A 57677-nucleotide genomic window follows, 5' to 3' on the forward strand; every position below is an offset into this window, starting at 1 on the left:
ATATAATTGGATTATGGATTTTTTGTTTGGCCGTGCCATCAGAGTCCGAGTTGGCAATTCATATTCTCGAAGGCATGAATTTGAAAATGGAACCCCGCAGGGGAGTGTCATCAGTCCTCTTTTATTTTCTATTATGATCAATGATATATATATACACAAGTAGGATCGGATATTGGTAAGTCACTTTTTGCAGATGATGGAGCTTGGAAAAGGGGCAGAAATGTAAAATATATTGTAGCTAAGATTCAGGAAGCCATTACGGAAATTGAAAGCTGGTCTGTGTCGGCACTTGGTCATGGGGGTTTAGATTGTCGGTGGAAAAAACTGAAACTTTATTTTTTACGAGGAAGAGGATAGGTGAGGAGGTTAGGTTAAAACTTTATGGACAATATCTAAAGAAAGTGAAGACATTTACATTTCTGGGAATATGGTTGGACGAGAGAGTCACATGGAGTACTCACATTGATAAAGTAGTAGATAAATGTAAAAGGGTTTTAAATGTTATGAGGTGCTTGGCAGGCACTAAGTGGGGGGCTGATAAAAGCTGCTTTGAGGAACGTACACACAGCCTTAATAAGATCAGCCATAGAATACGGACTAATAGTGTATGGTTCAGCTGCATATTCTTCTCTTCAAAAATTAGATAGAGTCCAGGCACAAGCACTAAGGATATGCTGTGGAGCAGTCAGATCTACACCAGTGTCGGCACTTCAGGTAGAGGTCGGAGAAATACCAATTTCTTTGAGGAGAAAACAGTTAATTGTTCATTACTGGGCAAATCTACAGGGCCATAAAGATACTCACCCTACTAAACAAACTGTTCAAACAAGTTGGGAAAGTAACAAAATAAAAAAATAAAAATTTTGTGTTTGTGTTTTGGAAATATGTAAGGAATTCAAAGTTAAAGAATGGAATATTAGTCCGACGGTGTTGTTATCAGCTGTTCCACCATGGTTGCTACCTCAACCTATAGTAGATTTATCATTATTGAAATGGTGACAATCAATTAAAAAACTAAATCAATGTACAGGTTTATGTGAACACTGTTCTACATGAACAATATGGGCAGTTTATACAAATATTTACTGATGGATCCAAAAATCCATACAATTGTCTAACTAGTTGTGCATTTTATGTTCCTGAGTTAAAAGTAAAAGTGGGAAGGCGTACAAGTGATCACATTGCAGTATATACAGTAGAGATGATGGCTATCTCTCTAGCACTTCAGTGGGTAGAGGAAATACAGCCAATGCGAGTGGTCATTTGCTCTGACTCCAGTGCAGCTTTGGAGAGTATAAATAATTTCTCTTCAGAATGTCGTCAGGATATTTTACATAACATTTTACACATCATGTTTAGGTTAGTTCATCTGGGAATTGTTGTGCAATTTGTGTGGGTTCCAGCGCATGTGGGCATTAGAGGGAATGAAGTAGTGGATCAACTGGCAAAATGTGGTTTGAAAGCAAACCAGATTGATATTATGGTACCCATCAGTAGAGCAGAAGTCAAATCTTTTACAAAAGTGGTTATCAAGCAACAATGGCAAAAACTATGGGACAGTAACACCAAAGGAAGACATTTATACCAGATACAAAGGGAAGTAGGAACAGGAAGAACTTGGGGGAGTAGTAGAAGAGAACAGAGCATTAACAGCATTAAAATTGGGACATTCAGGATTAAACTCATCACTGCATCTGATTGGAAAACATCCAAATGGCAATTGTGATGGTTGCCAACAACCAGAGACAATACATCATGTATTTTTTAGCTGCCCGGATTATAACAGACAAAGATTCATTCTGAAAACTGCACTGGAACAACTCAACGTCAAGGACATGGATTTCTATTCAATATACGAAAGTAAATCAAGAAATGAAGCAAACAAGTTGATCTTCAAATTCCTCAAAAGCACTGGTCTGAGGATCAGGATTTAGTATGAACATTTAATAACTCAACAGTAGGTGGCGATATATGCTCCAAGTGGAAGCGATTCGCCATTAAAGAGAAGAAGAAGAAGAAGAAGAAGAAGAAGAAGAAGAAGAAGAAGAAGAAGAAGAAGAAACTATTAATTATGTCAATGACAGGGAGTGTGATTGTTGAAATAGGGTGTTAGCGGTCTTGTTGGTGTTCAAAGAAGAATGACAACACTGTAGATCACCAACACTATGGTTTATTTTTTATTCACAGGCAAGTCAACGTTGTCGCAGTAAAAGTCCCAAGATAGCTCCTGGTGCAATAAAATGTTCCCTTGCAGTGTTTTACTATTAAGTCTGATGTTTCTCTATTAATATTGCTGCTGCATTAATGTGTATGTTGCATCATGTTACTGCTGTAGATGTGTTTCCGAGCCACTCCGATTACAACGAGAGTTACAACGAGAACGTGACGTCATATTTACACTAGACGGATCCTTTTTAGCCATAACCCAGTAGGTGGCGGTATGCACCTTATATGAAACGGTTGCTACCTGCCAAAATCTCAACAAAGAAGAACAACAGAACCCTCCGTAAGCTTTCATGGCCGCTCTGCTCGACATAGCAAGCACGTATATGGAAAGTAACTAGTTGTCTTAATCGTAAAGTAGCCGTCACAATGAGGACTGTCCTGATGGTGGCAGAGAAACCGTCCCTGGCTCTGTCCATTTCCAAAATCCTGTCTAAAGGTGAGTAGCAGAGTATGTGAGCATGTCTCTTTGTTGTTGGACACAGTAGGCTACCTTTAAATAAGCAGTGTGTCAGGTAAATTGTTAACAGATTTAAAGTGTGAACGGTGTTGTGTGAGTGATATTTTGGTGTAATTTACGGTGACCCCGACGATGTCCACATCAAGAACAACCCGTTCACGTTAACCAAACTAAGACACTAGAGAAGCCTTCCTGGTGAAGGGCTGGCGGGTCCACACCACCGCGGGAGTTCTGATCTCTCAGAGCCAGAAACAGCAAATCAGCATCCTTTTCCTCATTACTTTAAATATGAACAAGCTAGCTACTAGTGATGGGCAAATTAAGCTTTGAATGAAGCATCGAACCACTTAGACAATTGTTTCGAAAATAGTTTAATTTCTCGAAGCTTCAGTTACAGCGAACTCTCCTGGCGAAGTTTAAGGCTGCAGTGGTTTTAACGTATCTTTGCCTTGAAAAATATTCGATGCACACACACACTAAGACTGACTATCATGTTTTATTTGCAATTCAAGATTGATAATTGTGTGCATTGGGTTATTGAGAAGAGAGTAGAGAGTGCTGGAAAATGTGGCGTTGGGTGTGCTTGTGTAATTATGGCAGGGGGTGATTATGCGTGATGGGGAACACTCAAATTACTTTATTGAGGTAGCCTACATTATTATTTTCATTTTGTATTTTGTATTTTTCAAAAGGCATTTGTTTCTTTCTTCCCGGCTTGCTCTATTAATGATCCAATACAAATGCAATACCAACAACAACTCAACAGCAACATCGCAAACTACGACAACAACCCACACATTGCGCATTGTTTAGAGCGGTTATAAAGTGTTGAAGCACTCAAATTTGAAACTGTTTCAACCTCTCACCTGTCAGAATCGAGATGAGGCAGTGCATTGAATCACCTGATTGGACGGCGAACCAGTGAGTTGATTAATTCAGGAAATTAAGCAGTTGCTGCTTCGGACCAAGCCCCCAAGAAGTGCGCTGGACAATGAGGAAAATATTTAACTTTTTCCTATTTGACTTACATTGAAAAAGAGATGTCTGTAAATCGTTGGATAATTTTTTGTAAACCAAATAAACTACCCAGTATGAACGTTTGTATAGCCCTTATTCGTTCCTCAAGTTGTAAAAATGTGCTAATAACGTTATTCTGAGAGTTATTTCCCTCTGCATTATGAACGAGGATCTAACCCACGGGACCGTGGGTTTGAAGCACGTATCGAAGCTTCAGTGTCAAACTGCCATCACTACAAGCTACATCATTTGCTTTATATTTGAGATGGGTGAGTCCTGATTCATCCAGATCATTAACCCAGATCCTAGTAATGAGCTGGTCGTGACGAGTCTCCCCTCTGGATTAACCCGAGTCCTTTGAGTCCTACACCTGGTGACGTACAAATTAAAACTATAAATTGCGTCACTCGCTACTCTCCTTATAACATGTAAAATCACATTACAACTAGGGATGCACCGAATATTCGGCCGCCGAAAATTATCGGCCGAAAATGGTTAAAAAGGCCCTTTCGGCCGAAAAATATCACCGAATGTCAGGGAACAGGGTTAAGTTGGTAAACCATCGTGTTGTTGTGATGACGTAATCAAAACGCGGCGACAAGCACGGCGCGCGACCATGCTCGCGGCTGGCTCACAGCCAACATGTCTGGCGCTTGGAGATATTTAAAAATATCAGCGAAAGAGGCGCAGATCGCGATTTGTAAAACGTGTTCAGCTAACATTTCTCGAGGGGGTGTAACTGCAAAGACTTTCACCACTTCGGGATTACTCCACCACTTGAATTAAAAACACCCGGACAAATATGCGGAGTAAGATCAAATCACAAGCACTGACAGTGAGAGACTGTTCAGCGCTGCCTCTCATGTGCTTGATGAGAAGAGGAACAGACTTATGGCTGATAAAGCAGAGAAGCTAATGTTCATTAAAAAGAACCTTCCACTTTTCCTTAATAAGTAGACAAGGCTGGCTTATCATAAGCTTATCTAGTTCTACATGTCTACTCTATACCCACTTTCCTGAACAATTTTCATTGTGAGTTATAATTCACCATCTCAGGTTATCATTAGGGGGAAATGACAGCAGCACAGTGTTCAATATATTGTACTTTCGGTATCTAAATGATATAATGTTGTTTACATTGCTCATGAGGACAGACCACCTTATTTGCAGATTCTTGAAATTGTAATTTAATTTGTAATTGATTGTGGATTTTGTATCCAGTTTTCACTTTATGTATCTTTATACAATGTTTACTACTTTGCTTATGAGGACAGACAGCCTTATTTACAGATTCTTGAAATTCAATTGTAATTTTATTTGTAAATAGTTACATTCATGTGGATTTATCCAGGTTGCACATTTGTATGCATGCACTTATTGGTGCATTTGTTGTTGTTGTTGAAGGCCTGGCTGTTACAGTCTTTATTTACACTATTTTTTTGTAGGCCTACTGGCCTAGATGTTTATGCAGTTTTAAAGCACCTTGGCTTTGTTCTGAATGTACTTTGTTGTAGTTATCCTACAGAGAAAAGAAAATGCACTTGACTTGGAATTAATGTACTGTATGCATTCAAAAGTGCTGAATAAATGTTTTATGGACCCATAATAGTGATTATTATTTAAGTTAAGTTTTGCCATAATGTCTTTTTCCATAATCAGGCAGCTGAACAACATTGGTAAAAATGTATACATTATATATACAGGACTGTCTCAGAAAATTAGAATATTGTGATAAAGTTCTTTATTTTCTGTAATGCAATTTAAAAAAAACAAAAATGTCATACATTCTGGATTCATTACAAATCAACTGAAATATTGCAAGCCTTTTATTATTTTAATATTGCTGATTATGGCATACAGCTTAAGAAAACTCAAAAATCCTATCTCAAAAAATTAGAATAGTTCCTCAGACCAAGTAAAAAAAAAAGATTTATAACAGCAAAACACAATCAAACATTTGAAAATGTCCATTAATGCACTCAGTACTTGGTTGGGAATCCTTTTGCACGGATTATTGCATCAATGCGGCGTGGCATGGAGGCAATCAGCCTGTGGCATTGCTGAGGTGTTATGGATGCCCAGGATGCTTCAATAGCAGCCTTTAGCTCATTAGCATTGTTGGGTCTGGTGTCTTTCAGCTTCTTCTTCACAATACCCCACATATTCTCTATGGGGTTCAGGTCAGGGGAATTTGCAGGCCAATCGAGGACAGTAATGCCATGGTCAGTACACCAGTTACTGGTGGTTTTGGCACTGTGGGCAGGTGCCAGATCATGCTGGAAAATGAATTCCTCATCTCCATAGAGCTTTTCAGCAGACGGAAGCATGTAGTGCTCTAAAATCTCTTGGTACACAGCTGCATTTACTCTGGGCTTGATGAAACACAGTGGACCAACACCAGCAGCTGACATGGCTCCCCAAACCATCGCTGACTGTGGGAACTTCACACTGGATTTCAAGCAACTTGGATTTTGCTCCTCTCCAGCCTTTCTCCAGACTCTGGCGCCTTGACTTCCAAATGAAATACAAAACTTTCTTTCGTCTGAAAAGAGGACTTTGGACCACTGTGCAACTGTCCAGTGCTTCTTTTCCTTAGCCCAAGTCAGACGCCTCTTCCGTTGTCTTGAGTTCAGAAGTGGCTTGACCATGGGAATACGGCTATTGTAGCCCATTTCCCGGACACGTCTGTGAACAGTGACTTTTGATACCTGGACTCCAGCTTCAGTCCACTGTCTTTGAAGCTCCCCCAAATTCTGGAAGCGACTCTTCTTCACAATGCTGTTAAGGCTGCGGTCATCTCTCTTGGTTGTGCAGCGTTTCCTGCCACATTTCCCCCTTCCAACAGACTTTTTGTGGATGTGCTTTGAAACTGCACTCTGTGAACAGCTTGCTCTTTGAGAAATTTCTTTTTGTGTCTTACCCTCCTGATGGAGGGTGTCAATGACGGTCCTCTGGACAGCAGTCAGATCAGCAGTCTTCCCCATACTTGTGATTTAGTTTACTGAACCAAGCTGAGTGTTTTTCAAGGCTCAGGAAACCCTTGCAGGTGTTTCGAGTTAATTAGACGATTCAAGTGATTCGTTGAACACCCTACTAGTATACTTTTTCATGATATTCTAATATTTAGAGATAGGATATTTGAGTTTTCTTAAGCTGTATGCCATAATCAGCAATATTAAAATAATAAAAGGCTTGCAATATTTCAGTTGATTTGTAATGAATCCAGAATGTATGACATTTTTGTTTTTTTAATTGCATTACAGAAAATAAAGAACTTTATCACAATATTCTAATTTTCTGAGACAGTCCTGTATATATATATATTTCTATTAATCATTTTCGGCCATTCGGTTTTCGGCCAACTGTTTCCTATTTTCGGTATCGGTTTCGGCCAAGAATTTCCCCATTCGGTGCACCCCTAATTACAACGTACCCCAGTCCATCTGCCTAGCTTTTATTAAGTAGGATAGCTGCCAAAAAAAGCAAGCCCACAAGCACAGTTTTGGTTGAAAAATACAAAATGGATTCACAAATGCCTGATCGAAAGTTGTCAATGTTAAAGAGATATTCACAAATTCCTTTTTTTTATTTGTAAATTAATTATAGTATTCACAGATCTTTTTTTTATTTGTGAAAATATTTTGCGTATTTGCAGATCCGTTTTACATTTGCAAATGTATTTGTGAGTTTGCAAATCTTTTAAATGCATTTGTGGATGGTGTTTTACATTTACAAATCACATATTTACACACAAATAATTTTTATGTTCACACAGATATTTATGAGACAAATCTATGCCCATAAGGCTGGCTTGACCGTCACCGCAGTATATATTTTGGAATAACGTGGTTACGGGATAAGGATGCATTGGTAGACTTAGATCAGTCTCAATAGGTTAAAAAAGGATTCCCAAGTGAATTTTGTGATTAATAAATATATATGATTCTCCACAAAATTATTTAGCAATGCACACATCATTTATCGTAGTATACAAATAATCCACAGAAACCATGCATTTAAAAAAAACAAATATTCCTACTGACAAAGGTTCATTGTCCCAAAAATCATCTCAACATTATTTTATTGTCACTTGAAGACCATCTCATGTCACAGATATGAAATGATAATACAATAGCATAATAATGCATATGCACTTTCATTCTTACAAATATGATTGGATTGGATATTTTTGTCAGCGTTAAGGAAATTAATGACAGAGTGCAAAGTAACAACATATAAGCTTTAATTGATAGCAATTTTATGTTTCCACTGTTTTTAAACAGTCGACATATTGGCTCATTCAGGTAACAGGCCTTTCTTGACTATTCACTCTCTTGACTCTCACTTAAACCCAAAATGTGCCCACCATGGAGCTGTAGATTGTACGCCCATTGGACCAATATTCTTCCAAACGTTCTGGCCTGTCAGTACCCATAAAAACCCCTATCCTCAATGTTATCTTACCTCTACCTTTGTCCTCTACTCTGAAGCCAGTACCCAGAATATATGTTCTTTATCTGGGTTCACTAACCCTAACAACAAAAACAACAACAACAACAATCCTGCTAAGCAGTTCTACAATGCTGGCTATCACCTCTGTAAATAAACCCAGGGTTTCTCAGTCTGGCTATGACTGCGTTTCACTTAAAAAGGGAGGAGTTGGCAGCGAAAAATCATCATATTTTACAAATGAACAGCATATAACATAGCTAAAAACGTTCAAAACTTAATCCAGTCTAAAAGCAACACAGTTTAACATGCCAAATGCAGGAAGGACGGGTGGCAAAAGAAACCCCTAGGTAATGCATACATTAACCGGTTAATATTATCTCTGCTTATCTTGGTTACTATTAGGTTGACTTATTTAATATGTGTAAGATTGAATTAATGTGTTGCTTGAACGCAGCTTTTCATTTTATCTTCTTAATCTTCCTATTTTTTTTAAAAAGAAAGCAAGGCTTATTTATTAGCATTAAATTGCCAAACATTCAGTTACATTTTAAGTGCATTCTACTGTTCACCACTTTGAGTTATGTTTTTATTTACTCCCAAGTCTGTTTTAACCAACCAGGCTTGCAGCTGAAAGACTAAGGCATAAATAATTAATATTGACCTCCTAAGACCGTGTCTCAAGCCATGAACCAATCTTGAACATCACCTGACCCGGAAAGGTCCGGTGTGCAGCATACGTCACCAGCTATCCCATTAAGAAGGGAACCACAGTCTTAGTACTGAAAACCCAGGGTTAAATCTGAAGTTACTATCCCCAAATCCTGCTCTGTAAGTCTGACACAGAGGAGAGAGAGCAGACGAGGGGACATATGACAGGGAAGTGACATGTTCATTCGCCTTAGGCGCTGTGAAAGAACGCTCTGGCATCATGTTGACTAACATTTTGGTGACTTTCTCATTTAAACAAACATGCATGTTAAAACAAATGGAAAAAATGATGAGGCTATGTCCATATATATAAGTCGATAATGTATTGTTGTGACAGGCCTATCAGCCATTCCTGCTCAGCTATGCCTGGAGATGGCACATATACACGCTATGGTGATGAGCTCAAACTCCAGAGAGTAGCTGGCTGAGGGGAAGCAGCTGGGGTTCTTCCTGAGGACGGGCATCCTCAGGGACACGGGGATGGTCTCCAGACCAAAAGCACTGTCCAGCCCCCTGCAGGAGTGGCTGCTGTGGCAGCTGGCCTCATGGATGACCTGAGGCACCCGGTTCAGGTCGATGTTCTCCCTGGAGACAGATCAGACAGGCTTTATTCATTGGTGAATAAGAATCCTTCATCTAAAGGATTTATTAAGTCATCTGGCGATACATTCTGCAATCCTGTCTGTTAGCAGATGTTTTCAGTAATACACAGGGATGTTTCTCAAATAATCAAACAAACATGTTATACCGTTCATGATAAAGTATCATTCCCTGGGATCATTGCCCACACAAAGACCATCAAAATGTGCACTTAATACAAAGCACCTCAAAGTTATTTGTCTTTGTTTGTCATGTGCAAGCAATGTAAAGGTTACATTTCTCATCACATAGAGAAATGACAAAGTGGTCATTATGCTATGGTGTGCTGTTGGCAATTGAATATTATACCTATTAGGGGTGCGCCTAAAAGCTGTTTGCCAGCCGCCCTTAAACAACAAATGATTCAATATAATTATTTATAATAAACAAATATTCTTAAAATGAATTGCTTCAAACTTGAAATGAGTTTGTTTCACTTAGTTTAGTCTTATATCAAATGTAATACTTTTGATTTTTGGGCTATCGGTCAAACAATACAATAGATTTGACACTTCAAATTAGTTGTAATAAATAAAATGAACCAATGAATGGTTGATTTAGGGCAATTGGTAAATTAATCATTAATTGGAGTGATCATTAGTTTCAGTTCCATTTATACATTTGATCTTTCCTCATTCATATTCTTTCCTCTTTTCTTCTTCATTCCCAGTTCAGTCAGCTGGTGCTTCTACCAAAGTGTCATCAATAGCTAGCCACAATCTTCTTGATTCTTTGAATGCAAGGACATTGTAAAAAAACAGCTGATAGCTATTTACTAGAATGCAATTTGTCATTTCCTAACGTCCAATCAACATTTTAAAGCACAGAGAGACTTCATTGACAATGGTATTCCTTGGAAAATGATGATAATCTTTGCTCTAAAAATGAAAAAACGACAGAGTTCTCAAGTTGACATTTACAGGTCTAGGTTTGTCCCGACTAATGGAACAACATGAAACACCCTAAGAGACTGATTCATATTTTGAGTTCTGTTAATCATCTAATGGATTATTTGATCCACTCTTCCAGAACGACTGGCTGAGAATAGAATAGTGTATTTTAGCTTAATGACAGTAATGGTGGCGTGTACACTCACACGTAGCTCCAGGTGGCGATGCTGCGCTCGTTGATGTTGCTGGGCAGGTTCACCAGCTGCCTGTGGTAGTCCTGCAGGTTGTAAGTGCAGAAGGACTCCTCCACACACTGGCTGCCCAGAGGAAGGGCCACACACTGGTTCAGGGCCGCGAGGCACAGCAGGAAGACCCGCAGCAGCTACACACATTATTCGGTTAGTCTCATTTCTCTGCGTCACTTTCCGGGAGATGTCTTGCATCAGTCTGCTTTTCCTCAAACTGAAAATACTGCATATCACTATGCTTTGGAAATTATTATGATTTGTTTTTGTCCCTCAAGGATAAGCCGACAACTCTGATTGGCATTCCATACTGATTTATTAAAGGCTGTCAGGACTCGACTCTGCTTTGTATGAAACACTTTATTTAGTGCACTGCTTACCAAATGGTTTTAAAAACTGTCATTTACAGTAAGCTGACCTCAAATATATGTTAAGATATGTAATCTTGTTTCTTATTCTTTGATAAAAAGGCCTAGTTCTTGATATTAATTACAGTTTGGCCCATTTCATTCTTAAGTTCTTGTACATCTACTTGTACATCGCTACAGAGACAATATTACTTTGGTGTGTGTAATGAAACAAGGGTATTGTTAATAATTTCCAAGGATATCCAGCCCTACTTTGATAGTTAGTGTAAAGGATGGCCTCTTGTGGCTTATTATTTAAACGTACACGTTAAGACCAAAACTATTCTACTTTTAAGGTGTAACCCACTTGGAAGCTGTCAAAAACGTCCGTCATCATCACCATTAACATGAAGGCAACTTTCTTACCTGGAGCTGTTCCATGGCTGAAGTTTGTCGCTTGAGATGGATGGGCTGCTCCTGGGTGCTATAGGTCTTATGTTGTTTCTCTTGGTGTCTGTTGGAGTAGATCTGCAACCTGTCTCTGGACCTGCCTCTATTTATTTGCCCTCATTGTAGCATTCCCATCCGAATAGTTTGCGTCCATATTCCTTCATTAGCAGTCAACCTTGAAAGAATAATTGTATTCAGAAAAGACGTCATGTGCATGGTAACTAAGGGATGACTTCCCCCTCAATTAATTGAATATGCACTCATGTTCCTGCCATGTTCTGACCTCCTGTAAAAGTCTGACTCATCAGAGCCCCGAGTTTTAGAATAAAAACTAAAAAAGTAAATAAAGTGTACTTTTTGAAGCGCATTTCAAAAGTTGTTTTTTCTAATTCATTTTTATTTATTGAATATCTTCAAAATTATGTAGTTTAATCTCACGATACTTCCTTATTATATCTGCATATTATAAAATATAAGGTTGCTATTATTTTATAACTTAAAGTCCTTATCTTACATTAAAAACTTTTTTTGGCAGTTGATTTCTGGGGGGTGTATGCAACAGATAGTCAATGTATGTTTCTTTATTTCATACTGAATAATATGTAAAAAAAGGAAAAATATTAGGTCCAATAAAAAAACTTTGCTTCTGGAAGCAGGCCATTTCGTGACGTCACGTGTGGTTCCCGGCTGCCGCTGTCTGGCTCCCTGCTGCCGTCCGGATCGACAGCCAATGGGTTTCTCCCAGTTTACAACTTAGATTAGGATATATAAATGATAAACAAATTTCAAATTGATGGTTCACTCACCCTGGACAGTGTTAGTTTTTTCACAGCTTTATCGGACCTGTGTTTCTTTTGTAGGGGTTCCGCCAAGGAGTCTGACATCACTTGTGTTTCACCCTGTTTACTATCGGACAGCGTTGTCTCCCGTTGGCCGCGAAATATCGACGATGCCTGGGGCTCAGCCTCGGAACGCGAGGAAGTCATTGGGGTTGAATCACCTGTCCTAATTGATGGAATTGCACCCTTTCTTATGTCCAACTGTTTTTTGAAACCCATCTTCCATTGTTGGTAGCCTTCAAAATCATCAGGGACAACAAAATGTGCCCCACAAATAACGCTGGTTTCACTGGCGCACTGCCAATTTTTTCTTGTGTTCCGCACAAATCGCTCCCATTTCTCCCGTAAAACCTTCTCTTTCGGGAACAAATGAACGGTAAAACCATCCCGATTGGTGTTGCTACACCCGCCAACGACACACCTCTTCACCATGATCCGGAAAAAACAAGACAAACTCGGAGATAAACACTGATACACAAAGTTGACATGCGGCTATACCAGCAATGCTACACTGTGTGATGCTGGGACGGGCTGAACTCACCAGGATTCGCGGAACCACACGTGACGTCACGACACAGCACCAAGCAGCGGCAAGTTTGAATCCAGACTTTTCTGGATACCTCTGAATTTGACCCATTTTCCCGATATTAACAAGTGATTTACAGCAAATAGGAAACGATATTCGATCTATATCACGTATTACTGGAATAAGACCCAACAAGTTAATGCATTTTGAAACCGTTCTATGATCTTTCAGCTACAGTAAATTACGCAAGATAAGGACTTTAAGTTTTATATAGTATAGTGATTAAATAAATAACACGTTATTTGTGTGATATAAAAATAGTTGTACAATAAATAGCTAAAGAAAATAAATGCTACAAAGCAAGCCTAAAATGTTCTGATGAAGGGTTTGTTTGATACGGTCTCATAATGTTCTCCCTTTGACTGGCTTGACTTTGCCCTTTGCTTCTTGCAGATTGACGGACACTGAGCAGTACACACCAGAAGTCAGTCTGTCTCAAATAGCTTCTTAGTCCGTGTCCACTGTTCTCACTAAAATAATATATTTTTGTTATAAAAAACTATCCTGCGGAACTAAAAGTTCCATTAAAAGACAACAATAGATCACTTACAGGTGTCACTTGGGGCCCCAAGTTGGCCAGGGACGGCCCTGATTAGGGCTTCTAGTTTAGCGCTTACTTCAGCCCGTTCCTCCCTTTTGGCACCAAAGATAATTGTCTCTGTTTTGTTTGTTGTTTAATTCTAGGAAATTGTTGCTCATCCAGCTACTGATTTGTTCCATGCAGTTGGTGAGGGATTGTAATGGTCTGTAGTCGCCAGGCTTTATTGTAATGTATAACTGAGTGTCATCTGCATAATTGTGGTACGACATTTTGTTAACTTTTAGGATCTGGGCTAGTGGAAGCATGTCCTGTCCTGCAGATACGATTTTAAATACCATCAACATCTGGTTTTTAATAGTTTTTGGACAAATACATTGCAACACATTAGGCTTTGGTACAAAATACTTGTGTTGGTTTGGATCTTTTCAGAGTTTCAACCATATTAATTACCTCTGCAATTGATCATTTATGTGTAATCCTTTGCATTTTTATGTTGTTAGGTGGGCATTTCAATGTTTTTTTCATGGGCCTATAAAACCTGCACCTTTTTTAAAAGACTTCTGACTAATTACGTTATCATCTTTTATCCTTGGCCTTAAGGAAATTGTACAAGTCGCAAGGGTCTCAACGGAGCATGCTCAGTGCACGAATACCCCGGCAGCTTCCAGGGCCAAAGTGTACGCTTTAAGATGACTTCTGTGTGTGGACATGTGATGAGTCTGGATTTCATCGGTGGGTATCATCTCCTGCTCACCCGAACCCACCCAACCTTCACTGATGATATTTCCTTGCAGTGCTTAATAATGTAACAACATGTTTTTAAGAGTTCAGTTTTCCTGAATCTGTGTCAGAAAAGAAAAAAAAGTTATCAGTACATCCCTAATCATGACCTGATCAACATCTTAAACAATTGAATGTACCATTACACCTTCTAAAAGCAATAACTAAAAACACCATTTAACAGTAAATATGAATTGTTACCATCAAATTGGAGATACATATCCCACAATTGAATAGGGTTAGACTGAAAAACTCCTTTGTGCACCAGTCAATCCTCAAATTAAATACAGAGTTTAATCCCAGGTCAAATGTACGTTAGAAGCTCTTGAACATACTGTCTTCAGTGATTGTATTGTTGTGTTAATTGTCTGTTTTCCCCGCTTAATATTTGAGGATGGAGCTGCTGTAACGTATGTAAAATGTCAGACTTGATCTGACAATAAAGTGTTAATCATATCGTTTTACGTGTTCCAACCTATTTAGCTCCCATTTCTTGTCCTTTCTTACAGTTTAGGCTTTGTTGTTGTTTTTTTAGGGAAGTACAACAACTGGGACAAGGTGGACCCTGCAGAACTCTTTAGCAAAGCTCCGACAGAAAAGAAGGAGGCCAACCCTAAACTCAACATGGTCAAGTTCCTCCAGGTAAGTGACTCAGATATTGATTTTCAGAAGACATTGGAGCACACAGCATTCTTATTAATCATTTGGATGTCAGTGTTTCATGGATTATATTTGTGGTGCTTACCCCACATTTCTGGTGTCATGTCAGGTTGAAGCGAGAGGCTGTGACTACGTGGTTCTATGGTTGGACTGTGATAAGGAAGGCGAGAACATCTGCTTTGAGGTAATTCAGGGCCGAATTCAAACCTGCTATTAATGCGAGCATTATCTGAAGATGTTATGTATAAAAGGACATCCAATCCTTGGCTCTTTTCACTAGGTATTCAAAACATTATTTTGGTTGTACTGCCGTTGTTATTTGATCTCGATATACAAATAGTTCAGACAGCATGGCTCACAACATGCCTAATCCTAGGTCAAGGGAATCAGTGCTGCTTTTTGGGTTCTGCTCATTTTCTTTTGCTGAAAAGGAGTCTGCTTCGTCAAAAGGAAAAGATGACACTTTGCTCGTCAGTGCCCTTAAGTAGCACTTGTAGTCTCATTTGGTTAAACTGCACTGCAGATGATCAGAATGTCCTCACATGCAGGAACACGTATTTCTCACCGCTCAGTTTGACCACATCTGATGCAGTTAGTGGGCTGACATCACACTTATATTGACTGCTAACTGAATATATCATATTTTTTACTACTGAGTATTCTTTTCACTCCAACTAAATCTACAGTTTAAAATATACATTACGCTCCCCATTTCATGGGGACATTTTCTCCAATACAAAGTGATTTGTGCGATCCACCTCTTCACGCTTAATCAATTCATCGCTGATGCTGCTTCTTTTTGGACACAGGTTTGATTTATTGCAGCTTAGAAGAGTATCTGAACTCATTCTAATAATCAAAATTGATTGATTGATTCTTATAGTTCAGGGGTATTCAACTAAAATTCAACGAGGTCCAGTTAGAGAAAATCTCCCCATGTAAAGGTCCGGAACATCAAAATGTCTAACTTGCTTCATGAATTAGTGTGATATATATCGAAGTAGCCTGCAGCTTTATCAACGTCTGCATGTAATCAACAACTGACTGCCAATCAAATGAAGAAAGTACAATTAATAAACAACAATATTTATTGTCAATTAACATTGAACTATACAATAAATACTGTGGATATGCAACAGTCTTCCTCACTGTCCTCCTCAATGTCTCCTTCACTGTCCTCTATTTCCACTTCTTGCATGGTAGATGATTAAGATACTGCAGTCTTCCTCACTGTCCCTGTTTAAGCCTCCCATTTGCTTTCTCCAAACTTGTCGCTGAAAAAAGTCCTCGCATTTCCTGAGGCCAAGTTGAAGGATCAAATTCTAAGAAATGACATGAATTGAAGTCATATCTGATTTCAGATGTGGGAAGTTACTAAGTACACTTATTCAAGTATTGTACTTAGGTACAATTTTGAGATATTTGTACTTTACTTGTATTTCTATTTTATGCTACTTTGTACTTCTACTCCACTACAGTTCAGAGGTACATGGTGTACTTCTACTCCACTACATGTACTTAATACCTTTAGTTACTTTACAGATGTGGATGAATGATGTGAAATATAATCAAGTGTTAAATCAGACTTTAGTTCCACCTGGAGTAAATCCACAAGCTACCCTGCAGTATACAAAGTCATTCAAACTAGCTGCACCTTTACCAGCTTTGAGAACACTTTCATGATCAATCATTATAAAACATATCATATATATTATTCTGAAATGGACCAATCTGCACAATGAGTACTTTTACTTTTGGTACTTTAACTATATTTTGATAATACTTTTCTGCTTTTACTTAAGTAACATTTTGAATCCAGGACTTTTACTGTAACAGAGTATTCCTACAATCTGGTACTTCTACTTTTACTCAAGTGCAAGATCTGAGTCACGTTGTGAATGCAGGACTTTTACTTGTAACAGAGTATTGCTACACAAGATCTGAGTACTTCTTGCACCTCTGTCTGATTTCAAACTCTTCCATTAACACCCTGAGTAAGATTGCAGCTGTGTGTTTTGCGCCACCTTGTTGTAAATAAAACTGCAGCAGCTTGACCACAGATCGATTAAAAGTCTCACATCAAGGAATGTTGTGATCAGCTGATTTTACGCAGTTCTCCAGTGTGTGTGCGCGGGGCACAGAGTTTGCACAGGGGAGTCTCCCTCCGCAGCCAGTTGGCGTAGTTTTGGTACAATTCTGTTGTTCATTCCAACGTTACAAGCTCAACTCTGTCATCCAGTGATCTAAGCCTGCCTCCTGTAAAGGCTTTACCAGTCCGTTGGTTATGGCCTGTGCGGCTCGGCCAGCACCCAGTTCAATCAGTTCAATCAGTTCAATCAGTCCAAGAACGACCAAAGATTGCTAACAGGGAGCAAAACGCCAAAGTGGCTGCTTAATGTATTTTAGTTTTTTGGACATGTCTAATAGTTTACTGACAAAAACAAGGGTAGACGAAATATGTGTTTTTGTTTTGATGACCCATCAGATACGTAAAGGTGCGCAGTGACAAAAGTGACATTACGCATTTCATATTTTTGCCGCGCATGCGTACCTGCGTACAAGTTATGTGCACCCCTGATAATAGGTCCGGGTCCGTATAGGTCAGCGTCTGGGTCCGGATCCGGACCGCGGTCCGCCTGTTACTGAACTATGCTATAGTTGGTTATTTAGCTTTTGACTGTTCTGTCACTGTTTCTCTTGCCTTACAGGTATTGGATGCCATCCAGCCAGTGATGAACCGAGTTAGGGAGCAGAGTGTTTACCGAGCCAAATTCAGCTCCATCACGGACACTGACATCTGGAATGCCATGGATCACCTGGGAGAGCCCAACCGCAATGAAGCCCTGTCAGTGGACGCACGTCAGGAGCTTGACCTGCGCATCGGCTGCGCCTTCACTCGGTACACTGCTGTCCAGACACACACATCTCACTGCTGCCGAGACACACATCTCACTACTGCCTGTCACCCCCAACACTTCTGATGCCTTGTTTTTATTTATAATTGTTACATTCCCTATTGGGCTAGGGGAACCAAAGGGAAATAACACAACCAGAGTGGAATTGGTATTAATTATAAGCGTTTATTTAAAACAGCTGTAAACAAAATGGCAGGCAAGCAGCCTGAAACAAACAAAAGGGCCAAAAGGGCACCGGTTGACAAATAACCAAACAAAAGGAGGACTCTAAGAAAGGAGTCTAAATACATACAGGGAAAATAAATACTAATATACTAAATAAAGAACGAAACAAAACCTCACTCTAAAAGTGGTACAACTAACACAAAGAATCTATACAAAAACACAGCTAAACTAAAGGCAACCGTCACCGAATCCTAAACTACTCTAAACACTAACTAAGCTACTCTACACTCTAACTAACCTACTCTAGACACTACTAATCACACAAGTTTTAACCCCAGAACAAAGAGCAAGTAGCGAGAGGCATCTGTCCACATACAGAGCCTCCAGAATGATGATTGTCCCCAAGCTTTGTAATAATCTCCAGCAGGTGTGCGCCGGCTGTGCGCTGCGATTGGAGTGCGTCGGGCCCGGCGTGCTCCAATCGCAATCTTCAGGGGCGGACCAGGAGATGGGAGCCAATGCCGGGAGGGCAACCGCACAGCTCATTTACATAGAACACACAGCTAAAAACACTCAGACGACCAGGAAGGCAGCAGCCGTAACACTCCCCCCCCTTAAGACACAAACCCACAGGTTTTGTGAACCTAAGCACACTAATGAAATTCCTAATAACACACATTCATCACAAACTCAACCTGACACACTAACGTCACAAACTCAACCTGACACACTAACATCTCAAACTCAACCTGGACAAGCATCGGCCAACACATTCTCTGAACCCTTTAATGACGGGTGTCTACTGTTGTAGTCCCGCACAATCAGAGCCCATTGCAGGAGACGCTGGTTGTGCTTGGACACGCTGGGGCAGAATATGAATGGATCGTAACATGTACACATCACAATTGGCCAATGGCTGGGTCCAACATCAATCTTAACATGTTGTAGAGCCAACACTAACACTAAGATCCGATACACGAGCTGACGCTCTCGGGTTACCGGGAGTGTTGAGAAGTCTAGAGGCTTGTCTGAGCCGGCGTGTTGCGCCAGTCTCGCGACATCCTCAAGAGGAGGAGGGGGAGCCACAGTTTCTGGCTTCTCCTCGGACACAGCTTTATCTGAAGGCACAGGCACAATCACAGGATCAGCTAATGAAACATAAGGGTCACGTTTACTTGCTTGTGCGCGTGCGTGTGTAGCCAGGCCAATGCCTTTAGGCGGGGATACATTCTGCCGCTGTTCCGTACGTTTCAGAGCTGCACAGTTGGCAATGACATGTCCAGGTTTATGACAGTAAAAACACTCTCTCTCTTCTCTGCTCACGTTATACACATTTGCTGGCTGAGTAATTGGTGCGGCTGACACACGGCGGGATCTCTCCGTAGAGACAGGGGAAAACACAGTTTTATGCGTCAGCACATACTCATCAGCTAACACAGCGGCAGCAGAGAGAGAGTTTACCCTTTGTTTGTTCACGTACTCAGCAATGCGATCAGGCAAACACTTCTTAAACTCCTCCAACATTATCAATTCTCTCAGAGAAGAATAATCGGTAGCATTACATGAAGCAATCCACTTAGCAAAACACATTCCCTTTTTCCTAGCGAACTCTACGTGCGTTTGATCAGGACTCTTCCTATAGTGTCTAAACTTTTGCCGGTAAGCTTCAGGAACTAACTCATACACTCTGAGGATGGCAACCTTTACTGAGTCACACTGCAGGCTGTCCTCTAACGTGAGAGCCGCAACTGCTTCCCGAGCTTTTCCATATAATTTGCACGTTACCATCAGAGCCCAAACTTCAACCGGCCACCGCAACGCCATAGCAATGCGCTCGAAGGCACCAAAATAGGCATCCACCTCAGTCTCACAGAATGTTGGCACTAGCGAAATGTTGTTACTCACGTCAAAGGCAGGTGGCGGAGGTGGAGATGGCAAGTTTCTTCCGGCAGAGTCAAAAGCACCGGATGCGCGCAGTTGGGAGTCCAGTTCCAGCCGACGCATCCGGATCTGGACTTCCTTATCTGCCTCGATTTTCTTTACCTCCAACTGAAACTGCCTGTCTTGCTCCCTGTCTTTTGCCTCTAACTGAAGTTGCCTGTCTTGTTGCCTGTATTTTGCTTCCAACTGAAGTCGGGCGAGGCGGACTTTAAGTTTATTCCCTTCCCGGGAATCTGTACTACCAACCGGAGAGGGTGGACCTTTACGAGGCGGCCTGAGCAGTGCTTCACACGGCTCGCCCCCCTCGCTGCCATCACTCTTTTCTTTGCTAAATGTAAACTCCGTCGCCTGCCTCTGACTTAACTGGTCTTCAGTTAAGGCGTTAGACCCTGGGAGCTCAGCGGGCACAGCCAGTACTAGTAATTTCCTTCTCACCATCTCATCCCCCACCAATGCCTTCAACTCTTCCTTTAACATCTGTTTAGCCACTGGGAGACCGAAATGTTGCGCTATCTCATATAAGTCGTCTCTACGACACTGAACTAACTGCTCATGAGAAGGACAGACCAAAAACAACTCTCAATCAAAAGTTGCCATACTCAGCTAAAACTGCACACAACCTTACCCAATTGTTTTTAGCTGTACACAACCACTTATAACCCCAGGAAAGTAGTTAATATCCCGGACGAGCCCCCATGTGTTACGTTCCCTATTGGGCTAGGGGAACCAAAGGGAAATAACACGACCAGAGTGGAATTGGTATTAATTATAAGCGTTTATTTAAAACAGCTGTAAAAAAAAAATGGCAGGCAAGCAGCCTGAAACAAACAAAAGGGCCAAAAGGGCACCGGTTGAGAAATAACCAAACAAAAGGAGGACTCTAAGAAAGGAGTCTAAACTCATACAGGGAAAATAAATACTAATATACTAAATAAAGAACGAAACAAAACCTCACTCTAAAAGTGGTACAACTAACACAAAGAATCTATACAAAAACACAGCTAAACTAAAGGCAACCATCACCGAATCCTAAACTACTCTAAACACTAACTAAGCTACTCTACACTCTAACTAACCTACTCTAGACACTACTAATCACACAAGTTTTAACCCCAGAACAAAGAGCAAGTAGCGAGAGGCATCTGTCCACATACAGAGCCTCCAGAATGATGATTGTCCCCAAGCTTTGTAATAATCTCCAGCAGGTGTGCGCCGGCTGTGCGCTGCGATTGGAGTGCGTCGGGCCCGGCGTGCTCCAATCGCAATCTTCAGGGGCGGACCAGGAGATGGGAGCCAATGCCGGGAGGGCAACCGCACAGCTCATTTACATAGAACACACAGCTGAAAACACTCAGACGACCAGGAAGGCAGCAGCCGTAACAATAATCAAAGAAATAAAAGCAAATTGTTCCTAGAATTACCTACCATCCCATTATGGGAAAACATAATCTACATGACATAATCTAAACCAGTGGTTCTCAACTGGTGGGTCGCGGACCCGTTGCGAGTGGGTCGCAGATGTGTGAGTGAAGAAATAACTTATTCTGTCACGTAGTGATCATCTTCTCAATAAAATATATTTTCTGATGTTTTTTTCGAGTCTTCTGGCCAATCAGAATCAAGATAGTTGCCGGAAGTCCCCACGGACAATAACTTTGCGGTATAACTCTTCTTTATACATCCATGGGTACAACTTCAGATAAAAATGAACACATAATGAAATATGACCCCCGGTTTGATGATTGACAGGTCACAGAACAATGGGAGCTATCTACCCTACCCACAATTTAAAGTAATTCACACAGACTATCTCCTTTTTACTCTTCTCTCTGTGAGGAGCAGCAAGTTCAGCTGTCAGAACAAAGTGAAAAACAAACAATGGCATACAATATTAATAATATGTCGGGTAGTAATACATTTATTTATTTTCTTCTCAGAGTGTACCAGAATGCGTAGTTTATATGTTAGTATTCCTAAAAATCTCCTGGGGGAGAATCCCCCAAGACCCCCCTTCTGGGGTTGGGTTGACAGCATGTGAGCCTTTTTTGTTATACAGTTCAGCTTTGATTCCATCATCTCATTAAACCTTTTTTAAAAGCATACTTTAGTTCTGTGAAGGGATATAAGAGATATATGCACTGTACTTCACTTGAATTAATAATGCTGAAAAGCGTATATATATTAGCTACAGCACGATTTCTTGTTGAATAGGTTTGAGTGGTTAAAAACTTTGGGTCGCAATTTATTGAAAAAGGAAAAAGTGGGTCCCAAGGCCTGACCAGTTGAGAACCACTGATCTAAACTATAGTTTTATGTAGTCTAAAAACAGATTAACAGGTAATAAAAATGTAATCAGATTTTAGATTCTGATATTTCGGTTGATCCATAGTATTGGTTTAGATCTCCTTCCAAGAGTTTGTTTATGATCTTAGGTAATATCAAAAGTAATCTAAGCCTGTCCTTTGTTGGTTAAAATTTTTTCAGGTTCCAGACCAAGTATTTCCAGGGTAAGTACGGCAATCTGGACTCCACCTTGATTTCATTTGGACCATGCCAGACCCCAACACTGGGCTTCTGCGTGGAACGCCATGATAAGATCCAGTCTTTTAAACCAGAGACTTACTGGGTCATTCAGGCAAAGGTAAAGTTCAGATTTCCCCGCATTACACAGCGGCATCAGTCTCATCCTCCTCCGCTATACTGACAGGCATGTTGTGTTTCTGTCAGGTGTTCAAAGGAAAGGACAGCCCTCTGACATTGGACTGGAGCAGGGTCAGGGTCTTCGACAGGGAGGTGGGTCAGATGTTCGTCAACCTGGCTAAGACATCCCGGCTGGCTCAGGTAGGAGAAAGTTAATTATTTATCTAAAGTCTTGTAAAAATATGATGTAAGCCGTTAAGAAGCTGGATGCATGCAGTATCATCTTTTATAGTCTTCATAGGATCAATGGAAAACTGTTTTTCTGTAGCCCAATCATTTGCCACCTTTTGTGTATGGAATGTACTGTATGTGTCCTTGACATAGGCGGCGCGTGAGGCTCAGGTGTGGGAAGGCTAAAATAACTGTTTTTACCTGACGCTGCCTGCCTCCCGCATTCTAGATAAGAGATCAACTCTCAGTGAAAGCACCGCCTGCTGACCAATCAGAGCTCAGTGTGCAGAGTTTCTATCAAGTCATATTACAGGATAAAGGAAATACAAAACAACTGCCGTATGCAGGGAAGACGCCAACGTGTCGCACTTATCATTCATATCACATCATCGATCATATAATATCATAATATATCATATATTTCCTTATCTGAGTCAGCTTCTCGAGCCGTATCTGGCCGCGCAACACTTACAGTGTCACATAGCCTACTTTATGCAGAAGTATTATTTTAAGCAACACATTAAGTTGACGAAACACTCAACTCAAATGTAATTATGTTAATTATTTAATTATTAAGTCAGAACACTCATGTCTTAGATGAGGCAGTGATATCATAAACCTGTTAATGTAGGCCTACGCATTCAAACACACACTGAGTAGTTTATTTATTTTTTAACCAGCTGTTCTGTATTCACCTTGCATGTGCAACTATATGTTGCTTTTCACTGGATAAAGTGTTTAAGTCATGGATGTTTAAAGTTTAACTTCTTCATATTTGTCTAATATTACAGTTTAGTTTTCATTAATGAAGTATGACTCTGCGCTGTCAGTACGCTTGTCCATGTTTGTGATTGGTCAAATGTTGCTAGCCCCGCCCCTTGAACGCGCTCTGAGCCGGACAGAGAAACCCTGGGTTGATTTACTGAGTTGATAACCAGCGTTGTAGGACCTCATAGCGAGATGTCGTTTGTTAGGGTTAGTTAAGATAACTCAAACATATGTTGAACTGGCTTCGTAGTACAGTTTACAGGTGGCTGCATAGCAGCGCTAATGTCAAAGACACAAACATTATACATTTTATTTTAATTTTACCAGGATGCAATGACAAAAATATTTGGGAAGGCTTAGCCTTCCCTAGCCTACAGTACCCGCCGCCCCTGGTCCTCGAGTTTTCCTGTTCAAAGATCTTAATTTGACCCTCTGTGCCGCTCAGCCATGTGAATTCATAACACTATTGCATTTTAAAGACTTAAAAGTTGTTTATTGTGTATGGATCCTCTAAAGGTTCTAGGAAAAAATATATATATCTCGCGGGCAGAATATACATTCTTGTGCGCACGAGAAAGCTACCGGTGCGCTAAGTAGGAAGATGAGCACACAGGAGACAACCGTTTCATTGCAGACTGTTATGTTTATGAGGGAACATGGCAGCATACATTATTTGAGATATATTTCAAACTCAGACTTCATTTTAGGGACATTTTCGGCCAGGGGTGTAGAGCTATTTGTTTAAGCACCGGATTCGCAAAACAGGAGAGTCTGTAAACCAGTCTGCTTTGATCTATGAATTCATGTCTGTGACTCTCACAGTATCTGCTATCTGCGCGCAGAGAGCCGTGCCTTTTATGCGAAGCATTCACTGTGTTTACCTTCATTAGAACCGCTGAATAGAGATTGAGGCTGCTACGTTTTAACCACACACACACACACACACACACACACACACACACACACACACACACACACACACACACACACACACACACACACACACACACACACACACACACACACACACACACAGCGAACTGCCCGATTTCCCCCCCTATTACTCGTTTCATGAAGGCGATGTCCGGTCACCAGGGCGCATGATGTGATTCGTGCTCTGCTCAGCTCCGCTCTGTGTGTGTGTGTTCGGTGTTTGTGTGTGTCCGACACCGGCATTTGTTTTCAAATGACCATGAACAGTAATTTACACACATCTTGCTAACTCCATAGGTCTATGTGTATTCCCAAGTGAAAGAAGTTTGTTTAATCTTAATCTCGATGTAGTGCTTAGTCCTGTCGGAGTGCACCGGAACGAAGGACACTATCATAATATCTTCTGAAAACACATGCCCACACACACGCCCTGGCGACCGGACGACCGGACATCTTCTTCATACAACTAATATGGCGTACTAATTGGGCAGTTCGATATGTCTAACCGTAAGAAAGTATCATGTGCGCACGAGAAAGTATACCGTGCGCTAGGGCTGCTCGATTATGGCAAAAATCATAATCTTGATTATTTGGGTCAATAATTGATATCACGATTTATTAAAAACGATTATCCATTTACTTTGAAAACATCCGTTTATTGAAAGAAAATGTTGAACAGTGTTTTTAACAGTTGATTACGCTGAACTTTAAGTATAATTCAACTGAAAAACCAATAAAAAATAAAAAAAATAATCGTTTTTTTTAAATTATTTTTTCATAATCGTTGCAAGCCAAAATCGTAATTTCGATTAAAATACGATTAATTGAGAAGCCCTACCGTGCGCACAAGATACTTTTTTTCCCCTTGAACCTTTAGGGGCTCTGTAATTGTGAACTTGGCAATAGGACATTTTAATAGTATATTGTGAATTTTTCCTGTATTGGAAATCAACACATTTCAGGGAAACTTCAACTGACCCAACTTCACAAGATAATCTGCAGTGCTACACATGTTTGATTATTTTCCCTTATGGATTCTTCGAGGTCAGCTAGAATTGGAGCTGAACTTAGTGGATCCCTGATGTGCGCTGTGTAATGCCCCTCTTCATACAGGTGGAGTCGGTGAGTAAGAAGGAGAAGGCGAAGCAGAGGCCCCAGGCCCTGAACACAGTGGAGATGTTGAAAGTGGCCAGCTCCTCCTTAGGTATGCTCATTGGTGGGAATCGTTTTTCAACAGAAATGTAACTCTATTGCACAGAGGAAGATGACTAATTATTGTTGGTTTGTTTTTTTAGTAATGAGTAATATAATATATAATATTAAGATTTCTTCAAAATAGTAGGACTTTCTATTCAAAATCCGAGAAAAATATGTAGAAGGGCTCTGTATTTGCAAGAATTTGGGATCACAATACATATCTTGATACATGCTTTACAACACAAAACTGTAAGCAAGGCAGAATATTCTTAAATGTAATATTAGTATACTATAAAGATCACTGCACCATATGCAGAACATTTAATTCCTTTTGTAAAAAAATTTAGTATAAAAGAAGAACTCACATATGCCTCTTGGATAAGGAAAATGGGTAACACTTTATATTAAGGTACACAAATTAACCATCAACTAGTTGTTAATTAACATGCATATTAGCAGTATATTGGCTCTTTATTATTCATTATAAAACACTTATTAATGCCTTATTCTGCATGACCATATTCTACAAGTAATAAGCCATTACTTGAGAGTTTTTACTCAATAACCCTCTAGTTAGTGCTTATTTGTTGCAAGTAAGGAAGTTGTTGTACATTTAGTTTTGGTCTTAAAGGAGAGGTGTCATGGCCATTTCCACTAATCATAATTCCATTGTTGAGGTCTACTAAAATAGATTTATACTGTGCATTTTTCCAAACTCACATTGGTTTCTCATACAGCATCTCTGTAAACTACGTGTATTCACTGAATTTCACTCTCTGCCTTTAACGGCTCGTTGTAGCTCCAAAAGCTCCAGCCCCCACCCTCCCTGTGAGCACAGTGTGCTCTGATTGGTCGGGACGTTGTGAATCGCGCTGAGCTCCGTGGAGGTGTTGTTTCCTTGTTTAGGATACATAGCGAAACACAGCCAAACTCATCCTGAGCACACACAAAGTCACAGCCGAAGTAAAAACAATAAGTGTGGCTTGATATTGAGTAAGAAAAAGGTTGATAAATGCTGTGAGAATGGGTCTGCAGAGAGAATTTCGGCGCGATCCCAACTGTCTGTTATCAGCCTGCAGCCAGGGAGGAGAAATCAGCAGAGCTGCCTGTGTGTGAGGAAGTCCGCGGATTGGTCAATTTGGACCAATCAGCGGGGGCTTAACGTAACGGCTCCGCGGACGTAACGGCTCCACGGATTGGTCCACTTCGTTCCGGGTACGGCATGACATCATGCCGGCATGACACCATGCCGTACCCGGAAGAATCAAATGGACAATGACGTATCTCCAACGAGGCGTTTCGGGGAGGTATTTTCTGTGTTATAATTTTACTTGCTACAGGGTGTACTTTGAGGGATTTGACCCTGCAGACCGTTTACATGCATAAAAACCTACATAACACACAAGGGGAAGGGTAATAACCGGAAAAGCATGACACCTCTCCTTTAATATGCGCTGCTCAATATGGGCCTAATAAGGCAGTACTACCACAAGAGTAGTAATTCTCCCATAATAACACTTAAATATGATCTATACTTATGTAACAACAAGACATGAAACCATAAGTATTAATTAAGTCTAAATAACTAAAAATGTGGTATTTATCTAAGAACAGGTTCCCTATTCTAAAGTGAAGTCTTGTTCATAACCAATAAGCTAGTAGTTTCACTCTAATTGACCTGAACAGGCTCCCTATTCTAAAGTTGCCTCCTCTTCACACTTTGTAAATACATTATAGCACACAACTACTGAAATTAACCTCAACAGTACATCAATCAAGCAATCCATCAATCAATCAATGTTTATTTATATAGCCCAATATCACAAATGTTACATTTGTCTCAGTGGACTTCACAGTTTGTACAGAATATCAGTATGACAATACGACACCCTCTATCCTTAGACCCTCACATCGTACAAGGAAAAACTTCCGGAGAAAACCCACAGTTTAAAGGCGAACATGGGAGAAACCTCAGGGAGAGCAACAGAGGAGGGATCCCTCTCCCAGGACGGATAGACATGCAATAGATGCCGTGTGTAAATCGAAGAGATAATACATTTTAAAGCGTAGGTAGACCAAATGTTTGGAAATGCATGTGTCTATAATAACCTGACCTGCTTGTACGTACTTACACACTAGGTGTACTGTTCTCTTTGTGTTATACTGTCTCAGTGTGAACATAGATTAAACAGCCAGCCAAACTCTTTTGAGAGCCAGGGAATGAGCAGCCGCTCCTTTATTGACTTATTTGCAGTCCACTGACATTCAAACGCAAATACGTCATTTTGAGTTATTTAGACACAATTAACACTTATAGTTTAATGTCCTGTTACATAAGAATAGATCAGATTTGTTAAGTGTTATTATGGGAGAATAACTATTCTTGTGGTACTACTGCCTTATTAGGCCCATATTGAGCAGTGCATATTAAGACTCATGTACAACAAATTCCTTGCTTGCAATAAATAAGCACTAATCAGAGGGTTATTGAGGAAAAACTCAACTAATGGCTTATTACTTGTAGAATATGGTCATGCAGAATAAGGCATTAATAAGTGTTTTATAATAACTAATAAAGAGCCAATATACTGCTAATATGCATGTTAATTAACTAACTAGTTGATGGTTAATTTGTGTACCTTAATACAAAGTGTTACCGGAAGATATTATATTGAAATCGTTTTTAAAACTTTTAGTATAAGAAACAATTGTCTTTATGGCAAGATACAAGTGAACCAGCATTCTGAAGGAGACTGGCACTCAGCGAGATGAAGTAAGCAAAGCTCGGTGGTGTGAGGAGAAGAGAAGCTAATGTGATATTTTTTGTTGTCTCAGGCATGAGTCCCCAGCATACTATGCAGATAGCAGAGCGTCTGTACATACAGGGCTACATCAGCTACCCCCGCACTGAGACCACCCACTACCCAGAGAACTTTGACCTGAAGGGCGCGCTGAAGCAGCAGAGCAGCAATCCATACTGGGCGGAGGAGGTGAGCAGCAGTGAGGACTCGTACCTTCAACTAACCACAGTAGTGTGTCTGCACACATACACCTCGTTTGTATTTGTATTCATAGGTAGGCTGTTAAAAGATTCAGTAGCTACTAGGGCTGCTCAATTAATCGTATTTTAATCGCAATTACGATTATGGCTTGCAACGATTACAAAAACAACGTAATCGAAATAAAACGATTATTTTTGTATTATTACTTTTTTCTTTAAACATTTTTTTTTATATTGGTTTTTCAGTTGAATTTTAAAGTCCAGGGTAATCAACTGTTAAAAACATATTGTTCACATTTTTTTTCTCCAATAAATGGATGTTTTCAAAGTAAATGGATTATCGTTTTTAATAATCGTGATATCAATTTTTTACCCAAATAATCGAGATTAGGATTTTTGCCATAATCGAGCAGCCCTAGTAGCTACAGTGTAGTGCAATGAAAAGTCCCAAGCTCCTCCAACACTGCAACATAATAAATATAAAACATTAAAACACATTTTTAAATAAAAACGGAGTAGAATAGAGGAGAATAACAGTATAGATTATGTTGGGAGACCAATGATCAAGAAATGCAGATGAAGTTACTATATACTGTACATGTAAATAAATACAATAATCTTAAATAGTGCAGAGGATGTTGTAAGTGACCAAGTAAATGCAGGAGTCTACATACATGTAAATATAATATGATATAAACAAGAACAACATGTCAAATTTTAAATGCTGTACAATGAAATAAAATACTGTCTATTGTAGTGATAACTATTAAGAAATACATTTTAAAAAGCAAACCGATGATTATGGAGGCACTTTGCAGAGCTCAGGCGTTTCTCAGTGGTATGGCCTGTGTGAGGAAACTGTCCCTGAGTCTGGTCCCTGGATATGAAGCCTAAAGGTGGACAAAAACGTTTTACCGCTCTGTCAGGTGAAGGCTCTGCTTTCAACTGGATTGAACCGTCCCAGGAAAGGAAGTGATGTTGGAGACCACCCCCCCATCACCCCCATGCGTGCTGCCTCAGAAGGGGAGCTGGGTGAGTGAGCCTTGTATGTCAGTTGTGAAAGTAAAATGTATGTTAAATATATATATATATATTTTTTTTTTAAATGTTATGGCCACAGTAGTCATATTTCAGCCAGCCCCCCCTTTCACTCCGTGTTCAAGTGTTGCTGTTTGGAACTGTTAACTGTTTGTCCTTCAGGCATTATCGGACACGACCCCTGACCTTAATGTTTTTACACCCCTCCATGTTCAGACTCTTACCCAGGTTCTGTCTCTTCTGCTATTCCACAGGAAGTGATGGCTGGCGGCTGTATGATTACATCACACGGCATTTCATCGCTACTGTCAGTCAGGACTGCAAGTACCTTCAGACCACCATCGACTTTACCATCGGCTCGGAGGCCTTCTCGTGCAGTGGCAAGACTCTGATCTCAGCAGGTAAAGTCAGTGGCTCGCTTGCTTGTTTCTTGAGTGCACATTTCTGCCTCCAAACAACAGAAATAATTTGTAGTAGAAGTCAGATCCTAGGTGTCTTTAAACAGGGTGTCCGCGGGGTCTTAAAAAGTATTAAAAGTTGATAAATCAATTTAGCGAAAATTCAGGCTATTAAAAAGTATTAAACTGCATTTTCCAAGGTATTAAGAAGTCCCACAGCAACGACAACATGAAACACCCTTTAATTCACTGAAACGACATGTCGGGAAACCCCCTCAAGGCGGCCCCCATAGCGCGCCGTAAAATGCTGCTTCTTCTTTTAAGTTTCGTTGCCTTGCTCCGCTCTGTGGGGGGGGGGGGGGGGGGTCCCAAGGTGGGTAGACCGGCATACGCAACGCTCTGGGGGTCCAACGACTCCGTGTGTAAGCCCTATATGATAATTTTCTGATTACGATGAAATAGCCCGCCTCCCTCTCCCCACGTCTCCTGCTGCTACTGGGCTGTCAGAAGAGGGGGAGGAAAAGAGAGGCAGGCACCGTTTATTAAATATTATTATACAGAGAACAGAGTCGTTATCAATTTGTTTTAAAGCTCAATAAATAACAAAGAAGAACTCTGATCGGCACTTTTCTAATTTTGTACGGAAGATTTAAACTTTAACGGACATGTTGACCGGCGAAAACATTTTTTTAACGGAAACTCTGCCGCACGGTTCCCTCGTTCCTTGGAAGAGGCGGAGAGGTGGGTGTTTTTCATCTGCTGGTGGACTACCTGAGAGATATACAGCAGGAGAACACGTCGTCCACCGCGGAGAATAAACAGAAGGGCAACCATGCTCCGGGGTCTTCTTCGCTGCTTTTGGTGTATTTTGTGGCTGCAGCAGTGCCACTTACAGGCCTGGCATATGTACTACAGCGTTTCCAGCATTTCCAGCGGTCTAGTGTGAACGGACACATTAATGAATCGAATGCGTGTGAACGGAAGACTTTTTTGCGTTTGCGTATGCGTTTTACCGTATGCGTCCTCGTGGGGCCGGGGTCTAAGCCAAACTATATCCGGTCACAGAGATCTGCTATTTTAAAGTAAAGTCAACACATATCAACCCTAAATATAGTCTATATTAAGAACGAGAAAAGTCTTAACATATATATCGTTTTTTGTAAACATATGACAAATGTGTGAGGGTGATGATGTCAGAGCATCATCCTAAGTGCCAGGGCTTAGCCCCGGACAGCCCCAGCCCAATTTAACCCCTGGGTATTTGTGAGGGAGCTCCTATATGGCATTACCCCGCTGAAGCTCACCAAAGTTTAATATATTTCATAGTTCAAAGTTTTGTCAATTGTTTTGTTTATTGGTCAAATACTGGTTTCTAATGGTTTCTGAGGAGTTTTACTGGAATGAAAGAGCACAGAGTCTACAGAAGCAACAAAGCAGCATACTGCATTAAACCTGACCTTCACAGAGAGGTTGAAGTTCATGTGGAGAGGAGGCTTCAGTAGTCTGTCTGCCCTCTGTGTAGTTGTGCTATCTTACAATCAATACAGTAAATGTGAGGTAAAGTGTGTTGCCAATGTAACCGGTTAGAACTCAAAGTTGCGATGAGGTCTTAAAATGTATGGAAAGGGTCTTAAAAAAGGTCTTAAAAGGTATTCAATTTGACCTCAGGATTCCTGCATATACCCTGTTAAAAGTTTGTCACAGGTGACCTTGAGTTAATTTAAACGATTTACACATACATTCTAAATAAAGGATTGGAGTGAAGTTTCTCATTTTAAACTGCTTACCAATCACACTGAAACACTCTGATCTCCCTATAACTGCCCCTGCACACGACGGTGTGCGTTGCCGCTTCAACGCTTCTGCCCATTCACTTTGAAAGGGGTGACGTCACGATTCGCCGAACTGCATTGTGGGAGCAAAGCGTAGCTTCTCTCGCGGTGCTCTCTGCAAAAGTAGAGCAATGTTCTACTTTTGCCGCCTCGACGGAGGCGTCAGCCAATCAAACCGCTGCTTGTGTGTCTGGGGCGGGAGATTCATTTGATTGGTTGTTGGTCGAGTTTCAGCCCCCCCCGCCGGCAAGCGACAACGCACGCCGCCGTGTGTCGGGGCCGTAAGAGGTTATGCTATAGTGACTTCCTGTTTACATAGTTGACTGGCTTTGATTGAACATGGCCCAAGATGTCTATTAGCAACCAATTCATGTCTTAACTGTTGAAGATTGACCTAAGTGTAAATTGTGAAATCTGATCACTGGTTTTAAACAGTTTTGTAGTCACTGAGAAGGAAGATGGAATGTGGCAGATGAACTTGGAGATGGATTTCTGAACATGTGGTAGTAATGCTGATCTCCTCCCAGGTTACACCGCTGTGATGCCGTGGCAGGGCATCCCTCTGGAGGAGGCCCTGCCAGCCTGTGAGCGCGGTGACACTTTCACGGTAGACGAGATCAAGCTGGTGGAAAAACAGACCAGCCCCCCCGACTACTTGACCGAGGCTGAACTCATCACACTTATGGAGAAGCATGGCATTGGTATATCTCAGCACTTTCTGTTAAACATAATTGCTGTTGATATCTTTTTTCTTCAATATTCTTAAGAGTAAATGTCACAGTGTAACTACATGCTACATTCATCTGGGGTTTATACATGAGCACTCACTGCCCGACACTCAAAAAATGAAGTTAAAATAAGTCGGCATTAATCAATGGATTTGTTTTGCTAATTCAGGGCTACACAACAAGCTAATTTATTTAAGGTATACATTAAAGGAATATTTTTCTTACTCTTATCAACATTGTAGTGGCCTTATACCAAATGTATTTTTATAGTTATTGCAACAATCCAAAACAAAGAACAATTTAACTTAATTTAATCTGCCTGCAAGCTGAGCCTCAAACTAAGTCTGTCCTCAAGTACTGTCCTGAGGTACTTGAATTTTAGCTGTCTATTTTCATTGCAAGCTATTCTATACTTCCAATAAAGCCAATATTGTTACTTTTCTCCACTACATGTATCTTTGATTCAGAGTATGAGCTTATACAAAATATAAATTAACTAATAAAAACATTAATATATAACAGACTGTATATATCGGAAGTATTGGTTAAAATATCCAGCAGCAGTACACAAAGTCATTTAAATGAGCTCCACCTTTACCAGCTGTGCTCTGCTCCCACCTCCACCTGTCTCCAATATATACCATCACACCAGGTGCTCTAATCACCCAGTGCCCAAACATGCCTTAGAAATAACAACACTTAATAAAAAATTAAGTATACACACAAGAAAATAAATGTTAAACTATTCAATAATATAAAGCAATATATAACTCCAACAGTCTTCTTTGGATTAACAAGCAAAAGAAAGCAGAAATAAATAGTTGCCAGTACCTCAGGCAGAAGACCTCTTCACCGTATTCACTGAGGATTACCTTTTGTTTCCTGCCTTTGTATGTGCAATACACCTTTAAGAGGACCTACATGACTTCCTTCATCGGATAAGGGATGATCAAATCAATAATGAAGAGTTTGACAGATGTTGGCCTCTCTGCCCCCCCTCCAGGGACGGACGCCAGCATTCCTGTCCACATCAACAACGTCTGCCAGAGGAACTATGTGACTGTAGAGAATGGACGCAAGTTGAAGCCAACCAACCTGGGCATTGTTCTAGTGCATGGCTACTACAAGACAGGTTATTTATTTGTGTATTATTCTACATTGTCTGACATGTTTTCTTTGTAGCTGTGACTTCATTTCTAGAACATTACTTAATGGTCTCTGGACACCTATGCAGTTAGTCATCTAATCAACCCTGTGACATAAGATCAGACAAAACGGTCTGGTTTATTCAAATGTGTGAGCCACATTGTTGGTGACATCTAAGTGTGTGAGTGGCTTTGATGGAATGCTATTAAAACATAAATGCGGGGCTGTGTGTGTGCAGATGCAGAGCTGGTGCTGCCCACCATCCGCAGCGCTGTGGAGAAGCAGCTGAGCCTCATCTCTCTGGGGAAAGCCAACCACCAGCAGGTCCTGCAGCACACGCTGGACATCTTCAAGAGGAAGTTCCACTACTTTGTGGATTCCATCCCCAGTAAGTTCACAAACCTCTCCAAGCCATTGTGTGCACAACACAGTGTCACTGCTAATGATGGTGGGCTTCCAAATATACAACTACTATCACCATCATCCTCACTAAACATTCCTGCATTAAAAATGACTAAAACAATTACACCTGTGTTATACATGTGGTAATTACTACTTTAATTTGCTAATATTATTTCGTTTTTAGACCCAGAGAAATACGCAATTGACACTCTTTAAGTCCCATCTCCCATGTGTCAGTGGACCTTTCATCCTGTTTTAGATTTACCATTCACTGGATGAAGGATCTAAGCGATCAGGGACACAAGCTGAGCAAACGTTGGCCCCAGCCACACACAAACGCTGATTTGAAAGGGAAACTGCTTTATTCAGCTTCTTATTTTTTTTTATTACTGTTCTATTTGTTTTTCAACGGGAGACTTATGTGGATGATTTAACTTCCATTTAGAGATCAGACAAAAAGTCATGAAAATACTTGTCATGCTCATATATTTTGGGCCTGTAATGTTTTGTGTGACTTGTGGGAAACAGTTTTAAGAGAAATGTCCAATATCTTTGGCCTTTTTCTGAACAAGAACCCATTAACCCTATTACTGGGGAAAATACCAGAGGCAATTCAAAAAAAAAATTCCTACCTATTTCTTTTGATAAGAATAGCGATCATTAAACAAATTACAAGGAATTGGCTAAGAGGTAATCACTTAATAAACTCTCAATGGAATAACCTAGTAAACCCAATCTATGTAGTGGAGAAAACAACTATGAGAATTAGAAACCGAATGCACATCTTTTTAGGAAAGATGGAAAAAATGAGTAAAGTATAGAACACTATAATGAAGATTTATAAGGAACAGGAGGAAGAAGAATTGACAATGAATGTATACCTGAGTATTAATATTGTATCCATTATTTTATTTGTATTATTATTACTTTTATTATTTCATTTCGGATTTGTCAACTGTTATGTAGTTGATTTATTTATCTATGTTTATTTTGGTATTTATGCTTTGTGAATAATTTCTTAAAATGCAAAAATAAATAAAAATACTTGTCAGTCGCAGGCCTACTCCTACTAAGATAGACATTTGTAATAAGAATTTAATTTAAATTCAGGGACACGATAAACACTTCATTAACCTGTTCATTTCTGTTGTCCGGCAGTGGCTCAGTCAGTAGGGGCTTGGACTTGGAGCTGTAGGGTCGCCGGTTCAAGTCCCCGAACAGACAATATGGAGTGTGGACTGCTACATGGAGAGGTCCCTGTTCACCTCCTACCATGCCGTGGTGCCCTTGAGCAAGTCACCAGACAACCCCCATCCCCCCTCACTCCCATTGCTCCCTGGGCGCTGTAAAATAGCTGCCCACTGCTCCTAGTGCTAGACTCCTACTACTAGAATGGGTTAAATGCAGAGAACCAATGTGTGCGCTGTGTGCTCTGCATGTGTGACCATTATATATACAGTGGGGCAAAAAAGTATTTAGTCAGCCACCAATTGTGCAAGTTCTCCCACTTAAAAAGATGAGAGGCTTGTAATTTTCATCCTAGGTATACCTCAACTATGAGAGACAAAATGAGAAAGAAAATCACATTGTCTGATTTTTAAAGAATTTACTTGCAAATGTTGGTGGAAAGTAAGTATTTGGTCAATAACAAAAGTTCATCTCAATACTTTGTTATATACTCTTTGTTGGCAATGACAGAGGTCAAACGTTTTCTGTAAGTCTTCACAAGGTTTTCACACACTGTTGCTGGTATTTTGGCCCATTCCTCCATGCAGATCTCCTCTAGAGCAGGGATGTTTTGGGGCTGTCGCTGGGCAACACGGACTTTCAACTCCCTCTATTTTCTATGGGGTTGAGATCTGGAGACTGGCTAGGCCACTCCAGGACCTTGAAATGCTTCTTACGAAGCTAGTCCTTCGTTGCCCGGGCGGTGTGTTTGGGATCATTGTCATGCTGAAAGACCCAGCCACGTTTCATCTTCAATGCCCTTGCTGATGGAAGGAGGTTGTCACTCAAAATCTCACGATACAAGGCCCCATTCATTCTTTCCTTTACACGGATCAGTCGACCTGGTCCCTTTGCAGAAAAACAGCCCCAAAGCATGATGTTTTCCACCCCCATGTTTCATGGTGTTCTTTGGATGCAACTCAGCATTCTTTCTCCTCCAAACACCTCTAGTTGAGTTTTTACCAAAAAGTTCTATTTTGGTTTCATCTGACCATATGATATTCTCCCAATCCTCTTCTGGATCATCTAAATGCTCTATAGTAAACTTCAGACGGGCCTGGACATGTACTGGCTTAAGCAGGGGCACACGTCTGGCACTTTAGGATTTGAGTCCCTGGCGGCATAGTGTGTTACTGATGGTAGCCTTTGTTACTTTGGTCCCAGCTCTCTGCAGGTCATTGACTAGGTCCCCCCGTGTGGTTCTGGGATTTTTGCTCACCGTTCTTGTGATCATTTTGACCCCACGGGGTGAGATCTTGCGTGGAGCCCCAGATCGAGGGAGATTATCAGTGGTCTTGTATGTCTTCCATTTTCTAATAATTGCTCCCACAGTTGATTTCTTCACACCAAGCTGCTTACCTATTGCAGATTCAGTCTTCCCAGCCTGGTGCAGGTCTACAATTTTGTTTCTGGTGTCCTTTGACAGCTCTTTGGTCTTGGCCATAGTGGAGTTTGGAGTGTGACTGTTTGAGATTGTGGACAGGTGTCTTTTATACTGATAACGAGTTCAAACAGGTGCCATTAATACAGTTAACAAGTGGAGGACAGAGGAGGCTCTTAAAGAAGAAGTTACAGGTCTGTGAGAGCCAGAAATCTTGTTTGTTTGTAGGTGACCAAATACTTATTTTCCACCATAATTTGCAAATAAATTCTTTAAAAATCAGACAATGTGATTTCAGGTTTTTTTTCTTCTCATTTTGTCTCTCATAGTTGAGGTATATCTAGGATGAAAATTACAGGCCTCTCATCTTTTTAAGTGGGAGAACTTGCACAATTGGTGGCTGACTAAATACTTTTTTGCCCCACTGTATATTCTAATAAATCATGGTCTCTTAGTTTAAGTCTGTACATTGAGCTGGCAATTTCAAGAGGTGTTTTAATCTATTCCATTCCTTTTAATGGAATAGAATCAATTTAAATCTAATCGATTTAAAATCATATGTCAAGATATCGTGTTACATAAATAAGTTGTCTATAAACATCGATCACTTACTATCTTACATTTCTCAGATAATAATATCAAATTCAGATAAGGAAGATTATCCTTAAGACTAGAGAATGCAATTCCTGAAGAAATTGCTAGTGGGAATGCTTTATGCTGAAATATAATGTGTAAGAAGAAAGTGAATAATCAGGAATATTTGGATGACTGAATGGTTTCCATATGAATGAATATTAAGTTAAAAAGTAGCATGAAACTCCAAATGTATAAATAATGTTAAAGATGTAAGGCTTTGAATGTAGAATGTTATTCGTAGGAAAAGTTGAAAATGCAAAAATAACTGGTGAAATAGTAACATTTGGCAAATTTTATTTTCAAAAACCAGAACATGGGGGAAAAAAACCATATAAAATGTTTCAAATCAATTACTAACCAATTATATTCAGTAAAAACACGAGTGAAAATCTGTCTAACAATACATGAAAAAAACTATATAAAACTGTTTGAATCAATTACTAACAAATATATTCTGTAAAACCACAAAGTGAAAAGGTGAACAAAAATAAAGTAATTTTTGTGAAAGAACAAGTGATAAAACAACTATATACAGGAAACAACTTTTTAGCAGCGTATCCAGTCTTAGCCCGTTAGCATTGCGCTAACGGGCTAAGACTGGATACGCTGCTAAAAAGCTGTTTCCTTTAATGTGTAAATTAATATCAGTTCTCACGCCAATAAACAGTCTATGAACAAACTCAAACGGTTTGTTATACTTTTAAAAAGAGATCATTTGACACTTTAAACTTCAGGTGTTTATGGATACATGAACCTACAGAGCAGAATAAATCTCCCGGGTTTGGTGTGACGCATCTGCTAATATTGATGCGTTCAAGGACACTCAGAAATGCTAAAGTTACCGATGAAGAGCGCTGAAAAGAGACTAAATTAGAGTATTTTTTGTATTTATTGTTATATATTTGCTTAATAATATAATTTGTTCACAGTGTACAAATGCGAGTGGTCAGGATCCATTATCAAAAATACCGTCATGCATAAAGACTGACATGCAGAAAGAGCCTTGAACCATGTCAGTTGGAGTGATGACATCATCGTGTTCCATTACACAGGTGTTTGTATTTGAGCTAATGAGGCGTCCAGAGATCAAAGGTTTCCATTGTTCTGGATGGGATAAACCTCTTACATGTGAACGTTTTGTGGAAGAACTGTAACAGATATCTGTGAAATTTCAAAACATCAAGCATGTCAAGGAAGTTGAGTATCTGAAGTGTAATTTTGGTGTACTTTCGGGTTAATAATGTGGCCTTTTTGGCAGTTTAACTAAACTGTGCGGCTGCTGCTGTGAGGAAATATCTGCCTGAAATTACAATGGGCTTTAATGGAGACATGTTGAACGTTTTTGTCACTTCATGCCCTCAAGAGGCACTTTGTTTAATTATTTTGCTTAATTATTTGTCATTTTTCAAGCTACGGGATGTTTTCCTACGTTTGTCATGAAAAATGATGTCTCAGGAATGTAGGATTTGGGAATCATGGCAGTTTTAAAAAAATATATGAAGGCAAATTTCAAACTGTCCTCCACTCTAACTCTGACATCACGCACTCTGCCTTAACGAGCTGCGCAATGTTAAAGTTAAAATGTTAAAAATGTGATGAATTATGGGATGTATCTCTGGAATTATGAAAGTTATGAATGAGAAAAGTAATAGCCATCGATTCCCGACCGAGTTGAACGTTTTGATGTTTGAACGGAGTTTCTGCGATGTTCAATGCGGGAGAAGAAGCGCGGCAAAATAAGTCGGCGGAATAATAAACTTTTCGTCCGTAGAAAAACAGTTAAGTTGGAATGCTGTTAACAGCATTCCAACTAAATAAGGAATTCTCTTATTGTGATAACTCTATTTGTGTGCATGCATGTATGATGAAATTACCACAAAACGTGCTATAAATTGTATAGTTTTTATAACTATATCTTGATAAAATATTTTGGCTTTATATAGCCCAGCCTGAAAATTCCATGTCTTCTTTTCCATTTGAACACAGTGATTTTCAGGGAGGTTGAGTTGTGTGGGGGAAACGGATCCAAAACGGTTGGAATGCAGCATCATCATATTACATAGTAATATGGATTACTAGGGGGTTTAAGAAAAAGGGCTACAAGTTGAGTTTGTGTCTGTTTGGTGTTCACAGGCATGGATGAGCTGATGGAAGTGTCTTTCTCCCCCATTGCTGCCTCCGGGAAGCCCCTGTCCCGCTGCGGGAAGTGCCATCGCTTCATGAAGTACATCCAGGTGAGCAGAAACGGTGTCATCATCAGAAAGCATGCTTGCACATTTCAGAAAGTCTCACATTGGCCCTTTTTAACATTTGAAGAATACACATACAAAACAGGGCGCCTATTTAAGGTGTGGCAGAGCAATATGAGCATAAAAATAAATCTACATATTTCACGGTATTTTTTTAGATTACAATATTCTTTACGATATAATGAAATACTTAAAATTATACAATTATGAATGCATGAACATAAGTATTTGGGTTTTCCACTTTAGCATACACACAACAGTTTGCCTACAAATGTTCCAAAATGAAGTAAAAATCATCTCTTACTTTTAGTTTGTGAACAACAAAGTAAAACCAACCACAGATCTAAACGAATATGTCAAACAGCTGCCATATATTAAAAAGTGAGTTTCTTTTACCCTTAAAAATACACACACACACTCACTCACTCACTCACTCACTCACTCACTCACTCACTCCTTTCTGGACCACATGATGTCTGGCAGTTGAGCTCTGGCCTTCGAAGTTCAGCTTTTAAAAGCCCCCCTCATAATAGGACCACTTTTGAATTCATGAATAAATCATGAGGCTGCAGATCTTTTATTGTATCTGAATATATGCGTAGTGGGTTGTATGTGCATGTTAAGTGGTGTGTTGGTGAAAAGCACAAGGTAACCCTTTTAATTAACCTTGGAGCTACGCAGGAAGCTCACGTGTGCAGAGGGCTCCATGTGCTCTGAGGATTTACTAGACCCTCCAGAAAAACGCGATTCTGCGATCGCAGAATTTACCGCATAATCAGCAAAATGGCGCAGATTTTTTAAAAGGCCTCATATTTATCAAAAGACCGCATAATCCCCGCATTTTTCCACACAAAGTTGAAAAAAAAAAAGTTAACTCATTTTGACGTCATCAGCTCGCGCATCACAGAATGTAAACAACACTGTATAGAGCAGGGGTCTCAGACTCAATTTACCTGGGGGCCGCTGAACGTAGAGTCTGGGCAAGTCTGGGCTGCTTCAAGTATTCCGCAAAACATTTATTAAAAAATACAACATTAACAGTTCTTCAACATCTTCTTAACATGAACTGTTCTTCACAACATAACTATGTACAGTTGCTCTTTCTTGCCTACTCCTTGCTGGTAGAGACCTGGCAGCACTTCCTCTCACACAGCTGAGCCACATTTGGTTTGAGGGAGGAAGCAGTTGAAACCCTCAGTATGGCTTGAAGATGTGCATCAGTAAGTCTGGACCTGTACTTTGACTTATTGAAGTTCATGGTGGAGAAGAACTGTTCACACATATACAGTATGTGCTCCCCAAAAGGCACATGGTCCACTTGAACATCCTGGAAATTCCAGGGAAGGAGGGGGGTAATTCTCTCATGAACTGTCCAAGCTTGTCTGCTTTCCCATTCACTTCCCTGAACTTGGCTTTGAGCTCAGAATTGCACTGCAGGTCGATGAGCTCCATTTGAAGCACACCAGGGGCATTTTCCACATCAAAGGAGAAGGGGTCTGCAAACATTTGGAAAGTGGCTCTGTGTGTCTTGAAGTCTGCAAACAACTGATCAAATTCCTCCTGTAGCTTCACAATGGCATCAATATACTTCTCACCACTGAATGCTGTGCCCCTGTCCATGAGAGCCTTGCATGCTGGGAAATGGCAGAGGTTTTTCTGAGGGAGCTGGGCTTTCCATAACATCAGTTTTGTAGAGAATGCTCTGACATTGTCATATGCTGCACTAACAAGCTGGCCCTGGCCCTGCAACTTCTTATTCAGAGCATTCAGCTCCTGCGTGATGTCAACAAGAAAAGCTAAGTCCATGAGCCATTTGGGATCACTCAGCTCGGGAACAGCCATCCCACCCTTCTCCAGCATGAATACTTTCAGTTCTGTTCTCAACTCAAAAAACCTCTTCAGGACGTTTCCCCTGCTGAGCCAACGTACCTCTGTGAAGTAGAGCACATCCTAATATTCTGACTCAATTTCCTCCAAAAAAGCACGGAACTGGCAGTGCTTTAAGCCCCTGGATCTGATATGGTTGATGCATTTCACAACGACAGACATCACATTGTCAAACTTCAAGCATTTGCTGCAAAGGGCCTGCTGATGGATAATGCAGTGCAGAGCAATAGCCTCCTCCACACCCTCCTCCTCCAGTTTTCTTTGAACAAGTGCCACCAGCCCATTTTTTCTCCCTGTCATTGAAGGCGCTCCGTCCGTCGTAATTCCAACAAACCTCTTCCATGGCAGACCGATATCCGCGATGGCATCACACAGTTGCTGAAATATCTCCTGAGCGGTGGTCTGGCCATGCATTGGTTTCACTGTAAGCAACTCCTCTGTCACTTCAAAATTGTCATCAACACCACGGACATACATTGCGAGCTGAGCGGTGTCAGTGATGTCTGTGCTCTCATCAAGAGCCACAGAGTATGCACGGAAAAGTTTGGCTTTGTCGCACAGCTGTTCATATATGTCACTTGATAAGTCAGAAATGCGCTCTGCCACTGTGTTAGCTGACAGGCTGATGTTGTTGAACTGACCCTTCTTTTCCGGAGAGACTATACTTGCAGCCTGCAACATGCATTTTTTTACAAACTCGCCTTCCGTAAACGGCTTTCCCGCCCTAGCAATCATCTCACTCACCACATAGCTAGCTTCGACTGCTAAATCAGCCTCATTGCTTCCTTTCTTGAAGAGATTTTGTTGCTTCCATAGAATGTTTTTTAGCTCTGTGACTTTTTTCTCTCTCTCATCTCCCAGGTATTTTGCATACTCTGCATGTTTAGTTGAGTAGTGACGTTTGACGTTATACTCCTTGTATACAGCAATTTTCTCTGTGCATATATGGCACGTTGCGTTTCCCCTATTCAACAAAAAAATATTCGGTCTCCCACTTCTCCTGAAATGTTCTGTGGTCATCATCGATTTTTCTTTTCCCTGAAAGTTTTGATGAAGACATGGCGATATATTTTGCTTCCACTCTGTCACTTTTGGATCACTCTGGATTGATTCCGCTGCGCGCATTTGATTGACGTGTGGCGGGTTCCCTCGGAGGTGGGAGGGGCGAGGGAACTCCGCGCAGCAGTTCCCTGCCAGCAGCAGCAGCAGCAGCAGCAGCAAGCAGCAGCAGCAGCAAGCAGCAGCAGCAGCAGCAGCAGCAGCAGCAGCAGCAGCAGCAGCAGGAAAAATAAAATTGAAATATAAAGCGCAAACGTAAACGCGCGGGACAGATTAACACTATATATAAAATCGACGGTGACCACCCACTTTGATTCATTCAAACATTCGAAAATAGTTTCTGCTGCTGCGGACAAGAAAGCCAAAAAACTCATGTTAACCGAGGCATCAACCTCCAAAACCCTTTCGAGGGCTACAAGAAACGAAGTGAGTAGCCTACAAGATTGAAGCTGGTCAGATAATGAACAAGTAAATGAAAACAGAATGAGGTGGAGAAGTGTGTGTGTGTGTGTGTGTGTGTGTGTGTGTGTGTGTGTGTGTGTGTGTGTGTGTGTGTGTGTGTGTGTGTGTGTGTGTGTGTGTGTGTGTGTGTGTGTGTGTGTGTGTGTGTGTGTGTGTGTGTGTGTGTGTGTGTGTGTGTGTGTGTGTGTGTGTGTGTGTGTGTGTGTGTGTGTGTGTGTGTGTGTGTGTGTGTGTGTGTGTGTGTGTGTGTGTGTGTGTGTGTGTGTGTGTGTGTGTGTGTGTGTGTGTGTGTGTGTGTGTGCAGAGCTGCCAACATACACGATTTTGGCGTAGCAGATACGATTTCCAGGCCCTAATTACGCCGCTACGCTTGACTTGAATATCCTACGCATTACCTAACAAATCGAAAAATGAATCGGTGAGCTGGCAGCCTCGTGCATGTGTTGACATCCAACCAGCACTAAAGCTCACATATAAGCCGTTTTATGATTCGTCCCTTGCGTTGGCAAAGAGCCAATAGGATCGGCTGTACTTCTTTTTTGTAATGCCCTCACTACTGTTACCAGGATGCTATGCTGTTTTGGCTCCCGCTGTTGATGAAGAATTCTATTCATGTAGACCAGTGCCGTGCGGTGAGGTTCGTAGCTGGCTTTCAGAGTCAGATAGGCCTATGTGAAAAATATGTGAAGTCAATAGAGTATATTAAAACATACCCGTACTTTTTGGACTATAAGCCGCGCCTTTTTTCCCATTTTTCGACGCTGCGGCTTATGTAACGGTGCGGCTAATCTATGGATTTTTACAGCTAACGGCCAACACCTTTAACTCTATGGGCTCTATGGCCGGTCCGCGGACCCCCACCTTTAAGCGGCGGGTTCCAGCAGGAAAAGCTGGAGGTCGGAAAAGAGTGAGACAGGTAGCGCGCAAAAGTAAAAGTGGAACCGAGAGTGGTACGAGAGACAGAACGAGAGCAAGACAGACAGACATTACGAGAGCGAGACAGTTTGTCCCCGTACCACTGGTTGAAAACCGCTGCTCTAGATCACTGCCGGTACGTGCGCTGGGAGCGCACCGTTTAATTTTGAAAGTTGAAAAGTTTGTGTGTCTGAAACACTATGTGATACAGTACAGTTTACACAGCACAGTACATGTTCTGTAGCTACTATTGCAATAAATGCTAACACTTGAATACGTTATGCAAATATGCAACTTGTTTGTTGAAATGTTAATAAATGGGAGCTTCCTCAAACAGCCATCTCTTTCCCGACAATCCCCTCTGTGCACGAACCCTTACATATGGTAATTAAACATTAAAACACCTGCGGCAGATTCATCGGGGTAAATCATTATGGTTACATACTGTTACATATATATATCGGGGTAAAACCATCAAGCATCTTTGTAACAGAGCAGGGAGGCATTATACAGGAGGGGATATTTCCTCACTAGCATCTTTGTTACAGAGCAGGGAGGCATTATACAGGAGGTGCTAATTTCTCACTAGCTCCGCTAGCCTTTCTCTTAAATTCAACGGCGCGTGCCGTCTAACATAGACAATCACACTGTGACTGGTCGATCGAGTTATCTTCTGTCCCGTCGTATGAAACAAGCATTTTAGCTCAAGCAATGATCTCAGTAAATCGGGACGTGAAGTGATTAATGGAGTCTAGTGTCCAGGCTTTCGCACGCCCTCCTCATTGAGACAGAGATAGCCTACTGTTTGCCTCCCCTCTGCTTTTTCACCGCGGGTTTATGTCAGATCAGCAAGACTACAACACATAGGCCTACCTAAAATACATTACCTACTCAATGGATAGAAAGGACATAATACGAGTGTCTACAAACATTTCACAGACAATGAGAGAAAAAGGCATGCGTTTAATCCAGTTTGTGAGGGATTGCTCAATCTGACGTGAGGCGCCGCTCTTTGCTGCCTTACCCCGCTTGTCTCCTCTCTGTTTGAACCATAGACTGGTTTGAACAGGTCACGAGCAAATTCAGCTATTTTGGTTATAAAATTATTTAAGATAATTGGAATCATACAAAAATTACATTTATAGCACAGATAAGTAGAAAATATTAATATCTGTTTTATTTCATTATATAATTTAACATATGTGTTGTGTTTTTATTATCTTAATTTCTAATGGACCAATGATAATTCGTGAATACACTATGCCCGCGAAATCGCGGAGCGAGCTGTCAGTTGAAGTCTATCAAAAATGGATGGTGAACGTACTTGTCCTCCGCCGAAAAAGCGGCGAATTTCTGAACAGCGCTTCAAGCTAGAATATAACGCAGAATGGCCGACCATCACCCGGTCGAAGCTGGACGACTTCCACGCTTACTGTATGTTGTGTAAGGCAGATTTTAGCGTGAGGCATGGGGGCCGACACGACGTTGAAAAGCACACCAGGACTGCTAAACACACGTCATACAAGGCGGCAGTGGAAGCTACAAGGCCCATCGCGGGCTTCTTTACGGTTGACAGTGACACCAGTGTCATAAATGCCGAAGTGCTCGCTGTGGACTTTCTGGTGGAACACAACATCCCGATCGCGGTGGCCGACCACATCGGGCCACTGGTGAAAAAGATGTTTCCGGACTCGAAAATCGCTGGTAAGGCTCAAATGACAAATAGCCTCAATTCATCTCAAGCATTCATAGGCATAGATTTATATCTGTATACTGTCACAATACACTCTACAATCTGTACAGACTAGCCTATATAAAACAGTTACAGTACTGCCCTGGTTGATAATCTGATTTAAATCTTGCAAATTAATGATTGCTAATTTATACTGATACTGTATCATTCTGATAAACATTTTTCATTTTATGTAAAAGTGAAAAAAAAATAGCCTAGGCCAACTTACTCTACAGAGGATTAATATCATGATTGTAATTCTGCAATTCTGTGTAATCTAGAGTATAATCATGATAATACAATTCAATATTTTTGTGATTGCAATTGCAGGAAAGTATGGGTCTGGTCGCACAAAGAGCAGCGCCATTGTTGGAGCCCTTGCCAAGGAGGATGCGTCTGTGATCACGGAGGCAATGAGGACAGCTCCATACTCCCTAGCCACGGATGGGAGCACTGACTATGGAGACTGTAAGCTGTATCCTCTTGTTGTGAAGTACTTTGATCGAGGACTTGGGCGTGTTCTGACAGTACTGCTATCTTTGCCAGAGTGTCATGAGGCATCTACTGGGCAGAACATATTCAAACTCATTGACAATGAACTTGAGAAACGTAGCATATCCTGGGACAACTGCATGAGTTTTGGGGCAGATAATGCCATGGTGATGCAGGGACTCAAAGCTGGCACGGCAGGCTACATCAACAAAAAAAACAGTGCAGTATATGTGCTGGGATGCCCGTGCCATCTAATTCATCTAGCTGCAGAAAAAGCTGCTGCTCAGCTTCCAGTGTCCATTGAAGAGCTGCTGGTGGACATATACTTCTACCTAGACAAATCCAGCAAGAGGAAACAGGGACTGAAGAAATTTCAGGATCTGTGTGGAGTGGAAATGAGAGATTGTTAAACATGTAAGTACGAGGTGGCTCTCTTTAGATAAATGCATCGCCAGGTTGTTGCAGCAGTGGCCTGCATTGCTGCAATACTTTGAGTCAGAACAGTCTGGGCACAGCAGCAAGAACAAATCCACGCAGAGCAGCAGCAAGGACAAGACCACGCAGAGCAGCAGCAAGGACAAGACCACTCACAGTGTTAGCAAGGACAAGTCCACGCAGAGCAGCAGCAAGGACAAGTCCACCCACAGTGTTAGCAAGGACACATCAACCCACAGTAACGGCAGCAAGGACAATTCTCAGTTTGATTTGGCAGGCTATCTCTTTCGCCAACAAAACCTAGCCAAATTCAGTCAGGGAAAGAAAACACCAGCAGCTGCAACCACACAGCCCAAGACTGCAACGGCAAAGCCCAACACATCTAGCGCTGCACCCACTCGGCCCAAGACATCTAGCACTGCACCCACTCAGCCCAAGACATCTAGCACTGCACCCACTCAGCCCAAGACATCTAGCACTGCACCCACTCAGCCCAAGACATCTAGCACTGCACCCACTCAGCCCAAGACATCTAGCACTGCACCCACTCAGCCCAAGACAGGGGCACAACAGAGAGTGCAGAGGGCATGTCAACATCTGCAGGACCCAACATTCCATCTTTACTGCTACTTTCTGAGTGCGGTCCTGCCGATATTTGATGAGGCCAACACTCTGCTGCAGCTAGACAAACCCTGCATACAAGTACTACACAGGACTTTGACCACACAGCTGAAGAATCTCTTGAACCGATTTGTGAAGCCTCAGGTGATTAATGCAGCTGCTAAGGTTCACCAGGTACCATTTAGGGAACCAAGCAACCAGAAGAGCAATGAGACCTTGTTCATTGGGCAAAACACCAGAGACTTCATAGCAGATCACCCTGAGCTTGAGGAGCTGCAGCTGGCCCAGGTCTTCAGCGCTGTGCGGGCATTCTACATGAAGGCTGTTGAGTACATGGTGAAGAAGTTTCCCTATGATGACCCAGTGTTACGGAATGCTTCTGTGGCTGACATGTCTGCACGGGACAGCGCAGAGTTCAATTCTGTGAGGTACTTCACAGGCAGATTCCCCTGCTTGAAGATGAATGCTGAGGAGATGGACAAGCTTGAGGGTCAATTCATGACCTACCAAACCGATGCTCTGCCAGAAAGCATCACCAGCTGTGACAGACCAGACACACAGTGGCACCTGATGAGTCAGCTGAAGGATGGAAATGGCCATCTCAAGTACCCTTTACTCTGCAAGGTAATGCTGGCTATCCTCTGCATCTTCCATTCCAATGCAGACTGCGAACGCATCTTCAGTCTTGTCACAAAAAACAGAACGGAGTTCAGACCTAGTATGGGAATGGAGACCCTGAGTAACCTCATTACCCACAAACAATTCATGGTGGCAAAGGGGTCTGTCTGCTACAAGCAGGCGTACTCCAAGACAACTCTTGCCAAGGCCAAGTCAGCAACCTATGACCATCTAAAGTGAGAGGTTGATCAGATGGTCATGTCACAGCCAAAGGTTCCCTTGAGTTGAACTCTGTTCTAAAAAAGGCTGTGTACAGGTTTTTCATGTGTTATTGTTCAGTATTGTTTCATGATGAATTCTGTTCGGTTAATAAAAATATTTTTTTGTGTATGTTGGTGTTTAATTGTGTGCAACAGTACAGGGAAAAGGAGAAATTATACACAAAAAATTTACTTTGCAGAAAAACATGTCCTAATATGACCTAGATTGCATCTCAGAGCATGTAAAGTCTCTGGCTTCTGATAAGATAAGATAAGATAACTTTTATTAATCCTGTAAGGGAATTGCACATGTTATAGCAGCAGGGTGATAGGAAAAGGAATAGGGAACTATATATACATACAATTTACAGTAAAATAGAAACAGTTGAATACAAAAGATAAATAGAAATAAGTAAAGTAAAAATGAAATAAGGGGGCATTCTGGGGGCTTCGGCGGACCTCGGACCCCCCGCCGGAAAAAAAATTGCCTTCCTCCGCTCGGCATGCTACTACTTTCTATAACACAATGTTGGCAGCTCTGTGTGTGTGTGTGTGTGTGTGTGTGTGTGTGTGTGTGTGTGTGTGTGTGTGTGTGTGTGTGTGTGTGTGTGTGTGTGTGTGTGTGTGTGTGTGTGTGTGTGTGTGTGTGTGTGTGTGTGTGTGTGTGTGTGTGTGTGTGTGTGTGTGTGTGTGTGTGTGTGTGTGTGTGTGTGTGTGTGTGTGTGTGTGTGTGTGTGTGTGTGTGTTTAAAATAGCCCAATTGCTTTTACAATAAATAAACATTGAATGTGTTTAATTGAATAGTAAAGGGGTTTAACGTTAGTGGCAGGTTGTGTGTGAGAGAGAATAAATAAGACAGCCCAATATTTAAAAAAATTGTTATTATTTTTTCCCGCATATTTCGCAACTTTCCGCATATTTCGCAACTTCCCGCAATTTCACAGCATAAAATCACATAAAAACCCCGCATGTTTAATCGCATAATCAAGGATTTTTGCCCACGTTTTTCTGGAGGGTCTAATTTACATCTGGTCTCTCGCTAGCGTGTTAGTTATGAAAGTATCTGTGTTATAGATTTAAATTGGAAATATAATCGATTTATTGTTTGTAGGGCTGTCAGTCGATTAAAATATTTAATCGCATGATTTTTAATCGCGATTAATCACAAATTAATCGCAAATTTGTATCTGTTCTAAATGTTCCTTAGAGGGATATTTTTTAATACTCTTTGTGTGTGTGTGTGTGTGTGTGTGTGTGTGTGTGTGTGTGTGTGTGTGTGTGTGTGTGTGTGTGTGTGTGTGTGTGTGTGTGTGTGTGTGTGTGTGTGTGTGTGTGTGTGTGTGTGTGTGTGTGTGTGTGTGTGTGTGTGTGTGTGTGTGTGTGTGTGTGTGTGTGTGTGTGTGTGTGTGTGTGTGTGTGTGTGTGTGTGTGTGTGTGTGTGTGTGTGTGTGTGTGTGTGTGTGTGTGTGTGTGTGTGTGTGTGTGTGTGTCCGCTCCTCTGTTTTCATAACTGTCAAAGCATGAGACTGAAGTTCCCACTGTGGGTCAAAACAATGCGCTGTGACCCCGAGGTAAAGTCATTACTGAGTAAAGTCCAATAGTCTCCAGTGAGTCTTTCTTAATAAATCCTCCTCTACTTTCGCTTTTTGGACTTTTCGACACAGTGGTGGCTCTGGAAGGCAATTCATAAGTGCAGTCGTTGGATGCGACCCGAATTATATCACGCAGCCCCTCCTCCTCCACAATGTTAATTGGCCTGCATGCTGTCGCCACCCATTTAGCGATGTTTGTTGAAAGTTTGTTGCTCGTAGACGTGTCCAGGCGTTTCCCCCGCACACTTTCCAAGTGTGGTCTGCTGCAAGCGGGCGGCAGGAGCGGGGCTGTCGGCATCAGCAGTGTGCTTGGATTGTATCGATGGTATTTTAAACTCAATGCGCTCTGAAACTACGGGGCGGCCGAGGACAAAAAATGCACATGCGTTAATCGCGTTAAAATAATTAGTGGCGTTAACGCGTTAACTTGACAGCCCTAATTGTTTGACCTTTTTGTCAGTCCATTTCCCCTTGTGAACCATTCCCATATATGCAATTTATTGTAAAATAATAATATCTGGATTCATTCCATCACCTTATATATATATATATATATATATATATATATATATATATATATATATCAGTGATGCAAATTAGTCGCTTTTCGGCGCCTCCCGCTTTTTTAACGCTGATTTGGGTGACTTGTGTAATTCGCGGAGAACCGAAGAGTTTTCGTTTTGGGGGTGGGGGGGGTCCGTCCGTCCGTCCGTCAGTCCGACTAACGGACAACTTTTCACTTCAAAAAAGAAGAAGAAATCTAGACCGCAAATTAATTAAACAAGCGAGTGCCTGTTTTTCCTGGCCAAGGGCAGGTTCCTTGAACACAACACGAGCGTAACGTGTCTTCACGTGGTATACGTCTCGTCGGAAAGGAGTGTAGACTAGAGTGCTGACGGAGAGCACCGGAACGCCGCTCCAGCTCTTCAAATATTGCAGTACCCATAAGGAGCCGTACACACCGCAGTGTTTGCGTGGCTTTCTTTAGTTGTAAGCACAGTGGCGATCTGTTGTTATTAGCATCTGGTTAGCTAGCTATGCTAATGAATTTAAAGAGCTTTTCTACAACCAGGTGGAAGAGAGCTCTCTCCTGAGAGGCTCAAATAACCTCAGCTCAGTGAGGTTAGGCACACCTTGATATGATCATTATAATTATTAATGAGACATTAGAGTCTAAATGAAAAACAGGTATAAAATGCAATATGACAGTAACAAAAAAGTTGTTAAAAATAACAAGAATAGAGTTTAAAAGGGGAGTGATTTGTAAAATATCCCCCAAAAAAAATCTGCTTACAGTTCTGTTTCAAATGGGTGTTGAGATGTATCCATAGATCTCTTCATGTTGCTCTCAAAGTGCACCAGATTGATGCTTTTAACTTCAATATTTAAAAAAAAATCTTCCCGAGACCCCACTAGAGGAGGTTAGGTCCCCCCCACTTAAATCATGTTCACATGGATAGGATACTAAATACATTTGCACACATCTTGTGTCCATATCTTTCTGCCACAACCATGCACGTGCGTGCGTGCATGCGCGAGTCATGGCAAGATATCTGGATTAAGAGGTTGCTTTTTCTTTGCACAGCATGAAAGAAAGGCCAAATTAATGGGCTGTGATTTTTGTTTTTTTAAGCAGTTCAATAATTTGTACGGCCCTCGGAGGATGTTGTAAAAATTGAAAGGAAAAAGGTTCCCCACCCCTGCTGTAAATAATAATAAAAACCCTTGATTTATAACTTAACATCTCTGTCTCCTATTGATCTGAGTATATTATAAAGAATAGCCAGTTAATTGAAGCGTTATAGCGCAGGCCTTTGTCAGATGGTATATTACGCTGTTTTTTTTCTGCTTCGAATAGTTCTCTCTTTTTTCACCATACGTGTGTTTGCATCCCTGATATATATATATATATATATTTACTTACTTACTTTCAGCTACAGAAACCATTAAACTATTAAATTATTCAGCTATTTCAGGACATTGAGGCTATACATTTAGTTGTTTATACCTTTTTTTTTTTAAAACCTTTTCTTTTAAATATTAAGCTCCTTCACTATTTTTGCTACTCTTCCAGTTTAACATTTCACTTTCAAGTTTTCAACAAAGTCATTGCAATGCTTTTGAGCTGTAACAATTTGATTCAAATCATTTCACTTTTCTGCATTTCTACGCTAAGTTCAGCAACACACTTACTTGGTTTTTGTAGCTAAAAGCAGATACCATTCAGCTAAGAACATATTCAGCTTTTTCTGCATTTTCTGCTAAATTCAGCAACAAATGTTCACAGTTTACAGCATTCACACGCATTTTCTGCAAGAAATGCATTTTCTAGTTGGATTTAGTGTTCACCCATTGTTGTCTTAACTGTATATTCCCATGATGCAATTGCAATTGAATAATCCTCACATCATACCCAACCTCGTGTGTCTCTGCAGGCCAAGCCCAGCCGGCTGCACTGCTCCCACTGTGATGAGACCTACAGTCTCCCCCAGAACGGAGCCATCAAGCTGTACAAAGAGCTGCGCTGTCCGTTGGACGAATTTGAGCTGGTGCTGTGGACCTCAGGGCCCCGGGGCAAGAGCTACCCCCTGTGCCCTTACTGCTTCAGCAACCCGCCTTTCAGGGACATGAAGAAAGGTAGGACTGTCCTCCTGAACTCTCGGTCACTGTTCTGGTTGCTCCTGGAGCCATGTGACCCTAACGGCAAACGTAAAATTGGCTCTAACACTAGTGAGGCAAAATGTCTTTTGCCCCTTTCACACCAAGGCTTTTCCCGTTCTAGCTCCGTGCTAGAGCTTTTCTGGTTCTTCGGTTCAGCTCCCGCTCTGTTCACACCGCTCAGAGCCCGACTGGTGCTGCATCTTTGCGTCATCGTTTGCGTCATGACGTAACTGTTTGCGTGCCAGCTTCGTAAAGCCAAACCGCGCGGAAACCCCTCACATCGACAACAACAACAATGGCCGATTGTATTGAAGCGCTACTCGTTTTGGTTTTGCTCTGTCGAAACGAAATGGAAGAAATGGGACGACTTTACTATCAATTTTACAGTCGTTACATGCTACATTCAAAAGTTATTAGACAGTGGGCCAAAATAAAAAAATCGGTACTAGTCGAGAGCCGGACTGTTTCAATGTTTATTGCAAAACGTATTGAAGTGAACTTATTGCACATATTGAACCTGGAACTAACAAAACTTAAATGATTGCCTATAAAAACAACATTACACAGGGTTAGGCTTTTTTTTGTTGTTAGAGGTTGATCTCGCCCCTGCCCCCGCCTCCGACGTAAGCGTGACGTATGCAGTGCTTGCTTTCTAGACTGACAACTTTTTGGTGCTTGAACCGAACCGAATTCCGGAGCTTAGAGGCGGCTCCGCTGCGGTGTGAACAGGAACAATCGGTGCTTTTCAAGCTCCAGCTCCGAACCGGCCCTGGAACCGCATTGGTGTGAAAGAGGCATCAGTGAACGTTTGTTAGATCAGGGGTTCCCAACCTTTATTGTGCCAAGGACCGGCAGATCCATTAAAAAAAATATATTGCGGACCGGTTGTCAATTTTAACTGATTTTACTCACCACCAGCAGGTAGCAACAGAGGCTAATTGTATGTAACAGCCTGAACAAATACTAGAACAATATGCATCCAAAAACATTAACAACGTTTAAAAAAGAACCAGTGTCGTTTTTCGAAAAACCGAAGTTATTCAGTTTTGTGTGTGTGTGTGTGTGTGTGTGTGTGTGTGTGTGTGTGTGTGTGTGTGTGTGTGTGTGTGTGTGTGTGTGTGTGTGTGTGTGTGTGTGTGTGTGTGTGTGTGTGTGTGTGTGTGTGTGTGTGTGTGTGTGTGTGTGTGTGTGTGTGTGTGTGTGTGTGTGTGTGTGTGTGTGTGTGTGTGTGTGTGTGTGTGTGTGTGTGTGTGTGTGTGTGTGTGTGTGTGTGTGTGTGTGTGTGTGTGTGTGTTGCATAAGTCGTCATGAACACATCTGTCCATCAGACAGAGGGCTGTTGTGCCTTCTGTCATTAATGGACGTCTCTTTTAAAATGACCGCTCAGAGGAGAGGAGTTCTCATTTCTCTGACCGCCTGCTGCTTCCCCTCCTCTCTCCTCGGTTCCCCTACTCGGCTCCTCCGCTCGCATCTCCTGTGGGCAGGACTAAGACACGAGGAGGGGAGTCGTGGAGTTCGAGAAATGAGAAAGGGCTAGTGTGTAGAGCTATCATGTGTATATGCATCTGTGTGTGTGTGTGTGTATGCATCAGTCCTCCTCTGTGTGTGTGTCAGTGTGCGTCAGTGACACTGGCATTTGTTTTCAGAAGTTATTATGATAGTGACGTTCGTTCCGACAGCATTTAGCACTACATTAAGATTAAGATTAAACTAACTTCTTTTGGGAACACCCGCATATAGGCTACCTATCGAGTTAGCCAGATGTGTGTAAATTACTGTTCATGGTCATTTGAAAACAAATGCCGGTGTCGGACAGACACTAACACACCGAACACAAAGAGCTGAGCTGATTAGAGCACATACACACACACACACACATCATCGTCATCCTTGGTGACTTGACATCTCCTTCATAAAACTAATAAAAGGGGGAGTAATCGGGCAGTTCGATGTGTGTAGAGGTGTGTGTGGTTAACACGTAGCAGCCTGCAGTCACTCGCTGTTCTGATGAAGGTAAACACAGCAAAGGCAGTGCGTAAAAAGGCACATCTTTACCTGCTGGTGCTGCACTTCTCAGAGGCGGAGTTACACATCCCGCTGCCTCCTGATGCTGCAGCCATTTCATGAAGTGAAGGAGGTTTTCCTTCTATAAAACAGCTGCGGGCAGCAGATACGGTGAGAGTCCCGGACATGAATTCATAGATCAAGGCAGACTGGTTTACTCTCCTGTTTTGCCAATCCGGTGCTTAAACAAATAGCTCTACACCTCTGGCCGACATGTCCTTAAAATGAAGTCCGAGTTTGAAATATATCTCAAATAATGTATGCACTGCCATTTCCCCACATAAACATAACAGTTTGCATTGAAACGGTTGTCTCCTGTGCGCTCCTCTTCCTACTTGGCGCACCGGTAACTTTCTTGTGCGCACGAGAGGCTGAGACCTTAGGCTGAGCCGCCGAATCCCTCAGAACATCATAAAAGCCATTTCCAATGGTTTTCTGGTGAAAGATTAACTACGCTACTGGATGAAATAATATGACTGGTATAGGTGCGAAAATTAAACACTTTTTGAAAAAAATATTATGATGAAGTATTTTTATATATTTACAATTCTGCAAATATTATGATAAATTGGGGGTTGGGAACCCCCGTGTTAGATAATGATGAATAAAAATGAAAAATGGTGTCCTTTTATCAAGAAGTAGCAGTTGAAGTCCTCGGGCAACCTCTTTGGGGAAGTCACTGTCATGTTAAGTGCAACGTTATTTTGAGTGCTAATATTTTTCCTCAGGTAGAGTTGAACCGCAGCATCTTTCCGTACTCGCAGGGTGTAGCTGGTCGTCAGTACCAGTTCAGTACTGGAGTTTCGGCATAATTAGCTGAGTTTGTAATAAATCAGGAACTGAAAGTCTATTGAACACAGTGGCCCTTTGTCTAGGTCTCCTATAGTCCTCTGACATTCTGACTTTTTTTCCCAGGTATGGGATGTAATGAATGTACACATCCGTCGTGTCAGCACTCTCTAAACTCTTTGGGCATTGGACAGTGTGTGGAGTGTGATGGTGGGGTTTTGGTGCTGGATCCCACTTCTGGACCAAAATGGAGGATGGCCTGTAATACATGTAACGTGGTTGTGCACTTCTTTGAACATGCACATAGAGTGCAGGTAAGAATAAACGACCTTTATCTTGTCAAGACATCATTTAAATGGCAAAATGTCTCCCAAAAGGCCAAAAAAGTCTTCACAGGCCCAGAACACCAAACATATGAGAAGCTGATTTCCCTGATTAATGCATAGTGTATATTCACATGCTGTATGTAAGCTTTTTAATGTAAAGTGATTTGCTAATGTAAATGTGTTTCCTCTTATGTGCAATGAGGTGCAGACTGTTTTTCTGCAGAATTTGAAGGAAATGCGTACCATTATTTCCATATTTTATAGTCAACAATAAAAACCAAGACAAGCCCAAACATACAATGTGTTAATCAGTCTTTCAACACTTCTGACTTCCCTTTCTATGGCTCTCTGCCCTAAGTGGATTTGTTTGAAACTAAGACATATTTAAAAAAGCTTAAAGATATAAAGTTCCCTTTTTTTATAAAGAATAAATAATATCCTACTACAGTTTTTATCAAAAGTTATTTAAATAGGTGGAAGTAATGCTGTAATAATGCTGTTTTACTTATTTCACTGAGAGCAAAACCAGGTGTTGGCACTAGATGGAAAGTCAGTGGATCACTAAAGTTATGAATTGATTATAGTTTACACCCTAAGCTGTGGAGCCACTTACATTTGTTCTGAGGGTTTTATCATTAAATCTCATAAAAAGCGTCTCTTCATCCCTGCCTCTGGTCCTCTCTCCCCACAGGTTGCTGAGGAGAGCTGCGAGGCCTGCGACGCCTCTCTGGTCGCAGTCGACTTCAACAAGACTCGCACGCCACTTCCTGCCGGGGAGACCCAACACACTGGCTGTGTGTTCTGTGATCCAGTCTTCCAGGATCTGGTGGAGCTCAAACATGCCACCATGAGGTATCGCGGTGGGGGTGCGAGACGAGGAGGACGGGGACGTGGCAGGGGACGCCGTGGCAATCCGAAAAAACCTAAGGACAAAATGGCAGCCTTGGCTGCATACTTTGTGTAGTGTCTGTGTATAATGCATACTGTTATTTGTAGGAAGATTCAGTAAATTGACTTTTATAAGTGCATTTAACTACACTCACATAAAATATGTACAAAACATGTGGGCTGTCTGTTTTCCCCCCCATCATTAAAGAGTTGTTTAACAGTGTTTTTTCAACTTTAAATACTGTTTTCAGGGAAACATCCTAGAAAAAATGTGCTAGCTTACACACTACCAGTAACATGGTTACGTACACTTTATTATGCGATCTCTACTACACAATCATTTAATTTTTACAAAAATACAAATGTTAAAGTAAGGAATTTGTCGGCATCTTTTCGTTGCGGTTGCAGATGACAACCAAATGAATCCCTGTGGCTCACTCCTCACTTTACACACTTGCAGGATTGAGAGTTTAAACCCGCTCTAACCCTGGTATCTTTCAGGACATTCACCAGAAAACCCTTTTAACAAAACACTACTTTAGAAGCAATTCAATTCAAGCTGTGGCTGACATGAAACCTGGTGGTGCAACATGTCAGATTCTAACACTGTTCTCAGTTTCAGGCGAGTACAGTAGCGAAATGTATCAATATTCCATTCCATTCCTGCTAAAAGACCCCCTAAATGATACACACTTTTAAAATTATTTTTGAGAAATGTCTCTTTTACACCATTTACTGCATTACAAATGGTTGTTGATTCATCAATAATTATTTTAAGTTTAGACAAATCTCTTTTTCAGTGTAATCAACCTTTTTAGTAGTTTCATTTCATGTTCTTTCCTAGAGAGGCGAAGTCCCTCCCCTTCCGGGGACCTCCATGGGACCTTGGCCGTTTCTCAATCGCGAGGATGCTTGCTTGGTAGCAAATGTCTTCCAAGTCACTTCCTTCAGAAGCTAGGCAAGAATCCTTCCTGGCATTCGGAAAACGAAGAGTGGAACAGGCTAGCAAGTGTGCAGGTGTGCATCATATGAGATGCCCCGCCTTACATTTTCCGCCACAGATTTGGGGAAATTGGTCCGTGCGCAAAGCATTGTGGGGATTTGAAGGACCCAAGGCCCAATCCCAAACCACTCCCTCGACCCTACCCCTCCGTGACGGAGTGAACTCCGTCTGTAGCCACACTCGCAGCTCAACGAGGCTCCCTCCTGTC

The 57677-nt window shown here is 41.3% G+C and overlaps 1 protein-coding gene across 3 annotated transcripts; it reads left to right on the forward strand.

Annotated features, from left to right (window-relative positions):
• Positions 1–2451: 2451 nt before the first annotated feature.
• top3b (DNA topoisomerase III beta) lies at positions 2452–56689 on the forward strand. Of its 3 annotated transcripts, XM_079688943.1 has the most exons (19): positions 2453–2662; positions 10602–10787; positions 13998–14129; positions 14713–14819; positions 14947–15021; positions 17546–17736; positions 22343–22499; positions 22586–22699; positions 25544–25634; positions 28463–28617; positions 29555–29660; positions 29921–30067; positions 32424–32597; positions 33628–33756; positions 34009–34158; positions 39550–39650; positions 52174–52375; positions 55379–55566; positions 56270–56689. In XM_079688943.1, exons 1-19 carry the CDS (start codon positions 2593–2595, stop codon positions 56540–56542), a joined length of 2748 nt encoding a protein of 915 aa, XP_079545069.1. In that variant the 5' UTR covers positions 2453–2592; the 3' UTR covers positions 56543–56689. The 3 variants fall into 3 exon arrangements, with proteins under 3 accessions (XP_079545071.1, XP_079545069.1, XP_079545070.1); XM_079688945.1 differs by lacking the exon at positions 55379–55566 and having other exon boundaries at positions 2452–2662; positions 56270–56412; XM_079688944.1 differs by lacking the exon at positions 10602–10787 and having other exon boundaries at positions 2455–2662.
• Positions 56690–57677: the final 988 nt, after the last annotated feature.

The sequence above is a fragment of the Notothenia rossii genome, assembly GCF_949606895.1.
Source record: "Notothenia rossii genome assembly, chromosome: 6".
In the NCBI taxonomy this organism is placed as follows: Eukaryota; Metazoa; Chordata; class Actinopteri; order Perciformes; family Nototheniidae; genus Notothenia; species Notothenia rossii.

What these genes read in the sequence shown, in the direction of transcription:
- top3b (XM_079688943.1), top strand. Translation starts at nt 2,593, where the DNA reads ATGAGGACTGTCCTGATGGTGGCAGAGAAACCGTCCCTGGCTCTGTCC. An exon ending in AGTGGCCAGCTCCTCCTTAG is followed by an intron (nt 25,635 to 28,462) that starts GTATGCTCATTG and finishes TTGTTGTCTCAG; the next exon opens with GCATGAGTCCCCAGCATACT. An exon ending in CAAGACTCTGATCTCAGCAG is followed by an intron (nt 30,068 to 32,423) that starts GTAAAGTCAGTG and finishes ATCTCCTCCCAG; the next exon opens with GTTACACCGCTGTGATGCCG.